The 72,089-nt window shown below is 37.8% G+C and overlaps 1 protein-coding gene and 2 pseudogenes across 2 annotated transcripts; all 3 read right to left on the bottom strand.

Annotated features, from left to right (window-relative positions):
- Positions 1-60,573: 60,573 nt before the first annotated feature.
- Positions 60,574-61,321, bottom strand: LOC104661255 (annotated as a pseudogene). The gene has a single exon (XR_747823.2). The product of XR_747823.2 is annotated as a histone H3.3-like (transcript).
- Positions 61,322-61,957: 636 nt separating this feature from the next.
- On the bottom strand, positions 61,958-63,649 carry LOC104661264 (annotated as a pseudogene).
- Positions 63,558-64,788, bottom strand: LOC104661254 (ADP/ATP translocase 2). The gene is given in 1 exon segment (XM_010361825.2): positions 63,558-64,788. A coding segment is annotated over 1 exon segment (897 nt). The 5' UTR covers positions 64,720-64,788; the 3' UTR covers positions 63,558-63,822.
- Positions 64,789-72,089: the final 7,301 nt, after the last annotated feature.

Genomic DNA, 72,089 nt, shown 5'->3' with positions numbered 1-72,089 from the left:
ACCTCTGCCTCCCGGGTTCAAGCGATTCTCCTGCCTCAGCCTCCCGAGTGGCTGGGATTCCAGGCATGCACTACCATGCCTGGCTAATTTTTTGTATTTTTAGTAGAGGCAGGGTTTCACCATGTTGGCCAGGCTGGTCTCAAACTCCTGACATCAGGTGATCTGACCACCACAGCTTCCCGAAGTGATGGGATTATAGGCACGAGCCATTGTGCCCAGCCTCATTCATTTTTTCATATAAACGTTTGAAATGTTTATTGAGAACCTACTACATGCCAGATTCTGTTCTAGGTACTGGAAAAACAGCTGTCACTACCTTCTTGAAATTTACATTCTGAGGAGAGAGACAGACAATAAATAAACAAGTAAATATACATCAGATAATAATGAAAGCTCTGAAATATGTTTTATCCCCAGTGTAAAGGAATTGTGTGTCAGGGTTTGCAGACATTGGGTTGCAACTTGACATATGATATCTAGGGTGGCTCCTACAGACTGGGTGAGATTTTAAAAAATCAGACACCTGAAGAAAAACAAGTAGAAAGCCATTTGGATATGTGGAGGAAGAGTATTTCAGATTGAGAAAAAAGCAAATGCAAAGGCCCTAAGGCACAAACGTGTTCAGGGAAACACAAGGCGGCCAATGTGGTTGAAACAGAATTAGGGAGGGAAAGATGGGGAGCAGATGAGGTCAGAGACCAAAAAAGGTGGGGAGGGGTTAAGTCATGTAGAATTTTGAAATCCATTATAAAGACCTTGGCATTTTTTTGAATGAAATAGGAAGCTATTGTAAGGTTTTGAGCAGAGGAGTAATGTGATATCACTTATATTTTGATAACACTGCTTTGGCTACAGTGTTGAGATAAGAAATGTATATGGGAGTTAAGCCAGGGCTCAGTCAGGAGCATATGGAGGCCATTGAGTAATCCCAGTGAGTTGTGATGGGGCCTGAATCAGGAAGAAGCTGTGGAGTGGTGAGATGTGATTAGTCCCCAGATATATTTTGAAGGTACCTCTGAAAGAATTTGCTGATGAATTAAATGTAAAAGAAAGAGAGGAGTCAGGGAATGCAAAAATAATTTCAAGGCTTCTTCTTTTTTCCTTTTATTCCCAAATCACTATCTGCAAGTACCAAGTCTTTTGGCCTGAGCACCTGGAATGTTGGAGCTATATTTACTGTATTTGTTGAGATGGAACAGACTGCTGGAGAAGCAGGTTTAGGGGTAGAAATTAGGAGTTTGCATTGAGACATATTAACTTTTAGACATTTGCTATAGTCTGAATGTGTCCTCCGAAATTCATATATTGAAACTTAATTACTAATGTAATAGTATTAAAAGGTGGAACATTTAGGAGGTGATTAAGTCACAAGGGCAGAGCCCTCAGGGATGGGATTAGGGTCCTTACGAAAGGTCTTGAGGGAGTGGGTTTGTTTTCCTGCTTTTCATTCTTCTGCCATTTGAAGATACCTAGATGAAGCCATCTACAATGAACCCAGAAGTCAAACTTGCTGGTTCCTTGATCTTGAACTTCCCAGCCTCCAGGACTGTGAGAGAATACTTTTCTGTTCTTTATAAATTACCCAGCCTTAGGTATTTTGCTAGAGCAGCACCAATGCATCAAAACAACATTCATGTGAAGATGTCAAGCAGGTAGTTGTTTACATGGCCAGTAAAATAGGTGGAACAATGAGAAAGTGATTTTCTAGAAGGTAAATGAATAACTTGTTATAAGGATGAGGATTAATCAGTTGTGTTAAGATGATAAATGAAACCTGATAACTCACCATGAGTATAGTATGCAGTCCAATGTCCCTTGTTTTGCCTCACTTTCTGAAGATTCAAAGTCCCACCTCCCATTATGTTCCAAGACGCTAGTAGTCCTGTGTGTAGAGGAGTAAGTTTTTGTATCACAAACTGGAGAAGGATATCCCACTGAGACTCTGTAGTTGTAACAATGAAGAATTCTCCAAAACTAGAAACAGGAGTTGGATACTGTGTAGACAAACACTAATACATGTCTACTGCAGTCATCAATTATAACGTTCTTTCAGTTTGTTTGTCATGGTTCTAAAAGCATATAAAGCATATACTATGTGTGGTCAAGATTTTTCCCATCCCTGTAGGCACACTTCTTTTTCAGGATGGCTTTGCATCTATTCCCATCAAGAGTTAGTACTTATGTCCCTACTCCTTGAATCTGAGCATGTAAGATTATTTTATCTGGTGGGTCATTTAATAAATACATCACAAGGAGTGGCTTGGAAAGTGCCTGTCTATTGGGACCTGCATTGTTGCTCTGTTTGGAACACTGTAAGCACAGCTATATAAAGAAGCTCAAGCTAACCTGCTGGAGGGTAAGAGACATGTAGTACAGTCAATTAGCCCTTTACTTCACTGACATAGCCAAATGAAAGACATGGAGTGAGACCATCCTACATTATCCAATTCCCAATTGATTCACCAGCTAGCTCAGTAGAGAAATCAGTGAAATTGGCCCAGCTAACTCACAAAATTGTGAATGAAATAAAACGGTTGTTGTTTTAAGCCACTAAGGTCTGGAGTGGTTTGTTATACAACAAAAGCTAACTAATGATGTATAATTCAATGAAATCCCAACCATAATCGCATCACAGCAAGTTATTTTATGGATATAAAAAAACTGATTCTAAAGTTCATATGGAAAAGCAAAAGACCCAGGATGGCCAGCACAATATTGAAGAAGAACAAATTGAAGGATTACACTACTCAACATCAAGACTTACTATAAGCTATGGTAATTGACAGTGTGGTTTTGGAGACAGAATAGAAAAACGGATCGATGGAACAAGATAGAGAAGCCAGAAATAGACACACATAAATGTAGTCAACTAATCTTTGACAAAGGAGCAAAGGTCATATAATGTAGAAAAGATACCCTTTTCAATAAATGGTGCTGGAACAACTGTACATCCACATACAAAAAAGTGAATCTGGACACAGACCTCATACGCTTACAAATATTAACTCAAAGGATCACAGTTCTAACTGTAAAACACAACACTATAAAACTGCTAGAAGATAATATAGGAGTAAACCTAGGTGACCTTGGGTTTGGTGTTGACTTTTTGTGTACAACAACAAAGACGTGATCCATGAAAGAAATAACTGATAAGCTCGACTTCATTAAAATTAAAAACTTCTGATCTGTGAAAGACAATGACAAAAGAATGAGAAGACAATCTACTGAGTAGGCGAAAATATTTGCTAAAGACGTATCTGATAAAGAGCTGTTCTCCAAACTATATAAACAATTCCTAAAACTAAAAAATAAGGCAACAAAAAACCTGATTAAAAATGGGCAAAAGACCTGAATAGACACCTCACCAAAGAAGATTTACAGATGGCAAATAAGCACATGAAAAGATGCCCAACATCATATGTCTTATGGAAGCAACAATGAGATACTGCTACAAACCTGTTAAAATGGCCCAAATCCAGAATGCTGACAACACCAAAGGCTGATGAGGATGTGGAGCAATAGGGACTCTCATTCACTGCTTATGAGAATGCAAAATGGCAATGGCAATTTAGAAGATAGTTTGGTAGTTTCTTACAAAGTTAAATGTACTCATATCACACGATCCAGCAATCATGCTTGTTGGTATTTACCTAAATAAATGGAAAACTTACGTTTATGCAAAAACCTGTACATGTTGTTCATAGAAGATTTATTTGTAAATACCAAAACTTAGAAGCAACAACATGTCCTTCAGGAGGTGAATGGATAAATAAACTAGTACACCAGACATCAGAATGTTAATCAACAATAAAAAGAAATGAACTATCAAGCCATGAAAGATATGGGGGAATCTTAAATGCCTATTACTAAGCAAAAGAAGCAAATCTGAAAAGGCTGTATATGATATCATTCCAAATATATGACATTTTGGAAAAGAGACAGTAGAAAGGCCAGTAGTTGCTTGGTGTTGGGGCGCGGGAGGGTTGAATAGGCAGATCACGGAGAATTTTTAGGGCAGTGAAACTACTCTGTGTGATACTATAATGGTGGATCCATGCCATTATGTTTTTATCCAAATCCACATAATGTACAACACTGAGAGTGGACCCTTTTATAAACTATTGGCTTTAGGTGATAATGTATCAATGTCGGTTCATCAGTTATAACAAATGTCCCACTCAGGTGTGGGATGTTGATAGTGGGGGAAGCTGTGTGTATATGTGTGGGGCCCAGTGGTATATGGGAACTCTGTACTTTCCACTCAATGTTGCTGTAAACCCATAACTGTTCTAAAAAATAAAGTTTATGTAAAAGGAAAAAAACAGGTCGGGCATGGTGGATCTCACCCGTAATCCCAGCACTTTGGGAGGCCAAGTTGAGAGAATTGCTTGAGCCCAGGAGTTCGAGAATAGCCTGAGAAATACAACGAAGCTGTCTCTATCAAAAATAAAAAAGTTAACCAGGCATGGTGGTGTGTGCTTGTAGCACCAGCTACTCGAGTGGCTTAAGTAGGAGGATCAGTTGAGCCTCGGAGGTAGAGGCTATAGTGAGCCTTGACTGTGCCACTGATGACAGAGTGAGACCCTATCTCAAAGAAAAGTAAACAAACAAACCCAAAAAGCTGATACTTGCTTTTACTTAAAAATAATTGCTGAAGTATCGTGTGTAAAGATCATCAAGTCCTAAACTTAGAAGTGGTTGTATAGATTATTAACAGGAGCAAGATATCCTTTTTCAACTTGAGTGAATAATCTGTACAGATTTTGGTTCAGAAAATTGTGAAAAAGCATGTTAGTTTATTTATTCACAAATGTATTTTGTGCCTGATACTGAATAGGAAGACCCCATACTGGTGACTGAGGAGATGATGATTTGTTTTCAAGGAAAAAAGAAAAAAAAAAGATAAAAATGCAAAGTCTTGGGATAGCAAAATATTAATGCATTCACTTTGGGCTTTTACCTATTAGCAGTGCTGAGCAAGCCATTAAGCAGAGGCTCTGGGACCAGAAGATCCAGTTCACTTCTTTCCTCTCTTTACTGTCCCTGGAACACATTTCCAAAATACGCATTACTTCATATGCTCTTAGAAGAGACTGAAACTTCTGGGACAATTTCATTCTGAGCAATTAACCTAGAGCCCTCTCTGAGTGAATGAACACATTGATTATCATGTTATAAACTCATCAACTTTTTGAAAACTAATTCAAAACTAATTCAAAGTAATTTTCTAATGAAAAATATGATTTGTTAAATGGTTTGTTAAACCAATTAAACAATTTATTTGAGGGAATTCCGTTTTGCAGACTAGGAAAAGTAGTATTGTTTTATTTGGAACAAGATTGCTTCCACAGATTCTGAAGTGCTCATTCTCAAAGAATTATAAGATCAAAGGGGACTGGCCTGCTAACTAACCCAAAGAACATGCCATTGCTCCTCTCGGAAAATCAAAGTATTAATGCCTTTGCTGGTGAGAACTTTGACAGAGGAAAGACACACTATCGGCATGATGCCAGTCTCAAAATAATGTTGAAAGTGAAATTTGCTTCAAATTCTTGAAATTAAAGGCAGTCAGTATTTTAAATCATGATATAATTTGTGCCAAATCTATTGGTATGTATGACTTTACCAAAATAACATTATACTGTTATTATCTGTATATAATATATGTATATGTTATATATGTATTTTACACAATATATAATATGCAAATATACTCTCTATTCCAAATTTTTCTGTTATCCATTTATTGTGCAAATTATCTTCTATATGCTAAATATAGACTCTCATCTAGGCAAGCTACTTCAGACTTGTCCTAAGATGATTCAATTTGCTTTTTTTTAAAAAAAAAAAAAAAAAGAAAGAAAAAAACGAAGAAACAAAAACTGTGTGTAATGTTCCGGCAACAGAGGCAGTTTACCATCTCAGAGGTATTTGGGCTAATATTCTGCCTAATGCAATCTTCCTGTTATCAGCCCATCATCAGCTCATCATCTCTTCAATAATGTAATATAAGTGACTAAACCCCTAGAGCTGATTGTATCACAAAGGGATTACCCCAGTCCCATTCTGGGAATTAAACCTGCAGACAAAGGCCAGACAGCTGGGCAGCTGCATCAATTTGACATCGGTTATTTGCTGTGTACATTAGTACAATCTGCTGCCACAGTACAGAATTGTCAGCATTCTAGTTGTGTTCTCAAGACCCTGTTCTGAAAATGTGAACATCCTTGAGTGAACTTTAAGTACTCAATAATATAGCCAAATTCACAGCAACTGAGGATATAGAAGGAAAACTTAATGAAACTGAAAGGGCTCTGGATTCTGCAAGACGTGTCTGTGAGTCTGAAAATTGCAGGCACTGAGTTGAATCTTGGCAAAGAACTAAAAGTGTGGTCCATAATCATTCAACAATGACAACTTTTCCCTTACTCAGCTTCTTAATAAATTTTTTCTTCCTGTTAATTACCTTACTATTTGGAAAACTTGATTCGATTTGAAATTAGAATTGCAGTAAACGACACATTTTTTTTTATTATTATTATACTTTAAGTTCTAGGGTACATGTGCACAATGTGCAGGTTTGTTACATATATATACTTGTGCCATGTTGGTGTGCTGCACCCATCAACTCGTCAGCACCCATCAACTCATCATTTACATCAGGATGATACCACATTTTTACTTCTATTTCCTGATTGTCTTATAACCATTTGAGCACAAATTCATGTATTAAAAGGTTTCTGCTTTGCAAGCATAATATCCAAGGGGAAGATTTTCAGATGTAATCCAACCTTATTAGATTATCAGAATTTACTAGTTGTAAGTAACTTACATATTTGCATGCAAATATTAGGGCAGAGTCTTAGGACATTTTTGCTATTGTCCAATATGAGAATCTGAACTTCTGAAAGGCTGTCAATTCCATGCCTTTCAAAGATGCTGCGTATATACACTTTTAATCATTTTTCAGTCTCAGTGCTTCCTGTGTGACTCCCTTATCAAATGGGATTATGTATTAAAAGAGACTACATTAGAAAACAGCTTTCCCAAGTAACACTATTTGCTGGTGGCTATGATGTGCCTGGTAGCTAAACACGAATCTTATTTCAATTGAACCCTGTTTGGACTCTGGAATCAGGATGTTACCCAGTTTGACTTTAACACAATCAGTCAAATTAGCCTAGTCCTGGAGGCCAGGACCTAATAGATATTGGGTGAAAGTGAAACTAAATCATGTTAAGAGTTACAATAATACATTAAACTGAAAATTGTACTTACATTTTAGTCTAGAATTTAGAAAGTCTAGAATAAATGTAACTAGGTATAAGTTAGGCAATGCATATTCTTTGTATCACTGATAAGCAAAGAGATAAATATTAAAAAATATACAAGGGCCATAAAACATTTCCTGGAGATGAAAGTTTTTTGAAAGCTAAGTACCCCGAAGTCTAATTTAAGCCCCATTTCCAAAGAGGGGTGCTAAATATTTCATTCAAAATTTGTTAGAATTTTACCAGCACAGGTTTACAGCAAATGTAAAATCGAATTTTTCCCCTTAAACTGGTTGAATATACTAAATTTTGTTTGTAATTATGATTTAAACAACATCCTTGAAAAGAATCACAAACATGCACCTCAGTGACAGCTACCTCATACCAGTGATATCAGGTGCAATTTGTCCTTTATTTCCCAGAATTCCTCCGGTTTGTAAGGGATAGTCCTCAATTAGTTGTGCTATGTTTTCTCTTGCTTGGTAAGCATTTTTGGTCAAACAAGGAATGGCAGAGTTCCACAATTAGATCAAAAGATCAATCCTAATGTACCATTTTCTCCTCACCCTCCTGCTGTAATAAAGTGGCTGCAGTTCTCCAGGGGACAACTCAAAATCCTAGGACTGATATTTCTAAATTAGCTGACTCTCTGACCTTGCTGGTAATTGCGTTAGTTTATCAATGTTCAACACAATTTATTACTCTCCAATATGTACCAAAGTGTTTATCTCTCAACACTAACAATATTAAAAAATCTAAACTATCTATTGCCGCACAAAGAAGCACCCTTTCATTAGGGAAAAACATAAATAAGGGGGAAACATCACATGACCTGCCTCAGTACAGAAGAGTTGCGAATCCTGAAAGGATGGGGGCAGCTACCTTTTTCTCTGATTTAGCAATGTTATGTTACTTAAATCTGGAAGAAGAGAAAATAAGTTTTATTTCCATTTGTGTGTGTGATGCTGAAATAAAATGATGCTTCCTGCATTACTAAAGTAATGGCTTCATTACTTCATTACTCCAAGAAAAATGAATGGCATTGATAAAGCCTTATCAAAGCATTTGAAAGTAATGTGGGCATTGATAGCATCTCACTCTGGCTTTAAACGTGGTGCACTTTGATGGAGAAAAGCATTAAGTTCATGAGTCCCATTTTGGCGTAAAGAAAATCAACAGCATTCATTTAACCACCTTCATCTTAATCATTTTATTATATGTTATTTAAGCCTTCTGTTTGATTATGGTAGTAAACAAACTATGACAAACTCAGTGTCTATTAGATTAACTAAAGGTAATATGATATCAAAGTTTTGCAAAAACAGTATGCTGTCTGTTTTCAACATGCTGTGGACGAGGACATGTGGCATATCCTGGCCATGAACAATGTTAATGACGTGCTCAGCCAGAAGCAGGTGTGATAAAGATCGTGCTGTCCAACTTTAACTAATGGGCTGTCTTTTATCTACCTTACTCCTTCTCTCCAGAGGTAGACTGCTCTGTACTGTTTCTTCACAGATGATAGAGAAGTTAGGAAACATTCTCTACCCATCTACCCACTCACCCACCTACTATCTCCCATTAAACCGAATTCTTGTGTTTGTTCTTTGCTCATGAGGAATGAGTTTTAAAAGCAGCTCACACTCAAATAAAACTGGTCTGGAGGCTTGCAAAGCATTTGATGTCTTCATCTAAAATCTTGGAGTCTTTAGATTATAGGTCATATTATTATTCCTATTATGGTTTCACTGTATTAATACTAGTTAAGCTGATGTTCTTTCAAAGGCAGATATGTCTTAATTTCTTTTGCTCCTTAGCAGCTTATTTCAGTGTGAAGAGCAAAATCTTTTTGGTAAGGGAATGATGAGATTTGAATCCTCTATGCAATCTACCTTAGTTTTCCACAGCACTTAAAAAAAAAAAAATCTGTATTTGGGAAACTTTATTGTTTTCATCACATGCCAAAGTTGTGGAAATTCTTTTAGTTTTAAAAAGTCCTTAACTTCTCTGTCACCCCTTTAGTGTTTGGATGTTGTTTACACCACATTAATGCTGCCAACCCAAGTCAAGAAATCCCCAAAGTCTGTCCATTGTGTGTGTTGCTCAAGCTAAACTACAAATGCAATTTACGCTGTTATAGATTCACACTGAACACTCACTGAGCACCTCCAAGGAGTCACATTCTGTCCAGTCCATCTCATGTGCACATTGCCTCCTTTCATTAGATAATATAAGAAATGAATTTTTGTCCATTTTAGTAAAAATTTTACTCAGATTCTTTGATGAACCTTATAGCACTTTAAGTAAATAGACTATTTTCATTCAGGTAAAAATAAAAGATAAATCTGAGTCATAATTTTGAGCAATAAAAATCATTTTAAAAATTGAAATAGCAGATTTTGTAAATATAAAAGGCCTCTGTCTCAGTTTGTTCGGGCAGCTATAACAAAATGCCTTCGACTGGCTAACTTACAAACAACAGGAATTTATTTCGTACAGTTCTAGAGTCTGGAGAATCCAAGATCAAGGTGCCGGCAGATCTGGTGTCTGGTGAGGGCTCGTTCTAGGCTCTATAGATGGCATCTTCTCAGGCTTCCTCACTTGGTGGAAGGCAAACAGCCCCCCTTGGGGCTCTTTTATTAGGACGCTGATCCCATTCATGAGGGTAGCGCCCTCAGGACCTGATGTCTCTTAAAGGCCCGATCTCTTAATACGATTGCACTGGGGATTAGCTTTCAACACATGCACTTAGAGGAGACACATACTTTCAGACCATGGCAACCTCCTAGTTAAAAAGGGTGGTGAGCATTTACTGGCTGCCTACTGTGTTCCCTCAATACTGCAAATAGTTTACCCGCTCTCCAAACACTATGAATCGAGCATTTACTTTGACAGGCACTGTGATTATCACAAAGGATGTGAGGGTGAATAAAGTAATACTCTGGCAGGATGCTGTGGCTCACACCTATAATCCCAGCACTTTGGGAGGCTGAGGCAGGAGGATAGGTTGAGGCCAGGAGTTCAAAACCAGCCTGGTAAACATAGTGAGACCCCGTCTCTAGAATGAATAAACAAATAAATAAAAATGAAAAAATTAGCTGGGTGTGGTGGCATGCACCTGTATTCCCAGCTGCTCAGGAGGCTGAGGCAGGAGAATCCCTTGAACCCAGGAGTTTGAGGCTGCAATGAGTTATGACTGCACTGCAGCCTAGGTGACGGAATGAGACTCTGTCTCAAAAATAATAATAATAAGATAAGGTAATCCTGCATGAATTCAAGAGGATCCAGAGAAGTGATCAGGCCCTTTATACACAAAAATTATAGAAGTATGACTTGATTTCTGAATTACATCTAATAATGCAGATAGAGGCCGGGCGCGGTGGCTCACGCCTGTAATCTCAGCACTTTGGGAGGCCGAGATGGGCGGATCACGAGGTCAGGAGATCGAGACCATCCCGGCTAACATGGTGAAACCCCGTCTCTACTAAAAATACAAAAGAAAAATTAGCCAGGCGTGGTGGCGGGTGCCTGTAGTCCCAGCTACTTGGGAGGCTGAGGCGGGAGAATGGCGTAAACCTAGGAGGCAGAGCTTGCAGTGAGCCGAGATCACGCCACTGCACTCCAGCCTGGGCAACAGAGCAAGACTCTGTCTCAAAAAAAAAAAAAAAAAAAATAATAATAATAATAATAATGCAGATAGAAAGCAAAACTTAGGCTGGGCGTGGTGGCTCATACCTGTAATCCCAGCACTTTGGGAGGCTGAGGCGGGCGGATCACGAGGTCAGGAGACGGAGACCATCCTGCCTAACATGGTGAAACCCCGTTTCTACTAAAAATACAAAAAATTATCCTGGCGTGGTGGCAGGCGCCTGTAGTCTCAGCTACTTGGGAGACTGAAGCAGGAGAATGGTGTGAACCAGGGAGGTGGAGCACCACTGTGCTCCAGCCTGGGCGACAGAGCAATACTCCATTTCCAAAAAAAAAAAAAAAGAAAAACGAAAGCAAAAGTTAACAAGCTCCTCATTATACATTCTGAATATGAATTCTCTGAAGTAACTAAAGACCTTTTTTTTGTTATTATACTTTAAGTTCTGGGATACATGTGTAGAATGTGCAGGTTTGTTACATAGGTATACATGTGCCATGGTGGTTTGCTGCACCCATCAACCCGTCATCTCTTAATTAGGTATTTCTCCCAATGCTATCCCTCCCCTTGCTCCCTACCCCTGACAGGCCCTGGTATGTGATGCTCCCCTCCTTGTGCCCATGTGTTCTCATTGTTCAACTCCCACTTATGAGAACATGGGGTGTTTGGTTTCCTGTTCCTGTGTTAGTTTGCTGAGAATGGTGGTTTCCAGCTTCATCCACGTCCCTGCAAAAGACATGAACTCATTCTTTTTTATGGCTGCGTAGTATACCATGGTGTATATGTGCCACATTTTCTTTATCCAGACTACCATTGATGGGCATTTGGGTTGGTTCCAAGTCTTTGCTATTGTGAATAGTGCTGCAATAAACATAGGTGTGCATGTGTCTTTATAGTAAAATGATTTATCATCCTTTGGGAATATACCCACTAATGGGATTGCTGTGCCAAACGGTATTTCTGGTTCTAGATCTTAGAGGAATCGCCACATTGTCTTCCACAATGGTTGAACTAATTTATACTCCCACCAATAGTGTAAAAGTGTTCCTATTTCTCCACATCCTCTCCAGCATCTGTTGTTTCCTGACTTTTTAATGATTGCACTTCTAACTGGCGTGAGATGGTATCTCATTGTGGTTTTGATTTGCATTTTAGAGAAGAGATATTATATGTGTGTTTTTTTCCAAAAAATGGGTCACCCTAAACAGGTTATTCTGCAACTTGCTCTTTCTCTCAAAACCGTGTTTATGAGGCCATATTAGAAACCAAATAAAAATTCCTTAAAATGCCATGCTGAAAATCAGATCTGTGTTTTCATTTGTCCCTATAATTTTTATTTTCATCCTTTTTTTACTTTCTCAGTTAATGTTATACGATGCAAACTCCATTTTATGACTATTTTTTTCACTTCCTCCCTCCCTGCTCTCCCCTCCTTCTGATATTAACTCTTAATGACCTCCTCACTTTGAACACCTTCTCTTCATTTGATTCATTCTCTGAACCAAGGTATTTTCTAAGCTCATGCTAATCAATTTATATGCCTCCTAACATATGTATTCAAAGACATTGCTAGATCCTGTTGTGAAAATTTTATAAAAATTTGGTCATATAAGCTTCTTAATATTCCATAATGAATGTAATAAAATTCACTCAACTATTACTCTATGAGTGAACAATTTGGTTGCTTTTAGGACATTACAAAAAAATCTTGCAACAAACATCCTCCATGTATCCTACATATGACGACTTTTGTTTATGAAGAATAAATTCTCCAACTGAAGATTGCTGGGTTCAAATTTAGGTGTACTTTTAGCTTTCTAGCCATTGCCAGATTGCTTTAAGGTTATGAAAGTATTGGCCAGCAATATACGAGCTTTCTGGTTTTTTCATCAACACAGGATGTGATTGCTCTTTAATTTTGCCAATATAAGAGTAAAAAGGAGGTGTCTATCTCATTGTTTAATTTGAATTTCCTCTGCTGTTAGTGAGAACACGCATTTTTATATGCTTATTATTTATTTATTTTTACAGTGTTCCTGTTTATATACTTTGCTCAGTTTTCTTTGAGCTGTCTTTTCTTTTTTCTTCTTAAAACTCAATTTGTAGAAGCTCTTTCTGTATCGGAGATATTTGCTCTTCGTTTTGGTCAGGGCTTTCAGTTGATAACAATGGAAACTGGTGGACTGAGGTTGTCTGAGATCTATTGAAGAATATTGAGCAGCTGACAAATCAGTGGAAAGAGGGTCAGGCCGAATTTCCAGGAACAGCACACAGCATAGCACTGAAGGACTGGCCCGGGGAGAACATTCAGGCCCACAGCTATGACTCTGCTGCCCTGCAGTCCTGCAAAATCAAGTAACTCCGCAAGGCTGTTCCCTCAAGTGGTCTAGTTAGGCATCATGAAGCTGCATATCATTGGCTGAGCATGGGAATATGGCTGTGCCCCATCTGCAAGGGGGGCTGGGAAAATGAGTTTTTTGATTTCTACTATGTAAAGGTGGGATTCAGAATGAGGTAATACATTAAAAATGTAGGGAGGATATTCGAAAGAGTTTGTGCACCACAAATGACAGGTGTCTACTGCATCTGTTATCTGTCTTACGAGTTACAGATATTTTTTTCTAATCTACATTTTGGCTTTGTTAATGGTATCTTTTATCAGATAATTACAAAAAAAGTTTCTCTCCCTTTATGGCTTTTGGGTGTTCTGTTTTGCTTAAGGGATTCTCTACCATCCCAAAATTATACAAATAATTTCTTAAATTTTCTTTTAATATTATTTTATTTTATGAATTTGGATCTTTAGTTCATATGAAATTTAGTTTTGAATATGATATAAATTGGAATCTAAGCGTTTTTCTTCAGATTGACATCAGCACCAAAATAAAAAAATGCTTTCCTGACCCTGTTCAGTGGAAATGCCAGTTCTGTAAAAGATTAATTTCCCATATAAACTTGTACATACTTCTCAACTTTTATTTTACTTGTCTATCTTATTCTTGTGCAAATCTATGTTGTTTTGAATTATAAGAGCTTTAAGTACCTCTTATAGTCTTAATAGTTATAATATACTTTAGTCGTGGTTTTATAATATTGTATTGCTTTTTATGATTATCTCAAACATTTTAAATATAAAATATAAAATAATGTTACCCAGTTCTCAGAAAACAAATTGGAATTCTGGTCAAAATTGCATTAAATTTCATAAGGATAGACCACATTATGAGACTAAGTCTTCGTATCCAATAATATACTCTCCATTGAGTTCTTTATCTTTCCATAGGATTTTGTAACTTTCTTCATATACGTCATGTATCTTTCTTGTTAAATTCATTCCTGTATTAAATTATATTTTCTATTGCTATTGCAAATGGAATATTCTTCTACTTCAAATAATGATTGTTGACTAGTATTATAGACAAAAGCAGTGAACTTTCGTGTATTTTCCCTGCATTAGATATCTTTCCAAGTTCATTTATTACAGTTTGATAGTAAGAGTTTCATGGATCAAATGTAGAAGTTTTTATTGCCTTTACTCTAATATTTATACCAATTATTTGATATTTTTATTGTAGTAAGTGAAACCTCTCAGTGTTGAACATGGTAGAGGTTGGTATCATTCCTGTCTTATTGCTAGTTTTAGTAACAGTGATTTAAGTATGTATTTAATTGTGATCTTTGTAGCTCATTTTGTAATAGACTGTATTGCACTTAAGCAATTTTCTTCTATTTCCCTTATATTTAAAATACATGATGAAATAATTGCTGATTTTAAAAATAGTGCCTATTTGGCATATGTCAGTATAATCATATGGATAATATTTAATTTTTTTGATGTGATCATGTTGTTTAATCATTTATGAATTTCTGGACTAAATACTATGTGTCATATTTCTTATGGATTCAATTACTTAGTATTTTATTTAGAACTTTTATCCACATCATAAGTCAAATTTTTATATATATTTGTCATTTTATATTATTGTATCAAGTTTAGGTATCAAGTATTAGCAACTTTTACTAATGTTTTCATCATTTTCATACCCCTGTTTATTTGGACCTCTAATTCCCAAGAGTAGAAGCTACATGGAAGGCAATTTTTTCTGTAAATGTGGAACTAGATTTCTTTAATAACAAATGAGATGTCCTTTGAGGTATTGTTTCTTTTCATGAGTTCTGCTAGAACCTATTGAAGAGGGATTATTCTTCTGACTTGGAGATTTGAACTAGACGACTTCTAAGGCCCCTCCGACCCTGACATTCGTAATTACTGAATTATACAGGTGTTAGGATCGTAGCCTCCAGAGCCAGATTCCAGGGTTTGAAAATAAGCGCTAAGACTTAAGAGTTGTGGCAATTTACTTAACTTTACCAAGCCCAAGTTTCTTCATTTTCCAAATGTGATGGCATAGTGTTTGGCAGATGATAAACACTCTGTAAATGTTAGTAAGTAGTTTCATGAGTGTGGAAACTTTCCACAAATTTATCAAAAAGAATGTTCTCCACTTTAAAGATGTGGTTTATGTAAGAAAAAAATTCTCTTCTAACATTGTGATATTTTAGAAATTGTCCTTTTTCACATAATTCATTGCCATTTTTTTAAACTACCTGTTTCTTAGGTGGTCTTTTCTTCATTATTTATTTTGGGCCTTTTTTTGGGTGGGGGGCTTTGCACACATTCTTTGGATGGTTTCAATTGCTGTTTAGTTATCATCTCTTTTCTGATGACTCCCAAACAACTGTCTCTTCTGAGCTTTGGATTCACGTATCCACCTGCCTGCTAGATGTTCCCACCTGGAGATCCTACAGGCACCTCCATCCTGATACAATCAGAATGAATCTACCATTTCTCCTAAGACATTCCCCCTAACATGCTTTTCCTTCATGGCTACCCATCTCAAGGAATGATGCTACAATCCTTGCTCATGCCAGAGATCTGGAGTTATCATTGATTTTTCCAGTTTCTCCCCACTCCTCACCTCTAATTCCCAAGTTCTGAAGTATTCCTCAAAGCAATCTATTGCACTCCATCTCCACTAACACATCTCTAGTTTTGGAAAGCATTAATGAGAACTTTCTTTTAGTAATAAGACACTTCTTTGAAAATGCAAATCTAATGGCCCAAGACTACTACTTCCAAATCATTTCTAGTCTCAACCTTCTAAATTTGTATCCCAGCCATTTTGAATTTCTTTTAGTTGCTTAAACATACCATCTTCATGACAAGCTGTGAACGAGGAACTCTTATTATCCCATTCTCACACATGTAAAATCTAAGGCTTAGAGAGTTTAAGTAATCTTCCTGAGATCATGGATCCTGTATGTGAAGGAATTAGGATTTCAATCCAGGTCTCTAACTCTGGAGCCTGTTCTCTTTAGATATCATCTGCTCCAGAAAGCATCTGGCACAACTGTTCTTTCTCGTTATGTTTGTATATCACACAGTCTCTATTCTAACACTTACTACTCTGCAGTATAATCACTTGTTTCATTCTGTGTGTCTCCAAGTAGTTTGTAAACACTATGAAATCAGGGACTGTTTGTTCTTGTATTCTTAGCACCCAGCACAGTGCCTGGCACATAGTAGGTACTTAATAAATATTTGATATGTGACTACCATTGTCTTAATGTTTGTTCCCCTGTCAAAATCACTCATTGTAATCCTAATCCTCCAGGTGATGGCATTAAGAGGTGATTATATCACGATGGTAGAGCACTTATGAATGAGACTAGTGTCCTTATAAAATAAACCGGAAGAGAACCCTCAGCCCCTTCACCAGGTAAGGACACAGTGAAAAGATGGCGGTCCAGGAATTAAAAGGTGAGACCTCACCACAGACACCCAAACTGTCAGTGCTTTTCTCTTAGACCACCCAGCCTTTAGAATTGTGGGAAATAAGTTTCTGTTGTTTATACGTCTCCCAGTATATGGTATTTGTTATAGCAACCTGAACAGACTTAAGACAATAACCCAGATGTTATGGGGCCTCCATGTACCTTGGTCATCCATGGCCTTTGAATAGCTAGCACTCTCTGCAATTCCATGTATGTCTCTTATTTACTCATTGTTTCTTCTTTCTCTATTTCTGCATGGTAGTCTGCCATATTGGTTAACCCTATGTATCATCTTTTGGCATTTTCTGTCAAACACTCCTACCTCACTTAGGATATTGTGAATTTGTTAATTTTATTGAAATCTTAAGGACTTATGGGGAGGACTTTGTTACTCATAGCCTCCCACTCTTCCTTTCTGGTATTCCTTTTGTCTATGCTCTCCTGCCTTAAATCTTCAATCCATGCTTCTCCCTGTCATGCTCAGCATCCAGGAAGGTAGGCCTTTCCACGATTTCCTGAAATTCTGGTAATAGATATTTTGCCACTCCATTGTAGTTGAGTGAATGAATGAATGAATGGATGAATGAATGAATGAATGAATGAAGGTGTGAATGTGTCAATAAGTCCAGGCTGAAGATTTGAGATTAGACCTACCTTATATGATTTTAAACCACCCCAAAAAACTTTCTTTGAGGGTGAAAATCATTGAATATATTGATACACTACATCTGACGAACCTGTTTATATTTTATATGTAACTGTTTGGATATCTTTTAGGTACTGTATTATGAGAAAGAATTGTTTAATTTTTTTCAAAACACATGCTGATTTATTTTGGGCTCTGAGACTGTGGGAGAAGGTGTCCTCTACTTCTTTGTGTCTGCCACATGATATAGCAAAATGCCGTGTGCAGAGTAGGCACTCATTTAATAGCAAGTTGATTGATTGAATAATTATTCCACCTATAAACACTGCTGTAGTGCATTACCTGATGAGTGTCTATTTCAGTATGACTATGGCTATGACCTTCATGTAGTTCATTAGCAAATGAAAAGTATGCTCATTTCCATGGAAGGAAATGAGAATATAAAAAATGTGGTTCTATTTGTAGTGCCATTACTGTCTTACTATTTGATTAAGAACAAATTCTTAACCTTTTAATGCTACCAGTTACCTATGACTCTGATCTCAAGGCTACTGCAGTACCAAAATCCTGGAGAGGATAATATAATAACCCTGACCTATTTGAAGGGATAAAAATAGGCCAAAAATGAGGGAACTCATTGACCAAAATCAATCAGTAGTAGAGGAGAGGTGATGTCTTAGAAACAAACAAACAAAAAAGCAAACAAGCAGTTTCCCAATCACATTTTGTAATCATAACAGTTCCCAGTGAGAATATCACAATTCTGCTGATGAGGACACTGAAGCTGAGAAATTTTAAGAAACTTGAGTCAAATCATATAGCTGGTAAGAAGTAGTCATTTCTGATTCACTGTTTTCCCTCCTCATATCAACCCACTGTTCATTGTATCTTCTCAGTTTTGAAATGCTTATGGTAGTATATCTCAATCCATGACACCCTATTCTAACAAAGGAAAATGAAATTACACTGATTGGAAGTAGCAGCAGCAACCAAAAAACCTGTTAATAAAATCTTTGAACATTACTTGTGATCATGCCCCTGATGTATATTTACTGAACATTCTCTGGGACAGACACCCTCCTATGTCCTAGAGACATGCAAAACAGAGAAAAACAAAGCTCTGCCATTGACAGGATTCTGGGTCATGAAAAATGAGAAAGTTCCCAGGTGGACAAGGGGAGGAAGGATGTTCCAGGTAGAGAGAAAAGCAGTTACAAAGTCAGCGAAGCATTCAGGCCTATACTTTTAGGAGTTTTGAATGTTTCAGTCTACCTGGAGGGTCCAGAGTCATTGCAGAAGGCAGAGTAGAAAAGCAAACGGAGGCAAAATCAAAGGGACTCAAGCTGAGGAATTTGACTTTATCTGGGCTTTGCCTGTAGATGATGGAGAAACTGCAGGAAATTTTAAGCAGGAGAATCCTAGGGTTAAATCTGGGTTTTAGAAACAATTTATTGAGGCAGGGTGGGGTGGCTCACATCTGTAATCCCAGCACTTTGGGAGATCAAGGCTGGCACATCACTTGAAGTCAGGAGTTCAAGACCAGCCTGGCCAACATGGCGACACCCAGTCTCTACTAAGAATACAAAAAAGTTAGCTAGATTTGGTGGCACACCTGTAATTCCAGCCACTGGGGAGACTGAGGCAGGAAAATCACTTGAACCCGGGATGTAGAGAATGCAGTGAGCCGAAATCATGCCACCGCACTCCAGTCTGAGTGACAGCATAAGACTCAGTCTGAAAAATAAAAAAAATTAAAAAAAGAAACAATTTATTGATATTGAAGAGGAAATGTATCAGGTGTAAGTAATGGGAATGGGAGAAAGAATGGAGACTCTTTGGTGTAGACACTATTGCTGTGAATTGAAAGCTGAAGCCACTTTTCCTTTGGTAAATAAGTGGGAGATGCTATATTATTAACTTTGCTCAATGATTTGATTTGGGTTGTAATCACATGAAAATTGGTACCTTTGATAACATTTGAAAATTATCACTAACTAGTAATTCTAACTGCTCTTCTAAATTACAGCGTACTCTAGTGATTTTATGGCTGTCTTTGTGCTAAAATTGCAATGTTTCTTTTCACTAATGCCTTTTCCTTATTTGCTTCCATTGACTGTTTAAATCCTTTCCAGCCCATTTGCCATTTATACCATAACCCTCCTGTGTTTGCTCCTAATGTGTTATAATTCTTTATAATCGGATCCTCACGTGTTTCTGATTCCTGCCAATATTTCTTTTTCCTCCCTTGAGGAAAGCATATCCATTTTTGGTTTCAAATGCTCTTCACCTTTTGTAAATATTAAGGCAACGATTCAATTTAATTTTAAAAATAATGTTTTTCTATTTCTTCTTTTGTCAATAAATTACCTTTGCCAGCTTTTAAAAGCTGTATTGTCTCATAATTTTCTTATGTGCTCTGCTGTTTCATTTTGTTGTTCCCCAGAGGATGTGGGAATATATATTGATATAATGAATAATGTGAAAATAAAAAAAGAAGAATTTAGGGTCATATTCATACTCTATAGTGTTTACTAGTGATCTATTTCAAAATAAGTCATATATTTCGGTCCTGATAAATCAAATATTTAAGAAACATTCTTTAAGTGGAGAAATATACATGGAAAAAAATTACTAGTGACCCTGAGAGGCCTCCTTGAATGATTCTTGCTGTGGATGATTTAACTTCAATTTCAGTCCTGCTTCTGCTACCAAGGGTTATCATAGTACACATTGCTCATGAGGGTTCTGGGAGTACAAACGAGGGTCAGAGATCAAAAAACATAAGATATAATATTAGATAAAATATTAGCAGCCCTGCAAATATTCACAAAGTCATACATCATGTTAGAGCTACTGTATTCCATGTAGGAAAATAAAAATGGGAAATTGCATGAGCTACTTTCTTTTTTATTACAGAAATTAAAGGTCTAATTTAGAATTGTAAATTTATGTAAATAGCCATTAATACCATTTTATTAGTTCAGGTACTTGGGGTATGAACAAATAAATATAACAGGATTTTTATAGAGTCTACAGTAGTAGTGATTCAGAGTATACATGTAATATGAGGTATTTAAGCTTTATAGAACTACAAAGATGCTCTGAGAAGCCTTCAAGTTCATATTAAACCATGTTTATGAAAATTACTTAATAGATTTTTTTTCTTCCTTTCTACTAATTACATGATGATGTGTGATGATACTGATGTTAAAAATGGCAACTCACAGTTCTTTGTGCCATACAAGTACTTTGGCACTTTTGCCATGTATGTGTTGTGCCACTTAACCCTCCTAACCCTGTAATGTAGGTGTTATTCTCATTTTACAGATGAGGAAAGACACAGGGAGATAGAGGAAATTGCCCAATGTCACATAAGTGAGTAGTAGAACTGGGAATGAAAGTTAGGTTTGACTGTGACCAAAGCCTGTGCACTCCTGTTGACCACAGGACATTAGTCATAAGGGAGCACTGAGTAGGAACAGAGGTGGAGTGTAACTGCATTTAACTCATGGTAAGATGGTAGCTTTTCCCCCTACACTGGGAATGTTTACACAAAATCCTGCTGATAATTCTGCATGGCTTTTCTCTGCGTTATAATCTGAGGGCCATGATATACTTCATAAATATCCAAGTCTTGGACAAAATGTCACATCCTTTTGTTCTTTCTCTTTGGCATCTCTCCTGAACATGCTTGAAAATTTGTGCCTCCAGTACTGAAAGTAAAAAAATTAAAATCACAATTGATTCAGTAAACTCGATCAAACTGAACTGTTTATTTTCTTGTTTTGTTTTTGTCTTTGCCTTCAACATTGATAAATGCAGTATATGTGCAAAAAAGTATAAATTATATATAAGTGCAATTTAAAGAAGAGAAAAGCCATATACTTGCTAACACATCTTACCAAATAGGACCATGCCAATATCGTAAAGCCACTGTTTGCTCTTCCTGGAACCCATCTGTCTCCCCCTTCTTCTCAGAGATAACCATTAGTCTGAGTTGTATGCTTAGCACTTTCTTGTTTTCCTTCAAGATCTTACCATATGTGTAGGTGTTCCTATATATTTAAAGTGTTTTATTTTTCTGGTTCAGCATATAACTTTTAAGATTCATCCATTTTAATGTTGGTGATTATAGTTTTTTCTCTTCATGGCCCAATATTTTACTAATATGTCACAATAAATTCACTTTATTATCAATAGGGATTTGGATTTTCCCTGTATTTTTTCTGCTACAAATATGTTTCCCATGAATATTTTCATACACGTCTCCTGATGCACATATACAAGTGTTTCTTTCTTCAGAGTATTTGTCTAGGAATGGAATTGATGAGCTATTTATGTAATTCTTCTAATTTGGTTGGCAATGCTTAATTATTTTCTAAAGTGGTCGTACCAGTTGTTATTTCTACAAATCCAAGCCACAGATTCCCCATGTTCTTGCTGATATGTTGTATCATCAGAGTTCATAACTTGCCTGACTGGTGGGTATGAAATTGTATCTCCTTGATGGTTTATTTTGCTTATCTTTTATTTCAATGACCTTGATTATCTTTTAAAATAATTATTGGCCATCTGTTTCCTCTTCAGAAAAAAATGCCTGTTCTCAATTTTTCTAAAAATTGTTTTACTTATTATGTCTTTTCCAAAAGTTAAAAATAAAGTATATGGATAGTAATTCCTTGTCAATTATATGCATTGTAAACACACAAATTGTTGCCCAGGTTTTGGCTTGTTAATTAAGACCTTTCTTGCTCCAGTTTCTTCTCTTCTTTTCCTACGGCTAACTGCCAGAGTTGTCAGAAACCTTAGGTAACAAACTGGAAAAGGAGAAGTAGGAAAAGGCAGAAAAAACTGACTACAGTCCTTCCCTGATTCAGAGCTTTCACCCTGTAGCAGGCCGCAGCTGGAGAAGATATAACTTTAAATGAGGATGAATGCTTTGGCAATTACACTGATCTTTACATTCAGAGTACAGAGCTGAGAGTCTGCTTGGTGACTTAAAATCAGAGTGGGACTTTGAATTACTGAAGAGTGACCAGCACAGTTACGGGACTGCCCATGTTTTTTATCCAGATGAGGGGAAAATCTTTCCTGTCATGTATATCTTCAAGAGATAGAAGAATACAAAAGTAAGTTGCACTATGATTAAATCCCACAAGTCCCGATTGTTTGATATACACATTAATTCAACACACATTTGCTGAGCACCTATTAAGTGTTGAATGCTAAGCTGGGCTATAGGGATAGATAGTGAACAAGATAAGCATTACTTTTGCTCTGTGGAAGCCTGTTGCGTAATGTAGCTCAGAATACCTTTGGGAAGGAGAATGCAATTGCCCAAAATTTTCTTCAAGTCCCTCACAAAATTTTGGCAATCCTGCCTGTAGGGAATATAGCATCAATGACTAGTCACCTTACTCTAAATTTGTATGAGGGTAAACTTAGGAAGAAGGTTAAGGTGGTCTTCTATGTCACCCACATCTGCAAATTATGCTTCTCTATACATGAAAGAAATTAACCAATGGTATGTGAATGTATTCATTATCATACAATGATTCAGTTTTAGCTGTATCATGAGTTAACAAGTTGCAAATCTCAGTGGAACTGTGAAAATAGAACATAAATGTAGCTAATCACTTTTCCAGAAGCTAATCATATTTAATGTCAATAAGCATGACCCTCTCTGCAGATAATCATATTTTAATTTCAAAAGTAAGAATACTAATAGAATTAAGTGGGAAACCAATAATAATTTACTACTGACAGGTTAATGTAGGATAAAGTGACTTGGTAGTAGCTGTAAGTGGAAAAATCTACAAATATCTATCATTTAGGATAATTAAAATACTGGAAGATAAAATAAAATTCTATTGGCATCAATGTCATTGAAACAAATACAGTTAGATATGTACCATGTGAAACTTCTTTGTTCTCATTTTTAATTTAATTTAATCTTTTGAGACAGAGACTTTCTTTGTTGCCCAGGCTGAAGTAGTGATGCAATCATGGCTCACTGCAGCCTTGAACTCCTGGGCTCAAGACGTCTTCCCACATAAGCCTCTTGAGTAGCTGGGGCTACAGGTATGTGCCACCATGCCCTGCTAATTATTCTGTTTTTTGTAGAGATGGGGATTTGCTTTGTAGCTTACCCTTTTGGATCTAAGTTAAATCAGACTATTAAAGTTTTGAGCAAGACGCCAAGTCACAATAATTTCTGTGTCCTGTTGGATATGGTGGACAATATACAGAATTTACGAAGGAGGCATCAGAAAACTAGTTAGGAGTCTCTTAAACTACTTTACCCACTGAAGATACCTTAAAATATGAAGATATAAAAGTATTGAGAGATAGTATACTGAGATGATGAGTTTTTTTTTTTTTTTTTCTTTCCCGGAGAGAGCTATCCTGTGTATCCTATTCTCTGCAAGAGGGAGGAATGTAGATAAGTGCTATTTTCTAAGCCCTGGTCTGAGGAGAAGGGCTTCATGGCATCTACCTATAACACTTACTGCACAGCTCCTACAGTCAGCTATGTACTCTGACATACTGCCTTGGAAATCTAGATGGCAGGAAAGAAGGACCATTGAACCGTTTTGGCAACAGAGTGAAGAAGAGTGCTGCTGGGGGATTGACTTGCACCCCTAAGTTGGTCAGCACAGAAAGGTTGTGAGTGTTTCCTTTGGGCCAGATGAGGGCCACCTGGGAGAAAGAGCTAGCCTGGAGCCATTTTAAATTCTACCCAGTGGACTGGGCAGAGTGGCTCATGCCTGTAATCCCAGCACTTTGGGAGGCTGAGGTGGGCTGATCACCTGAGGTCAGGAGTTTGAGACCAGCCTGGCCAACATGCTGAAACCCTATCTCTACTAAAAATACAAAAATTAGCTGGGTGTGGTGGCGTGCACCTGAAATCCCAGCTGCTCAGGAGGCTGAGGCAAGCGAATCACTTGAACCTGGGAGGTGGAGGTTGTAGTGAGCCGAGATCACGCCACTGCACTCCAGCCTGGGTGATACAGCGAGACTCTGTCTCAAAAAAAAAAAAAAAAAAAAAAAAAAAAAAAAAAAAATTATATCAGTGAAATACAGAAAATCTGAGATTTGCTTACAAATACCCCCACGGGAATAACAATAAGTAAAAATGTTGATAATTGTTGAAACTGGATAACAGTGCATGAAACTTTACTGTCTCATTCTCTCTTTTTCGGGAATGATTATTCGTATTCCTAAAAGAAAGTTTAGAAAATTTTACTCAAGAGGATCTCTGTGGAAAGGCAATGAGATTCCCATGGAGAAAATTTGTTTGGCATTTACCAGTCAGCAAACTGGGGATCAAGGTAGCACAGCAGCAGAGGAAGTCGAATGCACCGTTACTGTCGAAAGAACTTCAGGAGAGGTACTCAGTGCATGGGACTGTCTGTCGAATATGTGAAAGTACTCTATGCGAGAATAAGTGCTCCTTAAACACTTCCCCAGCTCAGACATTGAGAAGCCTTCCCTGATAGTACCAGTCAAGCAGTGAGTATTCTATCCTAATACATTTTTTTTTTCTTTCTCTCTTTCAAAAACAGGTCTGGCAAGTAAAGGAGAAAATTAGTAAGATAGAAGAAATGGGAGAGGGGATTAGCAAGAGAGAAGAAGAAAAGGCAGAAGAGGTGAGTGAGGGACAGAGAAAAGCTACATACCCCATTTCAAGATGGGGAGAAGCTGTGTGTGATCAGCTCCAGTGATCCCACCTGCAGGCAACAGGGTGCTTCTGGGGAGAGGAAAAGGTTTCTTAATTCTAAATCAAGTTTAAAGTGTTGATTAATAAATGAGACTGGAAATTTAATTACTGAATTGATGTTTGGTTTTTGAATTAAAGCATCTACAAGACTTCACACTATCTAGGTGTGACCTGCAAAGCCTTGGGCTTTGCCTGCATTTTTATCCGGTGACAGGTGATGAGCTGCCTGTGTTGAGTTCACTGAGAAGTTTTTGTTGTTGTTGTTGTTTTGAGGCAGAGTCTTACTCTGTCGCCCAGGCTGGAGTGCAGTGGTGCAATCTCAGTTCACTGCAACCTCTGCCTCCCGGGTTCAAGCGATTCTCCTGCCTCAGTCTCCCGAGTAGCTGGGATTACAGATGTGAGCCACCATGCCCAGCTAATTTTTGTATTTTTAGTAGAGATGGGGGGGGGGTTTCACTATGTTGGGCAGGCTAGTCTTGAACTCCTGACCTGGTGATCCACCCACCTCAGCTGCCCAAAGTGTGGGGATTACAGGTGTGAGCCACCACACCTGGCCCCATTGAGAAGTTTTAATGAGGCAGATTGAAAACAAAAAAGATGCAGAAGATGCTTTTGGCTTACGTTGAAAGCATTCCGCTTGTTCAGTCTGTTTTGTATATGTGTTATCCCATATTAACCTTGTAGCAATCCTATGGATGCTCAAGGGAGGCATTATTCACAGCATTCTGTTAATACCAGTAGGTAAATTAAAATGTTAAGGAAGTTGAGTGATTTGCTCAGAATCACGGTATTGCTAAAAGATTGAAGCAAAGCTGGAACCTGGTCTTTCATTACTTTATTGGTGTCACGCGCGTCCGTGTGAAGAGACCACCAAACAGGCTTTGTGTGAGCGATAAAGCTTTTTAATCACCTGGGTGCAGGTGGGCTGAGTCCGAAAAGAGTCAGCGAAGGGAGATAAGGGTGGGGCAGTTTTATAGGATTTGAGTAGGTAAAGGAAAATCACAGTCAAAGGGGGGTTGTTCTCTGGCGGGCAGGAGTGGGAGTCACAAGGTGCTCACTGGAGGAGCTTTTTCAGCCAGGATGAGCCAGGAAAAGGACTTTCACAAGGTAATGTCATCACTTAAGGCAAGGACCAGCCATTTTCACTTCTTTTGTGGTGGAATGTCATCAGTTAAGGTGGGGCAGGGCATTTTCACTTCTTTTGTGATTCTTCAGTTACTTTAGGCCATCTGGGCGTATATGTGCAAGTCACAGGGGATGCGATGGCTTGGCTTGGGCTCAGAGGCCTGACAATTGGTCCAGCATTTTTACACTTTATCTCCTAAATCCAAACCAGTCCGAAAGATTTAGAGAAACTCTGAGGAATGGACTAAAAGTGTGAAAGACTCCTCTTAGATCATGGAGAAGCATCAGGGTTTACCTGGTGGGTTCTACATTCTAATCCTGTAACTTGGTTCCGCCAGATTCCAGGGCCTCGTCACTTTTCTGGGGATCTCAGAGACTGAAAGTTGCTTCACGTTTAGAGAAATCTGTTGGGGCCAAAAAGCCCAGCCCTTATTTTCTGGAATTTAAACAGGTGTCACTTTTCTGTCAAACAGAAAAGATACTTGAAGGCTGTGACTTTTTTTCCTTGTGGCTCAAGTTTGATCAATCAATCGGTCAAAACAGTGACTCTCATTCAAATGTATCCATTAGGGTCTCAAGGTAGAGACATAGACATAATTAGTTAATTCATATATAGATTATTGTTGGGTTAATTAATGAGCACCTACAATGTACCACCTCCGTGCTTGGCATTAGAGATGTGATGGTTAGAAAAAAAGAAAAAAAGAGGAAAAAAGGAAGGAAAAAAATGCAGTCTCTCTTGTCTCATGAGACTTAGAATCTAGGAGTGGAAATGGACATTAATGAAAGAATCACGCAAATACAAATTAAATATCAGCTATGGTAAGTGGTAAATAGGAGAGGATATGGTGTTATAAGAATCAGTACAGGGGTTTGTGGCCTACCTAGTGAAGTTAGAGTAATCTGGAGGAATTTAACATTTCATCAACAGAGATTAACTCAGTACATTCAGTTGGGGTCAGGGAGAGAGAAGGGGAGATAGTTTTTAGAGATGTTCCTTCTAGAAGTGTTATCTTTCTTCCCTGAGAAAAATAGACTATTAATATAAATAGAATTAAAATTGAATTAATTTCCACAGGGAGAGCCTCTTCCTTCCGTTGATCTAGGAAACATGAAAAACCTGAACTTAGTACTGTCGTAACTTCTGTGCTTTTAATTTCTGTAGAATAAGCTCTTTGTTATGCTCTAGGCTTTGAGGGAACAGGAATTAAGTCTTGGACTTAATTTCTTTTTAATGAACATGGTGACAAAAAGAAACTTTAGAAGGACTCAGCAGCAGTCTTGGCTTCCTGAGGCAGAGGAAGACTGACAGGGAGGATGGGGGACTGTGAATCAGACAGCAAATGGGTCCCCATAATAGCCTCACTCTGGAGTGGTATAAGGGTGGCAAATAAAGGTGAGAGGGAGCAGCAGACCTTTAGGAAGAGGACACAGCTCTAAAAGACCCAGGGTCTCATCAGGACTGTTTGTGACCCAGGAGTAAATCTCCTTGAGCACTGGGATCTTCATGTCTCTCTCTGTTATTGATTCCCATGTTTAGTACCAGGCATTGCACAAACTGCTCTGCAAAAAAAAATGTTTACTGAACAAATGATGAAACTTGAACCAAGAACTTTGATAAAGTAAAGTTATCAATAGAAAGTGAAGACCTTGGAAATAATGGAGAAAGAACAAAGTCACCCAAAAGGAGGGTGGGTACTGTAGTTGTAAATTGCGGAACATCCAAATTGGCCTTCAGCTTCCTGCACATGGTCAAACCTTGACTTCATGCTCCAGTGAATTGGGGAGTCTCTACCCTTTTTCTCAATAGTGTTTATGTATGATAGTTTTTTGCAGATTTTGAAAGCCCAGTTCAGTCTTGTGGGTGGGGATAGCAGGCTGATGAGTCAGGATGACTGCTATCAGATTACTGATCTTGGAAAGTGGCACTGTGCGGGGCTGTTGCTCTGGTTACACAACAATACCCAACTTTTCTCCTGCACTCCAGGTAGCAGGAAAGAGGGTAGAAAACTGATGAGGGGAAAGGATTGAGAGCACCCTATACCTCTCTTGGTTTTGGTAGGAGGGATGATAACTTAGCTCTACCATTTCCTTTAAGACTTCTGTATATGCTAACTGTATTTTTGATTATTATGACTGTCACACATTGGAGGCATTCAATGAAGTGTCATATGTGCACCAAGCCATCAGTATTACATCAAACCAGTGATTTTCTATGCTCTTTGAGAACAGTCTTAACTGTACTGCAGCCTCATATAACGTGCATTAGTCAAATCGGAAAAATACATTGCAATAAATAAAAAGGCAAATTGCAAAAATCGTAGTGTAACGGCATGAAAAAGGAGAGAACAGTTGCTCATTCAGGTGTGGCAACAAATTTCAGAGTCTACCAATTTGCTTTTCTATCTTAAAATAATTTTGTTGCCTAGAACATTGCCTAATGTATTTAGGTGCTCAGTACATATTTGTTAAGTGAATAAATGCATTTTGAGGCACTGCCAGTACTCATTCTACAATCTTGTTGAAATTATAATTACTTCCTTGGAGTAATAATGGATTTACAGAAATGAATCCCAAACTTTCGAACCTGGTTTCAGGGCAATATGAGGCTTTCTCTTTAGGGTTGAGTGAGATAAGTGTTATCCTCAGGGTGTTCTTTATTTAATCTTATTTTTGTTTGATGGCTTTGTTTGAAATTAGTCTGGGTATAGGAGTAGTAAGTTTAAATCCATAATATCAAAAAAAGTTACTTGAATGCTTATATCTGGGCCATTAAGAGAAGAAACTGGAATCAGCTACTTCTTTTTTCTTGATTTCGTTTTTGTTTTTTGTTCTTTTTGAGATAGTCTTGCTCAGTTGCCTAGGCTGGAGGGCAGTGATGCAATCACGGCTCACCATTGTCTGTCTTTCTTTCTTTCTTTCTTTCTTTCTTCTTGAGTGGCAGTGAGGGAGGATTGAGGGGGGGGAGGGAGGGAGGAGGGACGGGAGAGGATGTGAAGAATGAATTGCGAGGCGTGAAGGAAGGAGAAGGCGGAGGGGAAGGAAGGAAGGGAGGGGGGGAAGTGAAGGCTAGGAACGAAGGAGGGATGGAGCCTTGAACGGGGGCGTAAGAAGGAAAGGGGAGGTAGCTTGAAGGAAGCAAATAAAGAAATAAAAAGAAATCCTTCACCCCACGAAAGGCTCCTAAGAACGAACCCGCAAGACTCACGCGATCCGAAACACTCGACGAGTTCCTACCCCTCCTCATTCCTCCTCAATTCATAATCACTCCCTCCCTTCCCTCCTCCCTCCCGCCTCCCTCGACCTCCCCCTCCTCTCTCCACTCCTCCCCTTCTCTCTCTCATCCCTCCCTCCCTCTCTCTCTTCTTCCTCCCTCCCTCTCTTCCTTCCTTCCTTCATTCCTTCCTTCCTTCCTTCTTTCTTTTTTTTCTTTTCTTTTCGTCATGTTGGTCTCAAACACCTGGGCTTTGTTTCAAACTCCTGGCTCAAGCGGTCTTCCCATCTTGACTTCCCAATTAACTGAGATTACAGGCATGAGCCACCACACCTGTCCTTGGAATCAGCTGCTTCTGATCCTGACCTAAAAACTGGGTGGATGGGCTCACACTTTAGGCAAATGTCAGGCTATTGGGCCTCCTTAATCCATACCCATACCTAATTGTAGGTAATTTCTAGGGTTCTTGCATGACCCAGGAGGAGTGAGGGTAGATAGACAGGAAGATTCCCCACAGCTTGTCTCCCTTGCTGTGTCCCAAAGGGAAATTCTAGGTAGGTTAGGGAATTTGTGTTTCACTATGTTGATGTAAACCCATACAGCCTATCCCACTCACTGAGTACAACTAAAAACTCTGGATAAAATACGAAAAATATCTATCAAAGGCTCAGATATTAAAGTAAACAAAGGTAGGCAGATTGTGAAGAGGGAACTCATATGGGGAAGGGACAGTGAGCCCTTGTTTTCTTTTTTCTCTCCTAGCTTTGCCCTGAGAGTGAATCTCAGTGTGGAGTTACTCGGCAGAGGTAGCTGAAACTTTGGAAAAATCCTGCTTCTCTGTCTGGGAGAACTAGGGAAAGAAGCATCTGTGGGCCAGAGAGTGTGAGAAGAATTTTGGAAAGGAGAGCCTAGAGAAAAAGATCCCTATTTCTCTGAGTGAATCCACAAAAGTATCAGACTAATCCCTAAGCTATACATGTATGGCTCAGTCGCAAATGAGGTAGCACAGCTTGGGAGACCTAACCTGAGATTTTAACCGCTGCTCTCAGACGATGAACCTAAATGGCTTGAATATATGCTAAAACAAAAGCATCAACACTTTTCAGATAATTACAGTAGGACTCAGTCTACAGAACATCACATTCATCCATCTAAAATTACTCAATCAAACAAACATAGCAGAAAAAGAACTAATTTTCAAGGGAAAGAAGGAAGAGCAGATGCCAAACCCTAAATGACTCACATGTTGAATTAATAGACAAAGATATTAAAGAAGCTATAATGTCTATGATCTATGAGGTAAGGAAAAACATACATTTCAGCAGAGAAAAATTATAAAGGACAACCAAATGGAAATTTTAGAATTGAAAGTTAAATATCTGAAATAAATATTTCACTGAGTGGGTTCAATAGCAGAATGGAGATGACAGAAGAAAGATTCAGTGAAGTTGAAGACTGATCAATAGAAATTATTCAGTCTGGTACACTGTTGTTGGGAATGTAAATCAGTATAGCTACCATGAAGAACAGCATAAAGGTTCCTCAAAAACAAAAACAAAAACAAAAAACCCTAAAAATAGAATTATGATATGATCCAGCAACCTCACTACTAGGCATTTACCCAAAGGAAAGAAAATCAGTATAGCAAAGAGACATCTGCACTCCCATGTTTACTGCAACATCATTCACAATAGCAAAGATACGGAATATGCCTAGGTGTCCAACAATAGATGAGTGGATAAAGAAAATGTGGTATGTATACACAATGGAATACTATTCAGCCATAAAAAGAATGAAATCCTGTCATTCACAGCAACATGGGTGGAACTAGAGGACATTATGTTAATTGAAACAAGCCAGAGGCAGAAAGACAAATATTTCATAATCTTATTTCCATGTAGGAACTAAAAAAATTTAACTCACTGAGATAGGGAGTAGAATTATGGTTACTACAAACTAGGAAGGCTAGTGATAAGGGAGGATTAAAATGATTACTAGAGATGGGAAGGATTAAAGAGGGGCTGATTAATGGGTGCAAAAATACAGTTAGATAGATGGAATAAGATCCAGTATTTGAGAGCACAACAGAGCACTGCAGCCAACAATACTTTATTGTGTGTGTATATATATGTATATATATATATAGAGAGAGAGAGAGAGAGGAATTGAGCTATTCCTAACACAAAGAAATGATACATACTTGAGGTGATGAGTATTTAATTACTCTGATTTAATAATGAAAAATGAAATGTTTATATAAAAATAAATTTACCTCATAAGTATGCATAACTTTTTTTTTTAAAAGAAATTATTCAAAATGAAGAGAACAAAGAACAAAGCAGATTGAAATAAACAAACAACAAAAAACACAGAAATTCAGGCACCTGTGGGACAATATAACAAGGTCTAACATGTGAAAATTGAGTTCCAGGGGAGAGGAGAAACATTGAAACAATAAACATATTTGAAGAAATAATAGCCAAACCCAGCTTGGCGAACAGTAAAAATGTACAAAACAAAGCTCAGTGAAGAGGAAATAAGATGTATTAAAAAATAATCAGGATTTGACACATTATAATTGTATAACTGAAAATCAAAAATAAATAATATGTCCTAAAAGCAGTTACATAAAACAACAGCTTGCATATAGGTGCACAATGATTTGAATTACTGTGGATTTCTCATCAGAATCTATGGAGGCCAGGAGACAATGAGACATCTTTAAAGTGCTAAAAGAAAAGAGCTGTTAATTTATTAATAAAATTCTAAGTCTTGTGAGATATCTTTCGGAACTTTAAGTAAAGATATTTTTGGATGAAGGAGACAAGAAAATTTGTTTCTAACATACCTGCTTTATAAGAGAGGCTAAAGGATGCTTTTAAAATGAAGGGGAAAATGGTGCTAGGGGTAAACTTGTCTTTAGGAATGTGAAAAGAACAACATGATGGTATGTAGTTGGATAATTATAAAATACTACCATTTTTCTTTTTCAGTTCTTTAAAATACATATGACCGATTGAAGCAAACAGTATAACATTGTTGGGTAAGGTTTTCAATATATGTAGATGTAATTCATGTGGCAACTATAACATAGACTTCAGCCAGAGGGGGACTATTTGATTTCAAGACTATTCTATTTTACAGGAAGTAGTACAGTATTAACTCTATGAAGACTGTGAAAGATAAGATATATACATTATAACACCTAGAGAAACCCCTAAATATGAGATAGCTAAAAAAGTAACAGATAAATTAAAACTTAATACTAAAAATGTTCAAGTAACCAAAGAGAAGGCATGAAAGAAACACAGAAACAAAACAGAGGGAACAACAGAAAACAAATTAAAAATGGTAGACCTAAATTCAAGTGTATCAATAATTATATTAAATGTTAATGGCTGAAACACTAAAAAGGCAGAGATTGATATAGTGGATAAAAAAGCAAGAATCTAGGATGTACTCCCTATAAGAAATGCACACTAAATATGAGGACATAAATACATACTTGAGGTGATGAGTATCTTAGTTATGTAAATGTAATGTAAATAGATGGAACAATATATGGCATAAAAATTATAAACATATCAAGGTTGGAGTGACTTTTTAAAATTTTAAGTTAAGATGATTTCAAGACTCAAAGTATTAGAGATAAAGAGAGATATTTTATAAGGATTAAAAAGACAATTCCTCAGGAAGACAAAACAATTATAAATGTCTATGCATCTAATCATAGCTTTTTAAATGTAATTTAATTTTTATTATATTTTACTTTAAGTTCTGGGATACAGGTGCAGAACATGCTGGTTTGTTACATAGTTATACATGTGCCATGGTGGTTTGTTGCACCTATCAACCCATCATCTAGGTTTTAAGCCCCACATGCATTAAATATTTGTTCTAATGCTCTCCCTCCCCTTGTCCCCCACCCCCCAACAGGCCCCAGTGTGTGATCTTTCCTTCCCTGTCTATGTATTCTTGTTGTTCAGCTCCCACTTATGAGTGAGAACATGTGGTGTTTGGTTTTCTGTTCCTGTGTATGTTTTAAGAATGATAGCTTCTACTTCATCCATGTCCCTGCAAAGGACATGAACTCATTCTCTTTTATGGCTGCATAGTATTCCATGGTGTATATGTGCCACATTTTCTTTATACTATCATTGATGGGCATTTGGGTTGGTTCCAAGTCTTTGCTATTGTAAATAGTGCTGCAATAAACATATGTGTGCATGTGTCTTTAGAGTAGAATGATTTATAATCCTTTGGGTGTATACCCAGTGATGGGATTGCTGGGTCAAATGTATTTCTGGTTCTAGATCCTTGAGGAGTTACCACACTGTCTTCCACAATGGTTGAACTAATTTATACTCCCACCAACAGTGTAAAACCATTCCTATGTTTCCATAGCCTCACCAGCATCTGTTGTTCTCTGACTTTTTAGTAATCACCATTCTAACTGGCATGAGATGGTATCTCATTGTAGTTTTGATTTGCATTTCTCTAATGACCGGTGATGATGAGCTTTTTTTCATATGTTTGTTGGCCACATAAATGTCTTCTTTTGAGAAGTGTCTGTTCATATCCTCTGCCCACTTTTTGATGGGATTGTTTGTTTTTTCTTGTAAATTTGTTTAACTTCCTTGTGGATTCTGGATATTTGTTAGATGGGTAACTTGCAAACGTTTTCTCCCATTCTGTAAGTTGCCTGTTCACTCTGATGATAGTTTCTTTCACTGTGCAGAAGGTCTTTAGCTGACTAGATCCCATTTGCCAATTTTTAACCATAGAGTTTTAAAGGTACTGTTCAGATCACCTGGTCACCTTGGGAAAGTCAATGCCAAGTCTACTTTGTCTCTGCGAGGTATCCTCACTAGCATGGCTTCAGTGGTACCTGATACATATGGCTCCTGAGTCACAGTTGAGTCTGGCATAGTTACAAAGGCTATGTTCTTTCACCATTAGCTAAATAGTCAAATTTTCATTTATTAATTGTTCAGGTATTTTAAAGTGATGATCACAAATATAATATAATTTTTCAGAGAAATTCAAACTAAAGATAAAATATAAATGAAAATCTTAGCTTTTGAGTTCAGTCTACATAGTCTTAAAAATTTAACAGGCTTTTCTTGTTGACAAAATACCATGTCCAGTGATATAGAGGCAGATAATATAACTGTATGTAACTGAAAAATAACCTCCAGGTGTTATTGGCTGATTTATGTTCCACCAAAATTCATATGGTGAAGTCCTAACCCCCAGTTCCTCAGAATGTGCCTGTATTTGGAGACAGGGTTTTTCAGTAGATAATTAAGTTAAAACAAGGTGGAATAAGGTTGTTAAGGTAAGGCTTTAATCCAATATGACTGATATGTTCATAGAAAGAGGATGTTGGGACACAGACATTCATATGCAGAGGGAGACCCATGTGAAGACGAGGGAGAAGGTGGCTAACTGTAAGTCAAGGGGAGAAGCCTCAGAAAAAAACAATTTTGCTGACGCCTTGATCTCAGACTTCTTGCCTCCAGAATTGTGAGAAAATAAAATTGCTGTTGTTGAAGCCACTCAGTCTTTGGTACTTTGTTACGGCAACTCTAGCAAACTAATACACTAGGCAAATGCCAGGGAAGGAGCAGGAGTAAAGTGAGATCCTTTAGGGATTAAGCAATACCTGAACTGTCTGCAAGGGAAAGCATTTCCTGCTTTGCAAAGGTGGTCACTCATATCCCAGGATTTTATTATTAATATGTGTGAAGTTTCTCAATATGTATAAGTACATATACAGGATTTTCTTGTGTAATGAGAATAATGGAAGTAAGTTATTACTTCCATAAAATGTTGGAGTGGATATAATTGTAGTCGAAAGGATGATTTTATTATATAAGAAAGATACTGTTGGCTAAAGCCAATTCATTAGAATGGTACACCAGTCTGTTGTTATTATTTTTATTTCTACTCCTTACAAGATTTCATTCTTTTAGATAAAAACATGCATATCAGCTTTGGAGTTTGATTGCCTTATGGGCATAAAGCTTTGCATATTTACTGCCCATGAATCATACCGGTATGTGAAATCCAGAGAAGATTCAATTTTTTCCTGCTAGATGCACCTCCAGCCGTTTAATTAAAATATGTATTATTAATAAAACTATATTTAAGTCATATTTTTTACAGATATGACTGAAACATTAAGTGCAAATTGTTTCATACTTTCATAGCAATTTGCTTTTAACGTTTTGTGCCTTAATCAAGGTAGCACACTAGTCAAAGGTTTGTGGTACTGCAGACTTCTTGATGGCAAAATTGAGAAAAACAAGTGGAAAGTCGTAATTAATGAAAGGACACATTTACTTTTCAGAAAGACTCTGGTTTTATTGCAAAAGGGTTCTGTACTAAATTGGAAAGAGCAATAAAAGAAAGAGCAGAAAAGAATATTTAATCTCTTTTAGTGCATAGCAATGCCATTTGCCATGTGCATGATAGCTTTGTGCATGTTTCCAACACTGTGTTTCAGCCTGGCTGTCTGCCTTTAGATGTCACAGTTCTGCCATTGAACTGATCTGACTTCATCTCTGTGTTTTCACAATTCTTCCACTTTCCAGAAAGCTTGTATAATCAGTAACACTGATTAGAGGAGTTATAGCTCACTTACATAATTCTTAGCATGGAATTGATTCACAATAGTTTTATTAAATAGGTGATGAAGGTGATGGCTGGGTGGCTTTGTTAGACACTAAGTAGCTTGCTCTAAGAATGTAGCCATGGTGAATGGAGTTTGTTATTACAGATGACAAAATTTCCAAACTCTTGAATTTGGTACAAGTGACGATGGTGGGGAGTGGTGCAGAGTTAGGAGAAAGGAAGAAAGTATGTAATGACTTCCTACTATGTGCCAGGTCCTGTGCTAATCCATTTGCCAGTTGTTATTTCATCCTCATGACAAAACTTCAAGGAAGAAATGTACATCTCATGGGGTTCACATGAGGAAATGTAGGCCCTGGGAAGTTAAATAACTGCCCCAGTTTCGTAGCTGGAAAATGACTGAGTCTGGGATCAAACTTTTGGCTTTTTAGCTCCAAAGCTCCAGTGGGATCACTGTATAGTCTCTTGCATGTTGAGCCTCTACGAATGTATGCATCTTTTATGTCTGTTTCTAACTAACTGTATGAACATCACCACCAAGCCCTAGCCCCACCATGAGGTCCCCAAAAAATCAACACTGCTCCTTCCTGTGCACTTTCCTAGTCCTGTCCTTTCGTAATCCTGCAGTCCTCCCCACTCTCACTGCTTTTCTCTCTACCCACACAAGAAAGTTCTATATTACGTTAATGTTATTTAGCATTTTTGATTAAATTCTATTATGATAGTTTTTTGCTAAGTGACCTGGCTGCTAAAATTTAATTTTTAGCAGTAATTTATTTGTGATTGTAGATCCGTAATTATAGAGTTCAAATTAATGAAGCCCCCTCCTTTAAAATGAGCTAGATGGGAAGCCATTAGCTCAGCTAAAATGAAGACAGCATTTTAGCAAGTTTTCTTTCAATAGATAGATAGATAGATAGATAGATAGATAGATAGATAGATAGAGATTCTGACTTTATGACATCTACTTAAATGGCATTGGATTGGATAATTCTCCTTCGAGAAGAAGAAACAGCGTGGAGCTGACATAGGTCATAGAACAAAAACCCTTACTGAAATGTGTTTACTGTAATATAGACATCTCTTTTAATACTAAATTCCCATTGCAGAGATACTTAAATATGACTTTTTGCTTTCAATTTTCCCATTTCTTTATGCTAACTATAGAAATTGAACTTAGCATCATGTTGCCACCAGAAAAATGGATGCTTCTGTCTTTTCCCTAACCAGTGGGAGAGTTTACCTGTGTTTAAAGTAACAATGATGGCTGTATTAGTCAGGGTTCTCTAGAGGGACAGAACTCTCTCTCTCTCTATATATGTGTGTGTGTATACATATATTTAATAATACTTAATAGCATAATACTTATTTAATAAACTCATAAGAGTTTATATATATATACATATATATGTGTGTGTACATATATATAAGTTTATTAAGTATTAACTCACACTCACAAGGTCCCACAATAGGCCATCTGCAGTGAGGAGCAAGGAGAGCCAGTCCAAATTCCAAAACTGAAGAACTTGGGGTCTGATGTTCAGGGGAAGGAAGCATCCAGCACGGGAGAAAGACGCAGCCTGGGAGGCTAGGCCAGTCTCTCTTTTCACATTTTTCTGCCTGCTTATATTCTAGCCACGCTGGTAGCTGATTAGATTCTGCCCAGCCAGATTAAGGGTGGGACTCCCTTGCCCAGTCCCCTGACTCGAATGTTAATCTCCTTTGGCAACACCCTCACAGACACACTCAGGATCAATACTTTGTATCCTTCAGTCCAATCAAGTTGACACTCAGTAACAACCATCACAATGACCATGCTTGAAAACAAAGGAAAGCTAAGCAAAATTAGGTCTGAGTTTCAATAATAGTAAAAGAATGTTTAGGCAAAGAAACAGAAAGCCCCCATAACCCAGGGCAGCCTAAATTCCAAGAAACAAGTGGCAAATCCCGAGTCTGGTTTTGCAGGTGCTGGTGAGTTTCTGTGTTCTGTATATTTTAAAATTTTATCTTTCACTGAGCATCCCTGAAGAGAGTTCCATTGGTTTCACAGTGGGGGTGCTGCCTCTTGACTCCACAGAACTCTTGGCATGGAAATTAACCAAACTTCAAAAGTTCTTTGTGTTCTAGAAAACAAGCAAAACACACTCCGAGGGACTTATTTGCTCTCACACTTAAATTCTGAAACACATGCGCGTGTACACACATACTTACACATATTTCAAAATGTGATGACCTATCTTGAAAATTTTGTAACTACCCACCCCCTGCCAAAAGCAGCATGATCTCTCTCAAGCCAGTTCAACCCATACAAAGTAGAAAATACCTAAAATAAATACAATTAACTGGGCACCACAGTTGCACAAACACAAATCTTCAAAGAAGAAAAGCTGGAGAGGAAGTAAACTAGAGCAAGCCAGCAACTCTGGCAGGAATGGGTAATGGAGAAGCCCTTTACAGAGTGGCAGCTGTTAAAACACTCATCATACCAGATGGTCCAGTTGAGCAAGGCTTGGCCTCTGAAAATATTGCTGGCTTAGGTGATATTTTTTTCTAAGGTGCCACATACATTTTTAGAACTGAAAGTGACCTAGGAGGACCTCATGACAGCAAAGTGACTGAGATCTGTTAAACAATGTGTTCTGGTGCTTTCTTTATTTGTAAATTTTCATTCTGGTTTTAGAGCCAGGGGAGGTTTAGTAAGTCTCATTTATGGGCAGATACGGATGAGACCAGACATGGAAATTTTACTTGAGCGAATTTAATCACTTTTGCTTTTAAACTTATACATGGTTAAATAAAACATTTCAAATGCAGCAGCCACTTTCTTTAGGCCTTGTGACAGTCAGCCTTGCGAGGTTGGACCATGATCTTCTGATCAATCTGTCTGCCCCGTGCAAGTACCTACTGTTGTGCTTACACCCAGAGGGCAAGCAGCAAACAGACATCATAATGCTTACCTGTGTCCTTGTCCTCTCTCCAGTCTGGTTTTTGGAATGCTAATTTTAAGACTGAAACTTAAAAAATGTAATATTGTGCTGTTATATATTGGTGCTTACCCTAAACGGCTGTTTCCAAAAACTCTACAAAGTTTTAGGAAGGGCCTTGCAGGAGATGCCCCAGTGAAGTCCTTATTTCTGCTGATGACTCCTAATACAAGTAACTATTTTTTTTTCTTTCCCCTTTTTGGAATTGTCTTGAGCAATGCACTTGAGAAGTTGATAAATTATTTGTGAACTTGTTCTAGCTACTTCAGAACAAATTCAGAGACATTAACATTTTTAGTACATTTTGCTTGAATTGTGAGGGTTAGGTCATGTATAGGAAAAGTGATTTGATGCTTTAGGAAACCTGCATAGCCTTTTCTTTCAAGAGCCATTCTTGAACCCCATGCTGAACTAAGTATCCATCCTCTGTGGTCCCACAACACATAGGGCAAAGCTTTGCACTTCTCACACTTGATTCAATCCATACATTTTTAGGCGTATCTCTCTCAGTAGTCTAAAATCTCCTCAAAGACAGGCACTATGTCTGATTCATCTGTGTGTTCCTATTACCTATTTTGGTGTTTACACATCTTAGCCTTTACATATTTATTTAACAGAACTGAAATGGGGGCAGAGGATATAGGTAACTACATTTCCATGTAAGAACCTACATTCGGCCGGGCGCGGTGGCTCACGCCTGTAATCCCAGCACTTTGGGAGGCCGAGACGGGTGGATCACAAGGTCAGGAGATCGAGACCATGGTGAAACCCCGTCTCTACTAAAAATACAAAAAATTAGCCGGGCGCGGTGGCGGGCGCTTGTAGTCCCAGCTACTCAGGAGGCTGAGGCAGGAGAATGGCGTGAACCCGGGAGGCGGAGCTTGCAGTGAGCCGAGATCGCGCCACTGCACTCCAGCCTGGGCGACAGAGCGAGACTCCGTCTCAAAAAAAAAAAAAAAAAAAAAAGAACCTACATTCATTTAGAAGCATTCTTTATTTAAAAGCTGAGATAGATTTGGCTGCAAATACTTGATAAGTTTTTGCCAGACTTCTCCTATCTCTGGGCATTTGCTATATCTATTGTTTTTTTTTTTTTTTTTTTTTAATTCTCTGGTTGGACAATTTGTTGTACAATAATGATCCATCATGAAAATTAACTTCTAAATCCTGAAACATAAATTTATAAAGGATTCTTCCACTTAGAAGCACCTCTGCTGTGTTCCCTGGTGGTTTCTACCATCTGTTGAATCCAAGTATACTTACTTGTCATATTCATTTCTAAGTATTTTCCAATTTCTATTATTTTTGTAACCAGTAAATTATTTAGCATATTTTTCACTCTTCAAATGATTGTTTATTTAAGCAATATTTTACTATTGATATTGCTATTTATATTGTTGTTAGAGAATATCATCCAAGTGATATGGATTCCTTTTTTAACAGACTTTTAAAAAAAATTTTACTTTAAGCTCTGGGATACATGTGCAGATTGTGCAGGTTTGTTGCATAGGTATACATGTGCCATGGTGGATTGCTGCACCTATCAATCCATCATCTAGATTTTAAGTCCCACATGCATTGGGTATTTGTCTTAATGCCTCTCCCTGCCCTTGACCACCACCCTGCCACAGGCCCCTGTGTGTGATGTTCCCCTCCCTGTGTCCATGCATTCTCATCATTCAACTCCCACTTGCGAGTGAGAACATGTGGTGTTTGATTTTCTGTTCCGGTGTTAGTTTGCTGAGAATGATGGTTTCTAGCTTCATCCATGTCCTTGCAAAGGACATGAACTCATCCTTTTTTATGGATGCATAGTATTCCATGGTATATATGTGCCACATTTTCTTTATCCAGTCTATAAATGATGGGCATTTGGGTTGGTTACACATCTTTGCTATTGTAAATAGGGCTGCAGTAAACATATATGTGCATATGTCTTTATAGTAGAATGATATATAATCCTTTGGGTAAATACCCAGTCATGGGATTGCTGGGTCAAATGATATTTCTGACTGTAGATCTGAGGAATCGTCACTGTCTTCCACAATGGTTGAACGAATGTACACTCCTACGAACAGTGTAAGAGTGTTCCTATTTCTCCACAGCCTCTCCAGCCTCTGTTGTTTCCTGACTTTTTTAGTAATTGCCATTCTAACTGGTATAAGATGGTATCTCATTATGGTTTCGATTCACATTTCTCTAATGACCAGTGATGATGAGCTGTTTTTCATGTTTATTGGCTGCATAAATGTAGTAGACTATTTTTTTAAAACAGTTTCAGGTTCACAGCAAAATGTAATGGGAAGTACAGAGATATCCCATACATCCCTGTCCCCCAACATGCATAGCCTCTCCTGTTATCAACAACCCTACTGGAGTGGTTCATTTGTTACAATCGATGAACCACACTGACACATCATTATCATCCAAAGACCATAGTTTACGTTAAGTTTCACTCTAAATATTGTGCATTATATGCATTTGCATAAATGTATAATATGTGTTCACCATTGTAGTATCCTACAGAGCAGTTTCACTGCCCTAAAATCCTTTGTGCTCTGCCTATCTATTCCCCCTTCCCCTCTAACCTCTGGAAACCATTAATCTTTATACTGACTCCACAGTTTTGCCTTTTCTAGAGTGCCATGGAGTTGGAATCATGTAGTAGATAGCCTTTTCAGACTGGCTTCACTTAGCAATATGCACTTAAGTTTCCTTCATATATTTTTGTGACTTGATAGTTCATTTCTTTTTAGCACTCAATGAATTCCATTGTCTGGATGTGTCACAGTTTATCCATTTACCTACTGAAAGATAATTTAGTTGCTTCCGAGTTTTGGCAGTTGTGAAGAAAGCTGCTATAAACATCTGTGTACAGATATTTGTGTGAATGTAAGTTTCCAATTCCTTTTGGGAAATACCATACGGTAAGATTGCTAGATTGTATGATGTGAGTACGTTTAACTTTGGATGAAACTACTAACCCAATTTCCAAAGTAGCTGTATCATTTTATGTTCTGCCTAGCAGTGAATGAGAATTTCTGTTGCTCCACATCCTCATCAGCATTTGGTGTTACCAGTGTTCTGGGTATTGGCCATTTTAATACATGTGTAGCTTTATCTTATTGTTGCCTTAATGTGCATTTCCCTGATGACCTATTTCACTGATTTTAAAGTTTATATGAAGGGGAAAAACTCCCAGAATAGCCAACACAATATTGAAAGAGAAGAACGAAGTTGGAGGACTGACATTACCTGATTTCAAGACTTAACTACAAAGCAATAGCAGCCAAGACAGTGTAGTATTGAAGAAAGAATAGATGAATAGATAAATGGAACAGAATAAAAAGTCCAGAAATAGACTTACACAGATATAGTCAATTAATCTTTGACAAAAGACCAAAGGCAATACAGTGAAGAAAAGATACTCTTGACATCTACATGCCAAAATTAAGATGTACCTAGACACAGACCTCACACTCTTCACGAAAATTAACTCAAAATGGATCACAGACCTAAGTGTAAAACACAAAACTATAAAACTCCTAGAAAATAACATAGGAGAAAATCTCAATGACCTTGGGTTTGGCAAGGAGTTTTTAGATGCAACACTAAAGGTGTAATCCATGAGAGAAAAAGAATGGATAAGCTGGCCTTCACTATATAGTGAAAGTTTCTCTTCTACAAAAGACACTGCAAAGATAAGAAAAAGATAAGCCACAGACTAGAAGAAAATGTTTTCAAAAGACATATCTGATGAAGAACTGTTATATAAAATATCAAAATAACTCTTAAAATTCAACATAACAAACAATTGACTGAAAAAATGGTGAGAGACCTTTACAGACTCCCCATCAAAGAAAAGGTATAAATGGTAAATAAGCATGTGAAAAGATGCTATAAATCATATGTCATCAAGAAAATCTATTCTTTTTTATTTGCTGATACTTCATACATGCTCCAGAACATAGCTGATTTTTTTAAAATATTGCATGTATGCCTTAAAAAAGTGTGTGTCCACTGATTGTGAGATATGAGGTTCCATATACGCCTAGTGTTGTCCAAATCTTTTACACCTTTGTTGTTTCTTAAATGCCTGAATGTACACATTTTTGGAAGAAATGTGTTTTTTAAAAAAGACCCTGTTCTGATAGTGGCTTGGCCCAGCTCTCCTTATAATCAGGAACTTTTGACTTTATATATTTTGTGGTTCTACTGTTCCATGCATAAGTATCTGGGATAGTTACATCTGTCAGGTGAATTTTTTTTGTCTTTAAAAAATATATATCTTTAGCCATAAAAATTAGTTTTGCCTTAATTTTTACTGTGTTCTATTTTAGTATTGCCTGACTAGTTTTATTATATTTTAGTTTTTACCAAATATATATGCATATTTCATTTCTTTATACTCAATATTTTTGTTTTGTTGCATTTTGGTACTTCTGTTGTAAATAGATCTGGATTGTGATGTTTATTTTTAAAATTTTATTCTAATCTGAGTACACATGCTTCATGAATTATGATGGGGTTACATATGGATAAACTCCATCATAAGTTGGGGAGTATACTGAATGCATATTACTTCTATACTATTGTTGAATAAAAACCTGGTAAGTCAAACCATCATAAGTCAGGGAGAAAGTCAACAAAGTAGTTTAATCCATTTACATTTAGTATTATTACTGATTTGGGGAGTACTAATTTATAACATCTTATTTTGTGTTTTGCATTTATTATGCTTTTTAATCTTTTTCTGTTTTTAGTCGTATTGAGGCTTTTATTGTTTTTATTTTTGTTTTGCTTTTTATCTCCTCTTTTAACTTTGGAAGTTATACATTCAATGTCTGTTCTTGTGGCAATTGCCCTTAATTGCCTTTTACCATGTGTAGTTGATTTAATAATATCTGAAACAGTAAATATTTCTAAACCTCTTATTGAACAACAATATTCTTATAATATTTTAATTATAATCTACCACTGACATTTTATATTATTGTTGTTCAATATTGTACTTTCATCTTGTTTATAATGCCTTCAACATACTTGATTATTATTACAAGTAGTATTCCTGGATCTTAAGAGTTACTCTTTCTTCAGATTCACTTAAATTTTTACAATTCCTTTACATACCATTTTCTTCACATACTACTCCTTCCTTCTGAATTTAATTTCTTTTTAATAGAAGTGTGCCTTTTGATTTTTTTTTGTTTTTTATTGAGTATTGTCTCTAAATGCGAAAATTTTTAGTGTTTGTCTTAAAGTATCTCTATTTTTGTTCCTTTAAAAATTATAGCTTTGCTGGCTGTAGAATTTTAATTTGACAGTTATTTTTACCAACTATTTGAAGTTATTATTTCAATGTCTTTCGGCTTCTATCAGTATAATTTCTTTTCTGGCCTTTTTAATGGGTAATTTCCTCCTCCCTCTTTCCAGCTTGCAAGATTTTCTTCTAGAAATTCTACTTCATTAGTCATATTTCATCATAGTTTCTCTTTGTTACATGCTTATTATATTAAGCATATTTTAAATTTTTTTCTTCAAATTATTTTTTTATAGTGCCATTTCTCATTTGTTCTATCTGCTGACCCTCCCTGTTTCCTTGTGTTTTATTGTTTGGCAGATAATTTTTTCTCTTTGTTTTCTTGGAAAGTTTCATGTGCCTTGGGTTGAATATATTTTCCTATGTTGCAACTTCACAATTTTTGCCAAGATATCAGAGATTTTAAATTCTCAGTTTGGGATTCCAACACCACAGGGATAGCATTTAGCCTTCCATAACTGTGCAAAGTATAAGTTTGGAATTTTCATTATTATTATTATTATTATTATTATTATACTTTAAGTTCTACGGTACATGTGGATAACGTGCAGGTTTGCTACATATGTATACTTGTGCCATGTTGGTGTGCTGCACCCATCAACTAGTCAGCACCCATCAATTCATCATTTATATCAGGTATAACTCCCAATGCAATCCCTCCCCCCTCCCGCCTCCCCATGATAGGCCCTGGTGTGTGATGTTCTCCTTCCCGAGTCCAAGTAATCTCATTGTTCAGTTCCCACCTATGAGTGAGAACATGCGGTGTTTGGTTTTCTGTTCTTGTGATAGTTTGCTAAGAATGATGGTTTCCAGCTGCATCCATGTCCCTACAAAGGGTGCAAACTCATCCTTTTTTATGGCTGCATAGTATTCCATGGTGTATATGTGCCACATTTTCTTAATCCAGTCTGTCACAGATGGACATTTGGGTTGATTCCAAGTCTTTGCTATTGTGAATAGTGCCGCAATAAACATATGTGTGCATGTGTCTTTATAGCAGCATGATTTATAATCCTTCGGGTATATACCCAGTAGTGGGATGGCTGGGTCATATGGTACATCTAGTTCTAGATCCTTGAGGAATTGCCATACTGTTTTCCATAATGGTTGAACTAGTTTACAATCCCACCAACAGTGTAAAAGTGTTCCTATTTCTCCAAGTCCTCTACAGCACTTGTTGTTTCCTGACTTTTTAATGATTGCCATTCTAAATGGTGTGAGATGGTATCTCATTGTGGTTTTGATTTGCATTTCTCTGATGGTCGAGTGATGATGAGCATTTTTTCATGCGTCTGTTGGCTGTATGAATGTCTTCTTTTGAGAAATGTCTGTTCATATCCTTTGCCCACTTTTTGATGGGGTTGTTTGTTTTTTTCTTGTAAATTTGTTTGAGTTCTTTGTAGGTTCTGGATATTAGCCCTTTGTCAGATGAGTAGATTACAAGAATTTTCTCCCATTCTGTAGGTTGCCTGTTCACTCTGATGGTAGTTTCTTTTGCTGTGCAGAAGCTCTTTAGTTTAGTTAGATCCCGTTTGTCAATTTTGGCTTTTGCTGCCGTTGCTTTTGGTGTTTTAGACATGAAGTCCTTGCCCATGCCTATGTCCTGAATGGTACTACCTAGGTTTTCTTCTAGGGTTTTTATGGTATTAGGTCTAACATTTAAGTCTCTAATCCATCTTGAATTAATTTTCATATAAGGAGTAAGGAAGGATCCAGTTTCAGCTTTCTACTTATGACTAGCCAATTTTCCCAGCACCATTTGTTAAATAGGGAATCCTTTCCCCATTTCTTGTTTCTCTCAGGTTTGTCAAAGATCAGATGGCTGTAGATGTGTGGTATTATTTCTGAGGACTCTGTTCTGTTCCATTGGTCTATATCTCTGTTTTGGTGCCAGTACCATGCTGTTTTGGTTACTGTAGCCTTGTAGTATAGTTTGAAGTCAGGTAGCGTGATGCCTCCAGCTTTGTCCTTTTGACTTAGGATTGTCTTGGCAATGCGGGCTCTTTTTTGGTTCCATATGAACTTTAAAGCAGTTTTTTTCCAATTCTGTGAAGAAACTCATTGGTAGCTTGATGGGGATGGCATTGAATCTATAAATAACCTTGGGAAGTATGGCCATTTTCACGATATTGATTCTTCCTATCCATGAGCATGGTATGTTCTTCCATTTGTTTGTGTCCTCTTTGATTTCACTGAGCAGTGGTTTGTAGTTCTCCTTGAAGAGGTCCTTTACATCCCTTGTAAGTTGGATTCCTAGGTATTTGATTCTCTTTGAAGCAATTGTGAATGGAAGTTCATTCCTGATTTGGCTCTCTGTTTGTCTGTTACTGGTGTATAAGAATGCTTGTGATTTTTGCACATTAATTTTGTATCCTGAGACTTTGCTGAAGTTGCTTATCAGCTTAAGGAGCTTTTGGGCTGAGACAATGGGGTTTTCTAAATATACAATCATGTCATCTGCAAACAGGGACAATTTGACTTCTTCTTTTCCTAACTGAATACCCTTGATTTCTTTCTCTTGCCTGATTGCCCTAACCAGAACTTCTAACACTATGTTGAATAGGAGTGGTGAGAGAGGGCATCCCTGTCTTGTGCCAGTTTTCAAAGGGAATTTTTCCAGTTTTTGCCCATTCAGTATGATATTGGCTGTGGGTCTGTCATAAATAGCTCTTATAATTTTGAGGTACATTCCATGAATACCGAATATATTGAGCGTTTTTAGCATGAAGGGCTGTTGAATTTTGTCAAAAGCCTTTTCTGCATCTATTGAGATAATCATGTGGTTCTTGTCTTTGGTTCTGTTTATATGCTGGATTACGTTTATTGAATTGCGAATGTTGAACCAGCCTTGCATCCTAGGGATGAAGCCCACTTGATCATGGTGGATAAGCTTTTTGATGTGCTGCTGAATCCGATTTGCCAGTATTTTATTGAGGATTTTTGCATCGATGTTCATCAGGGATATTGGTCTAAAATTCTCTTTTTTTGTGTGTCTCTGCCAGGCTTTGGTATCAGGATGATGTTGGCCTCATAAAATGAGTTAGGGAGGATTCCCTCTTTTTCTATTGATTGGAATAGTTTCAGAAGGAATGGTACCAGCTCCTCCTTGTACCTCTGGTAGAATTCAGCTGTGGATCCATCTGGTCCTGGACTTTTTTTGGTTGGTAGGCTATTAATTATTGCCTCAATTTCAGAGCCTGCTATTGGTGTATTTAGGTATTCAACTTCTTCCTGGTTTAGTCTTGGAAGAGTGTAAGTGTCCAGGAAATTATCCATTTCTTCTAGATTTTCTAGTTGATTTTCGTAGAGGTGTTTATAGTATTCTCTGATGGTAGTTTGTATTTCTGTGGGGTTGGTGGTGATATCCCCTTTATCATTTTTTATTGCGTCTATTTGATTCCTCTCTCTTTTCTTCTTTATTAGTCTTGCTAGCGGTCTGTCAATTTTGTTGATCTTTTCAAAAAACCAACTCCTGGATTCATTGATTTTTTGAAGGGTTTTTTGTGTCTCTATCTCCTTCAGTTCTGCTCTGATCTTAGTTATTTCTTGCCTTCTGCTAGCTTTTGAATGTGTTTGCTCTTGCCTCTCTAGTTCTTTTAATTGTGATGTTAGAGTGTCAGTTTTAGATCTTTCCAGCTTTCTCCTGTGGGCATTTAGTGCTATAAATTTCCCTCTACACACTGCTTTAAATGTGTCCCAGAGATTCTGGTATGTTGCATCTTTGTTCTCATTGGTTTCAAAGAACATCTTTATTTCTGCCTTGATTTCGTTATGTACCCAGTAGTCATTCAGGAGCAGGTTGTTCAGTTTCCATGTAGTTGAGCGGTTTTGATTGAGTTTCTTAGTCCTGAGTTCTAGTTTGATTGAACTGTGGTCTGAGAGACAGTTTGTTATAATTTCTGTTCTTTTACATTTGCTGAGGAGTGCTTTACTTCCAATGATGTGGTCAATTTTGGAATAAGTGTGATGTGGTGCTGAGAAGAATGTATATTCTGTTGATTTGGGGTGGAGAGTTCTACAGATATCTATTAGTTCTGCTTGGTGCGGAGATGAGTTCAATTCCTGGATATCCTTGTTAACTTTCTGTCTCGTTGATCTGTCTAATGTTGACAGTGGAGTGTTGAAGTCTCCCATTATTATTGTATGGGAGTCTAAGTCTCTTTGTAAATCTCTAAGGGCTTACTTTATGAATCTGGGTGCTCCTGTATTGGGTGCATATATATTTAGGATAGTTAGCTCTTCCTGTTGAATTGACCCCTTTACCATTATGTAATGGCCTTCTTTGTCTCTTTTGATCTTTGATGGTTTAAAGTCTGTTTTATCAGGGACTAGTATTGCAACCCCTGCTTTTTTTTTGTTCTCCATTTGCTTGGTAGATCTTCCTCCATCCCTTTATTTTGCACCTATGTATGTCTCTGCATGTGAGATGGGTCTCCTGAATACAGCAGACTGATGGGTCTTGACTCTTGATCCAGTTTGCCAGTCTGTGTCTTTTAATTGAAGCATTTAGTCCATTTACATTTAAGGTTAATATTGTTATGTGTGAATTTGATCCTGCCATTATGATATTAACTGGTTATTTTGCTCATTATTTGATGCAGTTTCTTCCTAGCCTCGATGGTCTTTACATTTTGGCATGTTTTTGCAATGGCTGGTACTGGTTGTTCCTTTGCATGATTAGGGCTTCCTTCAGGGTCTCTTGTAAGGCAGGCCTGGTGGTGACAAAATCTCTAAGCATTTGCTTATCTGTAAAGGATTTTATTTCTCCTTCACTGATGAAACTTAGTTTGGCTGGATATGAGATTCTGGGTTCAAAATTCTTTTCTTTAAGAATGTTGAATATTGGCCCCCACTCTCTTCTGGTTTGTAGAGTTTCTGCCGAGAGATCTGCTGTTATTCTGATGGGCTTCCCTTTGTGGGGAACCCGAGCTTTCTCTCTGGCTGCCCTTAAGATTTGTTCCTTCATTTCAACTTTGGTGAATCTGGCAATTATGTGTCTTGGAGTTGCTCTTCTGGAGGAGTATCTTTGTGGTGTTCTCTGTATTTCCTGAATTTGAATGTTGGCCTGCCCTACTAGGTTGGGGAAGTTCTCCTGGATGATATCCTGAAGAGTGTTTTCCAACTTGGTTCCATTTTCCCCCTCACTTTCAGGCACCCCAATCAGACGTAGATTTGGTCTTTTTACATAATCCCATACTTCTTGCAGGCTTTGTTCATTTCTTTTTCTTTTATCTTTTGGTTTCTCTTCTCACTTCTTTTCATTCATTTGATCCTCAATCGCTGATACTCTTTCTTCCAGTTGATCGAGTCGGTTACTGAAGCTTGTGTATTTGTCACATATTTCTCGTGTCATGGTTTTCATCTCTGCATTAATTATTTATGACCTTCTCTGCATTAATTATTCTAGCTGTCAATTCTTCCACTCTTTTGTCAAGATTTTTAGTTTCTTTGCACTGGGTACGTAATTCCTCCTTTAGCTCTGAGAAGTTTGATGGACTGAAGCCTTCTTCTCTCATCTCATCAAAGTCATTCTCTGACCAGCTTCGATCCATTGCTGGCGATTAGCTGTGCTCCTTTGCAGGGGGAGATGCGCTCTTATTTTTTGAATTTCCAGCTTTTCTGCCCTGCTTTTTCCCTGTCTTTGTGGTTTTATCTGCCTCTGGTCTTTGATGATGGTGACCTACTGATGGGGTTTTGATATAGGTGTCCTTCTTGTTTGATAGTTTTCCTTCTAACAGTCAGAACCCTCAGCTGCAGGTCTTTTGGAGATTGCTTGAGGTCCACTCCAGACCCTGTTTGCCTGGGTATCAGCAGCAGAGGTTGCAGAAGATAGAATATTGCTGAACAGCGAGTGTACCTGTCTGATTCTTGCTTTGGAAGCTTTTCCTCTCAGGGGTGTACTCCACCGTGTGAGGTGTGGGGTGTCAGACTGCCCCTAGTGGGGGATGTCTCCCAGTTAGGCTACTCAGGGGTCAGGGACCCACTTGAGCAGGAAGTCTGTCCCTTCTCAGATCTCAACCTCCGTGTGGGGAGATCCACTGCTCTCCTCAGAGCTGTCAGACAGAGTCGTTTGCATCTGCACAGGTTTCTGCTGCTTTTTATGTTGTTGTTGTTTAGCTGTGCCCTGTCCCCAGAGGTGGAGTCTATAGAGACAGGCAGGTTTCCTTGAGCTGCTGTGAGCTCCACCCAGTTGGTGCTTCCCAGGGGCTTTGTTTACCTACTTAAGCCTCAGCAATGGCGGGCGCCCATCCCCCAGCCTCACTGCTGCCTTGCGGTTAAATCTCAGACTGCTGTGTTAGCAATGAGGGAGCTCTGTGGCCATGGGACCTTCCCGGCCCGGTGTGGGATATAATCTCCTGGTGTGCTCGTTTGCTTAAAGCACAGTATTGGGGTGGGAGTTACCCAATTTTCCAGATGTTGTGTGTCTCAGTTCCCCTGGCTAGGAAAAGGGATTGCCTTCCCCCTTGCGCTTCCTAGGTGAGGCGAAGCCTCGCCCTGCTTCAGCTCTCTCTGGTCGGGCTGTAGCAGCTGACCAGCAGCACCGATTGTCTGGCACTCCCTAGTGAGATGACCCCAGTACCTCAGTTGCAAATGCAGAAATCACCGGTCTTCTGTGTAGCTCACACTGGGAGTTGGAGACTGGAGCTGTTCCTATTTGGCCATCTTCGGAATTTTCATTTCTATGCATATTTTTTTCTCAATCTGCCATGATGTCAGCACTGAGACTGAACTCTTCTTTAAAAGAGAAAAGAAAGTTTATGCATAATATTTTATTCAACTATATTAAGAAAAAATATTTGATCATTTGCTTCTGATTCCTTTTTTTCTTGTTCTTTACCCTTTTATTAATGTACGCTATAAAAACAAACTGTAGTAGCATAATGAAACTTATTTATTAGTTTAGGATAATCGCATTGCACAGTTATGCACAACACATTCTCATTCCAGACCTGGTGAAAAATGAATGATAAGTATCAATATAAATTATGTCCTATGGTTAGCAGAAATTAGGTGAGAAGTTTATAAGAAAAACACACACATATGCAATTTGTCTTCAAATACAGTTTGCTGTTTTTGTTTTTCTTATCATAACTTCATTGGTAATTAAACTAAAGAACTTCTGCACAGAAAAAGAAACTATCAACACAGTAAACGGACAACCTAAAGAATGAGAGAAAATTTTTTCAAACTGTGCATCCGACAAAGGTCTAATATTCAGTATCTATAAAGACCTTAAAATGACAAGAAAAAAACCAAACAACTGCACAAAAAGTGGGCTAAGGACATGAACAGACAGTTTTCAAACAAAGACATACATGAGAAAATAAAAACTCAACATAAATGATCATTAGAGAAATGCAAATCAAAACCACAATGAGATACCATCTAACACCAGTCAGAATGGCTATTATTAGAAAGTCAAAAATAACAGATGCTGGTGAGGTTGTGGAGAAAAAGATTTTTTTTTTTTTTTTTTTTTTTTTGAGACAGGGTCTCACTCTGTCACCAGGCTGGAGTGCAGTGGCACAATCTCAGCTCACTGCAACCTCCGCCTCCCAGGTTCAAGTAATTCTCCTGCCTTAGCCTCCCGAGTGGCTGGGACTTCAGATACCTTCCACCGTGTCCAGCTAACTTTTTGTATTTTTAGTAGAGACAGGGTTTCATCATGTTGGCCAGGATGGTCTTGATCTCTTGACCTCATGATCCACCCTCCTTTGTCTCCCAAAGTCTTGGGATCACAGGCATGAGCCACTGTGCCTGGCCCCCTTAAAAAAAAAAAAAAAAATCAAGAATTCACCAGAAAGAGGGACGTATAGCAATCTTAACTACATCTACAAGCCAATAGTTAGAATTTTAAAAAATTTCTTTTCAGTGACTGGGTGAGCTTTTAAGGATATTGGCTTTATTAAATGATCTTCATCCCAGTTCTTCTCCCACGATAACATTTCTTGTCTTTGCATTGTCACTAAAACTGCAATCCTACAATTCTTATGATCATACCTGGCTTTAAAATGCATCCAGCATTTTGAATGAAACCGCTACCCTGACTTTGAGTTCCCTCTTCACTCTTGCGTCTAGAGGTCTTACCTTCCTTTTCACGTTGGCTACATATTTAAACATAATTTTTAATATCATTAATCTAGTGTCTGAAATTTTATTGCATCTATAAGTTGTTACTGGAGGGTGTGCCTACTAACCCAATCTGATGTAAGGTTAGCATTGAGGCTAAACTATTATTTAAAGGAAAAAAGTTTATGGAAAATATTAAAATATTATATTAAATATATGTAATAAGCTTATTAAACATATTAAGAATACACAAGAATAAGTTATTAAACATATTCATTAAAAAGTCTAGTTCTGATTCCATTAAACAAATCAACAATTCACCTTGCTTTGAATATTTGCTAAAATTGTTTGCTTTTCTTCACTGAGAAAAATTATCCTCCTCAAGTTCACTTGAGAGGCAAAAAATATTTACCATTTTCGAGGGGTACAAAGGAACTAATTGGGAGAAATTTGCTGTTATGTTACATTCTGCGCAAGAAGAAGGAAGAAAGAAATATGTTATAATTTTATATTTGTTTTCTCATTTATAATTGCTATCTGAAATCCTCAGTAGTATTTGCTGACAGGAACCATTGGAAGAATCTGTTTTCCAAATGAAGCCAGTGATCCTAAATACATGCCTAGACTCAGGGTTGTGCCCATTTGTTTACCACTCTAATTGCATAGGTGGTACAGTTCTAGCACATGGTAACTTCGAGAAATACGTCTTAAATAAATACCATTGCATGAATGGATGAATATACCCACAGCAGTTCTCCAAGTACAATAGCAAAAATGTGGTACATAAGCGGGTTATTGCCAGAGAATTGCTGCTTAAGAAACTGTCCCCACAACTCAGTAGTATAAAGTGATATTTATTTTTATATTAGTGTGGTTTTGCTAATCTAGACTATGTTCAGCTGGGCACACTTGTGTATCTGTGTGTTGAGGATTAAAAAAAATCTTGGCTGGGCTCACTGAAGGCAGCTTGTATGGGCACTAAGTGTCTTTCTTGGAGCTTCAGTGATGAATTGGCTAGTCCATACATTTCTTTTAAGGTCAATGGCAGAGGCTAGGAGAGCAAGCCAATTACTGGACTATTAAGAGACTCTGTTTGCCTCATGTTTGCTGACATCCCATTGGCTGAAACAAGTCACATGGTCAGGTCCAATGTCAATGAAATGGGAAATATGACCCTCCTCTGAAAGTAAGGTGGGGGACAGATAGAAAGTCCGGCATGAGGAGGTAACCGCTTGAGCTAACTCCACCGGGCGCGGTGGCTCAAGCCTGTAATCCCAGCACTTTGGGAGGCCGAGACGGGCAGATCACGAGGTCAGGAGATCGAGACCATCCTGGCTAACACGGTGAAACCCCGTCTCTACTAAAAATACAAAAACTAGCCGGGCGAGGTGGCGGGCGCCTGTAGTCCCAGCTACTCGGGAGGCTGAGGCAGGAGAATGGCGTAAACCCGGGAGGTGGAGCTTGCAGTGAGCTGAGATCCGGCCACTGCAGTCCAGCCGGGCGACAGAGCGAGACTCCATCTCAAGAAAGAAAAAAAAAAAAAAAAAAGAAAGAAAAAGTAAGGTGGAGGAAGAGAAAATTTCTGAATGATAATCCAATCTACCTCATGTGGGAATGGTTGAAAATATACTGAAGCCTGTTTCACCCAAAGTTCATTTTCTGTTTAAGGGGTCCCTGCTCTTACAGACATCTGTTTGCAATTGCAGGAAGTTGTGAAACTCTCCTTTTACAAATTTGCACTATCTTCTCTTATTATGATGAATGGCTACTCTTTTCTGAGTGCCTACCATGTGCCAAGTGATTTATATATACTTTCAAATTAAATTCTTTAACATTCCAACAAATTAACTATTTTATTCATTGCCATTTTTCGTGTTTTTATTTTTTTTAAAGTGGCTCAGAATACTTAGTAACTGGTATTAGCAAGTAAATGGTAGATTAGGCATTCAAATTCAATTCTCTTTGAAATCAAAATCCGTATTTTTAATCCATGCCATAGCTTAACTTTTATAATCCTAAAACTGCCTCAGAGGAATGAGTTTTGAGTTCTGGGTGATAATGACAAAAAAAAAAAAAAAACGAACATAAAGGCGAGATTTGTTTTTATAGAGGGCTTTGTTTTCTTAGCTCCCAAAGTAAGAATTTTAAAAATGAAATATCTCTGACATATTATTGGTTAGAATAGAATCAATTACTGGCCTTTTCTGTGGCTTGTTCAAAGTAATATCAATTTGTTGTCTTAGTTCCTTTTAGCATTACTGTCATCTTATTGAGTATTTCTACTTGATTACTTTTTTTTCCTGGAATCTTGACTTGCACTTTTTTTTTTTTTGAGATGGAGTCTCGCTCTGTCACCCAGACTGGAGTGCAGTGGCCAGATCTCAGCTCACTGCAAGGTCCGCCTCCCGGGTTCACGCCATTCTCCTGCCTCAGCCTCCCGAGTAGCTGGGACTACAGGCGCCGCCACCTCGCCCGGCTAGTTTTTTGTCTTTTTAGTAGAGACGGGGTTTCACCGTGTTAGCCAGGATGGTCTCGATCTCCTGACCTCGTGATCTGCCCGTCTCGGCCTCCCAAAGTGCTGGGATTACAGGCTTGAGCCACCGCGCCCGGCCGACTTGCACTTTTAAATACAAATCTATTTTGGTTCAGGATGTCCTGGAAACTCAGGCCTTCATATGTTTTCAGATGTCAAAAATACAGCTATAATTTTTTAAAGTAATTTTCTGACCATTAAAACATAACATTATACGTTTTTAATATTTTTCTTGTTGAAAATGTCTGCAGTAAACAAATGTTGCCTGACAGTTTACAACTCCAGGAAAAAATGAATGTAGAATTACCAGTGGGGAGATATCTGTCTATTTATCTATCTATCTATCTATCTATCTATCTATCTATCTATCTATCTATCTATCATCTATCCATCATGTATCGTCTATCTATCTATCTGGATATTTACCAGTTTTTAAATGGTGAAAATATTAACATTTAATTGTTAATATTTGAATTGATGATGGAGTGTGAGTAGAGATGTGTGAACTGAAAATTGAACAGAGAGGTGAGTATAGAGCAGTAATTCTAGCTACTTTGGTTCTGCTACCAGTTTTGCTTCCAACTAACTCTATAATCTTAGAAAAGCAATGTCATTCCTGCAGTGAACTATCAGTTTACAGCCTCCCCTGTGATCAAGCCATCCTGTCATTTATTTTGAACTTGCTTCTAGTTCCTTGCATTACTATTTTTGACATGGAAAAACTTTACATGGAAGGTTTATCTTTTCTTTAGGCAGAAGGAAATAGAAAGGTCTAAATCAACAACTTATTCTCACATGTAGAGGAACTAGAAAAATAAAAACAAACTAAAGCCAAAGCTAGCATAAGAAAAGAAATAACTAAAATCAGAGCAGAACTAAATGAAACTGAGACCTCAAAAAAAAAAAAAAAATTACAAAAAATAAATGAAAAGTTTGTTATTTTAAAGGATAAACATGATAGATAAACCGCTAGCTAGATTAACAAAGAAAAAGAGAAGATCCAAATAAGCACAATCAGAAATAACAATGGTGACATCACAGTGAACCCCATGGAAATACAAATGATTCTCGGAGACTACTATGAACATCTCTGTGCACACAAGCTAGAAAATCTAAAGGAAATGGATAAATTCCTGGAAATACACAGAGGGAACTAGGTTGATGGATGGGAAAATTCTATTGAGGTTTTTCAAAGAGCCATGTGGATTAGGGGGTTGTAGTGTCAGACATGAGGAATTTATTGATTTCAAATGTAGGTTTGTGAGAACACTTAGAGTGCAGAGTATCCCTAGCCCCGTGAGTCCTACTTTACAACAGCCATTTCCTTTTCTTTCTTGCTAACAAAATTCCAGTTTTGTTTGTGTAGCAATATAATAATTCCAGGCTTTTGTCCCGCTCAGATCACTGCTCTCTGAGTGTGAGATTCTTGGAGGTGAAGCAACTCTCCTTTTCCTGCAAGTACAAGGCCCACAGTGACATGGATGTGGGCCCAGCTTCCTGACTTCATTGAGCTCTTGAGCCAGTTCTGGAACTACTCACCTCCAGACTTCTTGTTATGTGAGGTAATCAAATGTTTTCCTTTATTTTAGCTTTTATCAGTTGGGCTTTCTGATATTTGCAGCTAAGTGCATCCTAAAATAAACTGTATATGGGAAATCCTAATTTCATTGCTGAAGAAGTTTATGTGCACTCTGTCTGGCCTTTTGAATGCATCATGATTCTTTTCATTTAAGTTCACCTTCTTACTTGTTTGTGAATTTGTGTAGGCAGTGGGAAACATTTGATGAGCAATTTTGACTCCTCTATTCACCTGGCACAGGGTAGAGTGAAAGATGCCATCATCGTATCATAGTCTTTTTATCAAATATCATAATCATATCAAGAATTTCCAGAATGCATTGAGGACCTTGAATGAAATAATTTGGATAAGAATAAACTAAATTTTTATTTTCTATTTATTTTTTATCTTTTTTATTATTTATTGAGATGGAGTTTCACTCTTGTTGCTCAGGCTGGAGTGCAATGATGCGATCTTGGCTCCCTGCAACCTCTGCCTCCTGGGTTCAAGCGATTCTCCTGCCTCAGCCTCCTGAGTAGCTGGGATTACAGGCGCCCACCATAATACCCGGCTAATTTTTTGTATTTTTAGGAAAGACGGGGTTTCACCATGTTGGCCAGGCTAGTCTCGAACTCCTGACCTCAGGTGATCCACCCTCCTTGGCCTCCCAAAGTGCTAGGATTACAGGTGTGAGCCATCATACCTGGCTAAATTTTTGTTTTTAAAATCTCAGTTGAAGGTGAATTTATTCTGGATATCCTCTACTATTTATTTATCTATTTTTACTTTAGAGGATATGTGATTCTTTTTTTCCCTACTATTTTTAAATATTTTAAGTAAAAATAATTGTTGAAATACACCCACAATACTCCAGAGACACAATTTCCAATCAGTTGGAAATTGAGGTGTAGGGAGAATGCAGTCAATACCAGTTTGCCTTTGAGGCAGTAAGCCTGTTCATTTAAATCTGTGTGGACCAAATCCCTCTCTTGAAGAAACCTGATTAGATAGATGAGCAATTGTGTTTGTCTGACAGCCATCTTTTGCAGTTGGCTCAATGTGCCACTCAGCAGGTGAGGTTTGTGGAAGAAGACTAGATCTGAAAACAGTGGGAACTGGAATGATCTTTGCATAATGACTCTGTACTTACTGCTAGTTTGTTCTCTGTGCCTATATAAATGTTAATATTTTTAAAAATCCATGGCTTGAATGGCACTCAGAGTTATGTCTTGGCTTAGTTGTGTCACCCCATGCCACACGTTAGATGAAAATTCCGTCATAACTTAATATGACAGTTATCAAGTAGTGACTCGGTCTTCCCCTCTCCCGGCAAGTTATCATAATTACACTCACCTTAACGAAAACTGTTTCTCCATCAATCCAAAAGTATTCCTTAAGCCATAGGTTACAACATCATCCTTGACAAATTTAGTCACATTTTCTGCATCTTGCATAGTAAAAGAAGCCTGAAATTTGAAGGCAGTGTTTACCTCAAAGTTGTTCCACCCTGTACCATTCAACAATCAGGTATGAAAATAGTACAGTTTTGCAAGTGTGCTTATATTTAATGGTTCGTAAAGTTGATCATTAGATCTTTCTTTTTAAGTTGTGATTGGATCATCTACCAATATTAGGCATGAAATGGCTTCATGATAAAAGCTATCTGGCTGGGCACAGTGGCTCACCTCTGTAACATCAGCACTTTGGGAGGCTGAGGTGGGCAGATCATGTGAGGTCAGGAGTTGAAGACCAGCCTGACCAACATGGCAAAACCCCGTCTCTACTAAAAATACAAAAATTAACAGGGCGTGGTGGTGGGTGCCTATAATCCCAACTACCCAGGAGGCTGAGGCAGGAGGCAGGAGAATCACCTGAACCCAGGAGGTGAGATTGCAGTGAGCCGAGATCGTGCCATTGCACTCCAGCCTGGGTGACAGAGTGAGACTTCGTTTCAAAAAAAAAAAAAAAAAAAAAAAAAAGCTATCTACCAGCTACTGCTTTTACCAAGGACCCCTCATCAGAAGTCCAATGCCAAGGATTTCAGCTGAGATCCTAAGCAGGAAATTACTCTTTCCATCAAAAAAGGTGTTAAATTTTTTCCTGTTGCTGTAAGAAGGAATGCTGCTGGTAACTAGGAGGATGCAGGCTGCACTGCATGCTCAGTCAATGAACGTGGGTTTAGACAGATGACCAGATAGCTCTGGCACCATAGGGCTGTTCTTTAGACCTAGTAAGGCAGGTGCCAGCATTTTGCAAAGCACATTGGAGAAAATCAAAACTTATTGAAGAGAAGAAATCCTTTCTTGGTATCTGATTGATATAGGCTAAGTACTTAATGACATTGATTTGAACAAATGCATTAGCAAAGACTAGGGAATTTCTATAGTTAGAAATGAAGAGGCCAAAAGTAGATATCACAGTGTAAGTCAGCGTGAAGTGCAAGAAGCAGTTTAGTACCCAAAGAAGAGCATCTATACAGAACTAACACTAAGGGTCATCAACTATTCTTTGTGAGAATGAATAGGAAACTGTCATCAGAGCCCACCATATGTGCTCCATGTTCTGTGTATATACATTGTAGGTGAAGTGTAATTATCATTAAAGGATGTGGTTTTACTTTGTAGTAAGATGAATGGAATCGTGACTATGTAGTGTATGTTCCATCATCTTATCATTCTCACATAGTACTAAGTGAAAAGGCTATGGTTTAGAGAATTATCTGTATTGCAGGTGATTTACTGGGGAATGACATATTAAATTTTAACAGAAGTCTTAAGACTTATTTTAAGTCTTATTGTATTTGCCTATGCTACATTTCTAGTTGCCTGCTACTATGCAATGACATATAACAGCTGAGGGAAGTCCATTCAGCTGGCCTTGAGAAATGGGTAAGATTTAGATGGGCAGTGATGGAGAATGGGCAGTTCAGCACTTGTGGGGGTGCACAGTGCAGGAGTCGCCATTACTCAGGGCAAAGCACTGAGCAAGGTCATGGTAAGGGAAAAGGTGTATGGAGATGTATGTTATATGTTACACATATAACAGTAGCATTCCCTGCTACTACGCAATGACATATAAGAGCACTATTTTATTTATGCAATTAAACTTCTCCCTACTCAGTGTTACTATCCATTGATTAATATACCATTTATTTTTACTGTTAATTCATTTCACACACATTTTTTGAGGTCCAATTATGAGTCTAAAATTTGGTTGTAGGCTGTACATCCAAAGGGTTCTATGGTCCAGTGTGGAGATAAAAATTCACAAATAATTATGATTCAGAGTCATATATGCTGATTAACATATGAGCAGAGGCAGAGACACTTCTAAGAGGAAATGATAGTTAAACTTTACTGTGAGTGATGATGAGTTTTAAGGGGGACAAGACAGAGAAGGGGCATAAAGGAAGATGGAACAGTAGTGGAGACACAAAAGGGGAGTTAGAAGTTGCTTATTCCAGCTGAGATGTTGGCTTCCTGTGGAGGAGGCAACATTGGAAAAAGGAAGCTCACCCCAGGCTCCTGAGATGTCAATCAACTTGTAGATGAGGCTGTGAGATTTGGGCTTTCTGTTGCAGGTGGAGAGTCCCTGAAGGCATTTGTACAGGGAAGAGATATATTTTGATTTGTGTTTTAGAAAGCTGTCTCTGAGGGTAGGACGAAGAATCAGACCTCTAGCAAGCAGATAGGATGAGAACGAGAACTTAAATTAAGATGATGGAAATAAGGCTGTCCTAGCCTCACTGTTAGCATATTAGGCTGCAAATAATAAGTACTAAGCATTGGTCCTCCACTGGAACAAAGACTTTTTTTTTTTTTTTTTTTTTTATAGTTTAATGTATTTTAATAGCAAACTTACAGGAACAGCACAGAAGACAGACAACATTAAAAACATGTACTTGCATGTAGGACAACTCAGTTAGAAAAGTATAGTGAATGGATGGAATCTACTGTATGATAAAAATGCTACAAACACCATTTAGTTGCCGTCAATAAGAAATTTACTTGTTTAAAAAAAATCCAAATGCTGGCATTGTCCAGAAAAATTTAACAGGTTTATTTATAATTATTATAAAGTTGAACCGCTGAAACTTGTTCACTGAAACATTTTAACTTGCATTAATGCTTTACGCCTCTGCATTTATATTAAAAATTCACACACAAATGAAAATGGAAAAACTGCCAATACCTGATTTCTGTCCCCTATTTTTCCACTCGCAATCATATACTTAGGCACCTTTTGACCCCATGGAAAAAAAATATCTAACGTTCAGAACTACCAATAACAGGAAGAAGAGAATTTTTTTTTTTTTTTTTTTGAGAATGAAATGTTTCCCATCATAGTGGATTCTTAAGCACGTTCTCCACGTATGCGGCGTGCTAGCTGGATGTCTTTTGGCATAATTGTTACACGTTTGGCATGGATAGCACACAGGTTGGTGTCTTCAAAAAGGCCAACCAGATAGGCCTCACTTGCCTCCTGCAAAGCACCGATAGCTGCGCTCTGGAAGCGCAGATCTGTTTTAAAGTCCTGAGCAATTTCTCGCACCAGACGCTGGAAGGGAAGTTTGCGAATCAGAAGTTCAGTGGACTTCTGATAACGTCTAATTTCACGAAGCGCCACAGTACCAGGCCTGTAGCGATGAGGTTTCTTCACCCCTCCAGTAGAGGGCGCACTCTTGCGAGCGGCTTTTGTAGCCAGTTGCTTCCTGGGTGCTTTACCACCGGTCGTTTGCGGGCAGTCTGCTTTGTACGAGCCATGGTACAGAGACCTCCTTACTTACCCCCCTTCTCCTTCGGCTGGAGCTCGGCGAGCGAAAGGCGGCGCTGGCGTTAGAGAGCGACTGCGGCGCGGCGGCGGCTGCGAACACAATTCCAAAGACTTTTTTAAATATGAGGACTGTATTTTATTCATCTTTGTGTGACCAATAATGGGCGATCATGGCATAATGAAAAGAGTACAGCAGTTTTGAATCAGACAGGCTCAGGTTCAAATGCCACCTCTATAACTGAGTAGAGTGTATCATCTTAGCTAAGTCATTTTGCCTTCTCATCTATAAAGTGGGGATAATAATACTTTTGCAGAGTAAGGACATTATGTAAATATAATATGCCCATATGTCATTCTTATTATGGCCATAACTATGGTACACTCCACAAGTAAAGGAAAATATTAGGTTGGTACAAAATTAATTACTGTTTTTGCCATTAAAACTAATATTAGAGAATTTATAGGAAAGTCATTTCCCTTTGATATACTTTGCTATTCACTAGAGCACTCTTGTGTTCAATTTTCTATACAGAAAATGCCTTTTCTCTCCATCTCCACCTGTCCAAAAGCTTCCTATCCCTCGTGTTCTTTTTTCCCCACAGATTCATCTTTTAATTACCTATTTCTTAAAAAGCTGTCAGATTTCCATTTCCTTGGGAGATATTTTCACCAGTTTGTTTTTTGATTCCACAGGTTAAGCTTCTTAAGAATTTCATACATATTAGAGAGATTGCCTTCATTGCTTTCTCATCTTTTCAAAAGGACACAGGCAGACTTAGTAGACTAAAGCCAACATCTTTAAAGGCACGCAACAAGAATATCCCCACAATGATTGCAAAGAAGCCACTCAAAGTACCAATAGCGTCATCAACAGGCATAACTTGCCACTCCTTAAAAAGGATAACTGAACAAGTTCAAACTGATGTTGTAAAGATTGCATAATACATTGGAGTCACAATGGAAGTGTAGAACATATCCAGGGCCCTATTTAGGTAATTAAGCTGTGTGCTCACACAGATGATGATGCTCAGCAGCAGAACCCAGGCCAGGGGATGCCGCAGCACAGGCTTTCCAGCAAAAAGCTCCTTGCCTATCCCTCATTTTCAAATGCAAATGTCACCTCCACTTTAGTGGCTTTAGAGCTTTCTGCCTCCCTTAAGCCTCCGTGACTCTCAGCGCTCTTACGGTGCTTCTCACTTCCTACCTAATACCAGAAAGATATTTAAGAAACAAACTTGTATACTTCTGTAACTTTAAGAGGCTTTTCCAACTCTTTCCTTTTCATCTTCACTTGGCACCGAAAGTGGTATCATTCACATGGTAGACATTATGTCAATGTTACATGAATGCAAAGATAATCATTTCTGGGAAGAAAGAGCAGGAAAAAGCTGCAGGAGGGGAGTCCATTCAGCTGGACTTGAGAAATGGGTAACATTTGGATGGGCAGTGATGGAGAGGGAACAATTCAGCACTTGTTGGGGTGCACAGTGCAGGAGTCTCCATTATTCAGGGCAAAGCACTAAGCAAGGATGTGGTGAGGGAAAAGGTGTATGATGAGGGAAAAGGGGTCCTGTGGAGAAAACTGGGAGGAAAACACTTTTGGTCAGCTGGGAAAAATGAGAGTCAAACGTGAGGGTCTGGAATAAAGTTTGTAATCTATAGTCAAGTTCAAATCTTTCAGGCATGTGCAGGATAGACTGTGTGGAAGGAGAAAAGATTGGAGGCCTATCTTGGTATACTATGTTTTTATGAAGTAATGTGGGCTGAACCACATTGGTGTGATAAAAATTAAAATGATAGGAAATGGGCTAGTGCTCGTGTGACATTTAATAGGAGTTGGTAGGTGATTGCTTGGGGGAAGAGAAAAGACTGGAGAAGTTGAAGTGAGGATGATCGTGCCATTAGGAGAAATAGAAAATTTTCTGGAAGACATTTGTTCTGTGGAAGGTGATGATTTCTGTCTCCAATAGGTTGATTTTGAAGTCATCGTGGTAGAAATCAAAAAGGTGATGGGATCTTAGGAGAGAAATCAGTGCTCAGGTGGAAGTTTTGAAAATCTTTTGTATTGACATTATGGTTGAATGGCAGACAGTCTCAATTCAGACACCTGACTCTCATGGTCGGTGTGCCTGGGAGTGGATTGCCAGTCGGTGGAATAAAGTGGGAGAAGCTTAAACCATTTGTGATTATTCTTGGATCTTGTTCAAGCCTTTCTGTATTTCTTTCTTTTTTTTTTATTTTAGATATTTTTATTTCTCCAAATTTGTTATTTATCAGGAGTGACTGAAATAAAAAATACAATTGAGTCCCATCATCATCATGGAAATGGCTTTAAGAGAAAACTGGTCAGATGAATATTATTGCTTCCCATTTTCAACCAGTAAATAGTTGCCACTGAGAAATTGACAGCCAGGAGTCTGTCAAGAATGCTCAAGATATGTTATATAATATAACATGCCTGTTCACAGGGGAAAAAATCCTAGGAAATAACTTATGTGTACTTCTTGAATTCATCATACAAGACAAGCACAAAAGCACCACCCATGCCTCTGAGAACATTGGACCATGCACCCTTGAAAAAAGCTTTGCCTCCTTCATCACGAGCTATCTTCCTCCAGCAGTCAAGCGTGCCTGTGTACACGATGTCAGTTCCTTTGCGCCCTGACTGCATCATCATGCGGCGGCGAACAGTGTCAAATGGATAGGAAGTCAACCCAGCAACAGCAGTGACAGTCTGTGCGATCATCCAGCTGATGACGATGTGAGTGTTCTTGGGATCCGGAAGCATTCCCTTTGCAGTGTCATAGATACCGAAGTAGGCGGCTCGGTAGATGATAATACCCTGCACAGACACGTTAAAGCCTTGGTACAGGCCCTTAATCCCATCAGATTTGTAGATCTTAACCAGGCAGTCACCGAGGCCTCAGAATTCCCTTTCAGCTCCAGCTTTACCCACATCAGCTGCTAGACGGGTACGGGCAAAATCAAGAGGGTACACAAAACACAGGGATGTGGCCCCTGCGGCACCACCCGATGCCAGATTCCCTGCAAAGTACCGCCAAAACTGGGTCCTCTTGTCCACACCACCCAGGAAGATCTGCTTGTATTTATCTTTGAAGGCGAAGTTAAGAGCCTGGGTGGGGAAGTATCGGATGACATTGGCCAAGTTACCGCGCCAGAAGGACAGAACTCCCTGCTCCTTGGGAATACGGACCACGCAGTCTATAATGCCTTTGTATTGCTTATCTGCAGTGATCTGCTTGCTGGCATGCTGCACCTGCAGCAGCAGCTTGACCCGCTCGATGGGCGCTACCGCCGTCTTGGAGATGGCTGCGGCCACTCCACCTGCCAGGAAGTCCTTGGCGAAGGACACAGCGGCATCTGTCATGTTGAAAGGAAAGAAGAGGCAGGCTGCTGCGGGACAGGACTGGGCCGGGAACCGGCTTTGACTCCGGCGCTGCGGGGGGCCTGTATTTCTTTAGCACCTATATGCTGAGGGTGCTAAAACCTGGACTTACACATCTTTATAAAGTCCACATAAAAAAAAAAAAAAAAAAACAAAAAAAAAAAAACAGGAAAAAAGTTTCTTTCAACTTGGATGGAACTAACAGGGCTACCGAGAGTCAGAAATTATCCTCAATTCCCTTAAGCCTTAGCTTCCAGAACTTACGTCTTCCACATTTGAGGAAGGTGTATTACTTTTGGGGTATTAGTATGAAACATTTATAATATAACTCTCAATTTAAAAACAAATTCCCTTTCTCACTTTGGTTTTCTCCAGGAAAACACTCCTTAGGCATATTCATGGGTGAAGTTCTCTTGATAAACTGTAGCTTCACCAGAAATCTGCCTGAGCAGTCCCCAACTCTAATATTGAATAGTTAGTCCTTGCTGACTCTTATAAATCATGCCTTTACTGCATAAAACTGTTTTTGGTGGTTTTGTTTTAACCTTGTATTCATAAATGAAATAGTACTCAAGATAAAGTCTAATAATAAAGAATGTGAATTGGGAACTAATGCTTGACTTTTGAGCAAGTATTCTTTTTATTAACGATTGAGAGAATGCTTAGTGATTTTAGTTTACCAACGTTGAGGACAGTCATTAAAATAAAAAAATGAAATATTGAGTTCATATTGTCCCAATTATGTTACTATGTCATTTTTTCTGTTTTTGTTTTTTTGGTGCATTCAAAAATTTTATTTTTCTCTAAGAAATGCCCTAATCAAATCTTTTTCTAAGACAAAAATAATTTTTAGATACTACCAAACACAAGTAGAATTCACATTTATTTTATTTTGTTGTAGAAAGGTTTTTATTTGCTTATTTATTTTCTTCAAAGAATTTGAGGCTACTAGGTCAAATTTAAAGACTTCTTTTCTTTTCTCTCTCTCTCCCTCCTTTCTTTTTCTTTATTTTTTTCTGAAGACTTGGGAGTGTCTGGATTATCTATGTGAGAAGTAGGACCAGATGCTTTTGGAGTTGCTCATATGCTCTGGGGGGAAGAGGAAAAGTTCTTCATTTGAATAATTTGGTCCTTGCTCCTTTAATCAATTCAGCGTGTAATTGTGGGCTCATTTGAGAACAGTAGATTATTTATTTTGACAAAACAGTGGTCTGTAGGAAGCATACAATACTTCCTCTGCCTTTTTAACACTTTAGGTCAAGAGATCTATGGTTTGCTAAGGTCCTTGACCTGGGAGTTAGTGACCTGGGGTCAGTTCTGACCTAGACACATCTGAAGTCCCCCAAGGAGAAGATTCTCTTTCTCTGCCTCTGTTCCCTCTTCTGTAAGTTGAAGTGGGGGGATTCAATGATCTATGATCCTTTTTATTTTTACTTTTAAAGATTCTTTGAAGGTATGGTTTCCAGGATAGCTGGAGCTTTTCAAAATGATTCTCTTCCTTCCTCCCTCCCTCTTTCCCTCCCTTCCTTCCTTCCCCTTTCTTCCTTCTTTTCTCTTTTTTCTTTTCCTTTCCTTTTCTATTATTTTCTTTTTGATTAAAGCAACAGCTCAGAGCTCATTCTGAGGAAAGAGGAAAGACCCTGGCTAGATATTCCCAAGGAAAGCAAGTTTCAGAGCGTACTCAGAAATCTGTATAAACAAAGCAGCTTGACCCATGTCATTGTAAACCTTGCTAAAATGTATTAGGAGAGGGAAATGATCAGCCAGGAAGATCCTTCTAGATTTATTTCTTAGTGCTTACATTAAAATGTGCATTTTAAACTTGATATTAACATTCAGAATCTAGATTCATACCTGGCAAAGAATATTGCCACAATTAGCTAGTTATTTTCATATTAGAGAGATGGAAAATTTCTTCTCTTAGGGTTTGCTGTTTTTACAGATGCAGCTACTGGAAATTTGAAATGGGTCAAACTGCTTTTAACCTGGCTACCATTGCTCAATTTTATCAATTCTTCATTTTGTATTAGCAGAAAATCTGTTTCATGACTTCAATATATAAAAGAACACAAAGCAGCCTGAAGCAGATAAATATTGAACTAGTCAAACACACGTGCTGCTGAGAATTAGAATAACTTGTATTTTTGCTCTGGGACTAGGCCACGAGAATATTGAGGCTATTCATACCTAACTCACCTTTCTTAATCTATTTCACCTGCTTCCATTTTTTTTTGTTTTGTTTAGTAAACATCTGCTTTCTATTAGAGTGTTTTATCCCCTTAACCTTCATAAATGACAATTAAGTCCATCTAGTCTGTCAATAGCATGTCATTTATTTGTCGCTGTAGCTGAGCCTGACCTTCATTGATTTTATTGGAGTAATTTGCTGGAAATGATTTTTTAATGTTAGATTTATTGCCCAGGCACTTCATTGTCAGATAATTGAAGTAAATTGTATTTTTTTTCAAATCAAATGCAAGAAGTGCAGGAAAGAGATATACGTTATTTTGAATAATTGTTTCCTATTGGGAAATATTATTATTGGGGTAGAGAGACATTAAATGTGATGTCATACACTTTTCAAGTTTGCAAACATAGATTGTTTTTGAGTCATGCACATTTCTCTCCCTTTTTGGCTTTTCCTTAAGGATAGCTGAGGTAGAAATAGGAATTGGTAATGAATTACAATCAAAAATGATGTTGCAAATTAGATTTGATATATACATAAATCTATCAAGTAGCTACAACACCACCTCTTACATAAAGTGCCTTGCTATTTTGATTTAACTGCAGGTTAAATTAAAAATATGCTGATGTTGCATAGTTAATCTTAGCTTTTACAAGGTATCATCTTATTCCCTCAGTATCAGTGTTAACAAGGCTTTTTTATGTTGTGCGTTTGGTTCTCCAAAAATTTTGATTGTCTGCCCACATGATAATTGTATTTCAGTCCCTAAATGAGACTGTATTGGTATGTGTTTATTCCGGTGGTGTTGTACTATGTTTATACAGTAGAGGAGATATTGAGTGATGTATTTTACATTTGGAAAAGTGTTGTGAATATATGACTTTTTCCTTGCTGTGCTGTTGTGTCCCGGTGTTAGCAGGGACATGTCAGGAAAGGTTTGACAGCAAAGCTGCTGCTCTTGTTATTCAGAAAATGGACTTGGTTTGACATAAAGGAGATCAACCTTTGAACTCCACTTTAGATACTAGCAAATGAAACATGCTACTATTCACACTCTAAATGATCATGCATTTTTGAGTAGGAAGTTTTCCAACATATTGAAACTAGTTAAGGAAAAGTAGACAGAATTTGAGTCTTATTGTTTGAATGAACTTGTTGGTTTTTCTTTTTTTCTCCCGTGTGAGCAGAATCAAAGAAAGTCATCATGTAATCAAAGGCAGAAAGAACACTGGATCAAAATTCTCTAGAAATCTGTTCTAATGGCTGCAATTTCTCCATGCATTCATAATGGTTTTGAAGCCCCCAAAAAGTAAAAACTGTAATTTTTAAGCGTTTAAAAAAACATTTTATATAGTTAAAAGATTTTTGGAAATAATAGCTCTGTTGTCAGTTTATAAGCTAAAACTATAACAGTATGAATGGACATTGGTGATGCAGTGGTTCTCACTCATGTTGCCGATGACTTCCTCTCCCTCTGTATTCTTTAACGTGAACTTCATATCAGTTTTAATGAACAGATAGATTATCACATCCCCAGGTTTTTAAAAATTCAAACTTGCTGCATCTGGAAAGGCAGTTATACATAGGCTTAGGAATGATTGTTCCAAATAATATTCCTGGAATAAAGTTCAGTAAAAGTAGAGTCTGCTTACAAATTAGGAGTCTGATGTAGTAATTTCAGAGTAAAGACGGTAAGCAGCCAACAGTGTCCTTCTCAATAGAGTGGACCCTGAGATTCAATTTGAACAGAAATTGTCGGGAGAAAGGGCTGCAAAGACTTGAGGGAAAAACTTCTTGCTTTTAAATTGTCACGTCTCTTTTCTGTCTCTGTTCCTGTCACTATTATTGATATAAAGAATCCATCAACATATTTTTATGGGTGATTAAGAAAGGCTGACCTTTCTTTTGCAGGTACAAATAGGTAGTTCTTCAGAGGCTGTTACTGAATGACAAGATAATTCTATCCATTTAATATTGAAGTGATGTTGATAGTATCATTCTTCTGGAGTTGGAAACAGGACAGTGTAGAGGCCTTTTCTGCTTCAGCCTGTTCTGCCCTGGGTGATGGATTTTTCTTCTGACTAATCGCTGTCACATTAACCCGCACTATTTCATCCTTCAGAGCTGTCAAGATAATGACGATAATCCAAGTGGCTCATTGTAGGTAAAGGAAATTATATGAGCAAAGTAATATCATAAAACAGTGTTTAAATATTTTAATTTCATTTGTCAGAGCTGCCCCAACACTTCATTACACATATAACCATCTCTCATCAGTGGAATTAGTGCATTATTCATTACTGTTAATTATTTTCACATAATGGCTGCCCTGATATATTTAACCTCCACATTATATCTCAGATAATGGGTCTGTAAAATTGAATTGTGTGAAGAGTGGAGTTCTAAAGCTCATTTGCAGAACATCAAAGAACAAAGAAGAGGAAAAGAATTTTAAATGGGACATTTTGCCCAGCTGGGGCCAAACATTTGTTTCTGTCTGATTTGCATACAGAAAATAGGTTGTGTAGAAGTAGCTTAACACTATATAGGCTGTCTGCTCCTATTACGCAACCAATTAGGATTTGTTAATATCACACATGTCAGAAGCAACTTGAGAATTATAATATGGAAAATGAAATAGTTCAGAGGATATATAATATATACAAAATGTAATTTCCTTTTTGAGACCACTTGTAATGGGCAAAAAAGGAGAGAGAGAGAAGGAAAGGATACTATCAAATTTTAGATTATTTATTTTTATGAATGACTTTAATAATAGACACTAAGTTTTGAAAAGTAGTAAAACCTAAGAATAACCATAAAAGTTCACTTAGCTTTTAGTCACTCATTCTTATCATAGCTAGGTACAAAATTTGCCGCTCGTATTTATGATGATATTTTCTCAGTAACTTAAAGCCTTTCAACATTCATGCAAACAAAGCATCACTTTAGAATTACCGGCATCCTGTGCATACAGGCCAGGTTTTAGCAATTTAATTCTTCATGATTTTGGATTACTATTCTTTTATAGAGCATTTGACAAGCCTAATGATCCAATTAGCAATGTCTAAATATATCTGTATCCAGGTGTATTTTCCTTACAGTTTTAAGTGTAATTAAGTGAACCAAAACCAACTGAAATTGGTAGAATCTGAGTCAGAATCTCCCTGAGGGTGAGACTTAGACCTGCATATATTTTGAAAGCGCTGCAAGAAATTCTGAGGGACTTCCTACGTGCAGACTCTTGGTTTTAGAGGTTAGGGGAGTGTGAAGCTCATCGCAGGCTCGGAGCCTCCCTTTATTGTTTTTGAATGACTCCCTAATTTTTGTATTTTTAATAATCTTTCCCTTTAAATTTTTAAAAAAATTATTTAATGTTTGTGAGTACATAGTACGTGTATATATTTATGAGGTACATGAGATATTTTGATACAGGCATGCAATGTGTAATAATCACATCAGTGAGAATGGGATATCCATCCCCTGAAGCATGTACCCTCTGGGTTACAAACAACTTTTGTGTTTTTAAAACATGCTTTAAAATTCGTTTTTAAAATAATAAATTTTATTATGCATATTTGAGTTTTACAACACGATACTATTGGATACATATAGGTAGTAAAAAGTTCACTATAGTGAAACAAAATAACATACTTCTCATCTCATATAGCTTTCTTTTTGACAAGAGCAGCTAAAATCTACTTATTTAACAAAAATTATTAATCCAATCCAATTTTATTTTATTATTAATAACTATAGTCTTCGTGTTGTGTGTTAGATGGTTAGACTTGTTCATCCTACATGTCTGCTACTTCGTATACTTTGACTTACATCACCATCTCTGCTCCCCAACCTCCTAGCCCTGATTACCAATCTTTTACTTTCTACCTTTACACATTTGACCTTTTTGTTTATTTGTTTGTTTCCACGGATAAGTGAGATCATGCAATACTTTTCTTTCTTGCTTGGCTTATTTCACTTAGCATAATGTCTTACAGGTTCATCCGTGTCGTGGCAAATGGCAGGATCTTATTCTTTTAAAAGCTGACAGACTCTTAGTTTGTTTTCACATCTTGGCTATTGTGAGTAATGCTGAAGTAAACATGGCAGTGCAGATGTCTTTACAAGGGAGTGATTTCATCTCCTTTGGATGTATACCTAGAAGAGGGATTGCTGGATCATATAGTAATTCTATTTAAAATTTCTTTAGGAACCTCTATACTGTTTACTATAATGGCAGCACCAATCTACATTCCCAACAACAGTGTGCTAGAGTCCCCTTTTCTCCACACCCTTGCAGACATTTATCTCTTGTCTTTTTGATAATAGCTATCCTAATGGGTATGAGGTGATATCTCATTGTGATTTTAACTTTCGGTTCTCTTAGTGATTAGTGATGTTGAACACCTTTTCATATACCTATTGGCTACTTTTATGTGTTCTTTATAGAAATGGCCATTCAGGTCCTTTGGCTATTTTTTTGCTATTTTTCTTTTAATTTTTTTTTTTTCCATTGGTTATTGGGAAACAGGTGGTGTTTGGTTACATGAGTAAGTTCTTTAGTGGTGATTTGTGAGATTTGGGTGCACCCATCACCTGAGCATTCAATTTGTAGTCTTTTATCCCTTACCCCCTTCCCACCCTTTCCCCCTGAGTCGCCAAAGTCCATTGTGTCATTCTTGTGCCTTTGCATCGTCATAGCTCAGCTCCCACTTATGAGTGAGAACATATGATGTTTGGTTTTCCATTCCTGAGTTACTTCACTTAGAATATTAGTCTCCACTCTCACCCAGGTTGCTGTGAATGCCATGAATACATTCCTTTTTGTGGCTGAGTAGTATTGCATTATATATATATATATACACACACACACACACACACACACACACATACACCACAGTTTCTTTATCCACTCATTGATTTATGGGCATTTGGTTCCACATGTTTGCAACTGTGAATTGTGATGCTATAAACATGCATGTGCAAGTATCTTTTATGCATAATGACTTATTTTACTCTGGGTAGATACCCAGTAGTGGCATTGCTGGATCAAATGGTAGTTCCACTTTTAGTTCTTTAAGGAATCCCACACTGTTTTCCATAGTGGATGTACTGGTTTACATTCCCACTAGCAGTGTAAAAGTGTTCCCTGTTCACGACATTC

The sequence above is a fragment of the Rhinopithecus roxellana genome, chromosome 18 (assembly GCF_007565055.1).
Source record: "Rhinopithecus roxellana isolate Shanxi Qingling chromosome 18, ASM756505v1, whole genome shotgun sequence".
Lineage (NCBI taxonomy): Eukaryota > Metazoa > Chordata > Mammalia > Primates > Cercopithecidae > Rhinopithecus > Rhinopithecus roxellana.
Note: the sequence above shows the minus strand (reverse complement) of the source record. Positions and strands in the feature narration are given on the sequence as shown.